The 72,089-nt window shown below is 38.3% G+C and overlaps 2 protein-coding genes and 1 long non-coding RNA gene across 3 annotated transcripts; all 3 read right to left on the bottom strand.

The window, feature by feature from the left end:
• Positions 1–40,012: 40,012 nt before the first annotated feature.
• LOC128643626 (collagen alpha-3(VI) chain-like) lies at positions 40,013–55,497 on the bottom strand. Its single transcript, XM_053696460.1, has 8 exons — positions 55,382–55,497; positions 53,783–53,871; positions 53,281–53,571; positions 52,664–52,744; positions 51,485–51,655; positions 49,087–49,134; positions 44,428–44,598; positions 40,013–40,977 (listed from the first exon to the last, which is right to left on the bottom strand). Exons 1-8 carry the CDS (start codon positions 55,495–55,497, stop codon positions 40,937–40,939), a joined length of 1,008 nt encoding a protein of 335 aa, XP_053552435.1. The 3' UTR covers positions 40,013–40,936.
• Positions 55,498–55,762: 265 nt separating this feature from the next.
• Positions 55,763–68,423, bottom strand: LOC128643628 (collagen alpha-3(VI) chain-like). Its single transcript, XM_053696461.1, has 4 exons — positions 68,420–68,423; positions 59,658–60,151; positions 56,707–56,845; positions 55,763–56,511 (listed from the first exon to the last, which is right to left on the bottom strand). The coding sequence occupies exons 1-4, from the start codon at positions 68,421–68,423 to the stop codon at positions 55,778–55,780; spliced, it is 1,371 nt and encodes a 456-aa protein (XP_053552436.1). The 3' UTR covers positions 55,763–55,777.
• Positions 68,424–69,636: 1,213 nt separating this feature from the next.
• Positions 69,637–71,444, bottom strand: LOC128643627 (uncharacterized). Its single transcript, XR_008399853.1, has 5 exons — positions 71,407–71,444; positions 70,918–70,980; positions 70,529–70,591; positions 69,856–69,888; positions 69,637–69,656 (listed from the first exon to the last, which is right to left on the bottom strand). It is a non-coding gene; the product is annotated as an uncharacterized LOC128643627 (long non-coding RNA).
• Between the last annotated feature and the right edge of the window lie 645 nt (positions 71,445–72,089).

The raw sequence follows: 72,089 nt of genomic DNA, 5'->3' as shown, positions 1-72,089 counted from the left end.
TATTCACTCCCCATTGTAAAGAACTTTAAGCAGCAAATCAGTATGTCTGTCCCGGGACAGGCAAGGGAGCGAGCTTCATGCACACTCATCTTATTTCCCTATTCAATTTAAAGGGGCAGTAAACTTACAATCTAATATTATATAATTCTGCACATAAACCGCTGCACTCCCACCTCGTAAAGACACCTACCTACATTTTTTAACACCTAATCTGCCGCCCCCAACTTCGCAGCCACTATACTAAATTTATTAACCCCTAACCTAAGTCCTAACCCTAACACCCCCCCTAACTTAAATATAATTTAAATAAAACGAAATAAAAGTACTATTATTACCTAAATTATTCCTATTTAAAACTAAATACTTACCTGTAAAATAAACCCTAAGGCCTAGATTTGGGAGTTTGGCGTTAGACCGTGAAAACCAGGGTTAGAGGCTCCTAACGCTGGTTTTAGGCTACCTCCGGTATTTGGAGTCACTCAAAATAGGGGTCTAAACGCTCACTTTTCAGCCGCGACTTTTCCATACCGCAGATCCCCTTACGTAAATTGGCGGATCCTATCTTTTCAATGGGATTTTTCTAACTCCGGTATTTAGAGTCGTGTCTGAAGTGAGCGTTAGAACTCTAACGACAAAACTCCAGCCCGCAGGAAAAAAATCAGTAGTTAAAGAGCTTCTGGGCTAACGCCGGTTTATAAAGGCTCTTAACTACTGTACTCTAAAGTACACTAACACCCATAAACTACCTATGTACCCCTAAACCGTGGTCCCCCCACATCGCCAGACACTCGATTACATTTTTTTAACCCCTAATCTGCCGACCGCCACCTACGTTATACTTATGTACCCCTAATCTGCTGCCTCCTAACACCGCCGACCCCCTATATTATATTTATTAACCCCTAACCTGCCCCCCACAACGTCGCAGCCAGCTACCTACAATAATTAACCCCTAATCTGCCGACCGCAAAGCGCCGCACCTACGTTATACTTATGTACCCCTAATCTGCTGCCCCTAACACCGCCGACCCCTATATTATATTTATTAACCCCTATCTGCCCCCCTCAACGTCGCCTCCCCCTGCCTCCACTGATTAACCCCTAATCTGCCGAGCGGACCGCACCGCTATTATTATAAAGTTATTAACCCCTAATCCGCCTCACTAACCCTATAATAAATTAGTATTAACCCCTAATCTGCCCTCCCTAACATCGGCCGACACCTAACTTCAAACATTAACCCCTAATCTGCCGACTGGAGCTCACCGCTATTCTAATAAATGTATTAACCCCTAAAGCTAAGTCTAACCCTAACACTAACACCCCCCTAAGTTAAATATAATTGAAATCTAACGAAATTAATTAACTCTTATTAAATAAATTATTCCTATTTAAAGCTAATATACTTACCTGTAAAATAAATCCTAATATAGCTACAATATAAATTATAATTATACTATAGCTATTTTAGGATTAATATTTATTTTACAGGTAACTTTGTATTTATTTTAACCAGGTACAATAGCTATTAAATAGTTAAGAACTATTTAATAGCTAAAATAGTTAAATATAATTACAAAATTACCTGTAAAATAAATCCTAACCTAAGTTACAATTAAACCTAACACTACACTATCAATAAATTAATTAAATAAACTACCTACAATTACCTACAATTAACCTAACACTACACTATCAATAAATTAATTAAATACAATTCCTACAAATAAATACAATTAAATAAACTAGCTAAAGTACAAAAAATAAAAAAGAACTGTTACAAAAAATAAAAAATATTTACAAACATAAGAAAATTATTTACAACAATTTTAAAACTAATTACACCTACTCTAAGCCCCCTAATAAAATAAACAAAGCCCCCCAAAATAAAAAAAATGCCCTACCCTATTCTAAATTACTAAAGTTCAAAGCTCTTTACCTTACCAGCCCTGAATCAGGGCCCTTTGCGGGGCATGCCCCAAGAAGTTCAGCTCTTTTGCCTGTAAAAAAAAAACATACAATACCCAAGCCCCCCAACATTACAACCCACCACCCACATACCCCTAATCTAACCCCAAACCCCCCTTAAATAAACCTAACCACTAAGCCCCTGAAGATCTTCCTACCTTGTCTTCACCTCACCCGGGTTCACCGATCTGTCCAGAAGAGCTCCTCCGATCTCCTGATCCAAGCCCAAGCGGGGGGCTGAAAGAGGGTCCCATGATCCGGCTGAAGTCTTTCATCCAAGCGGGGCAGAAGAGGTCTTCCATCCGATTGAAGTCTTCATCCAAGCGGGATCTTCTATGGTCATCCAGCCGGAGCGTAGCGGCAGGATCCTGAAGACCTCCGACACGGAACATCCATCCTGGCCGACGACTGAACGACGAATGACGGTTCCTTTAAATGACGTCATCCAAGATGGCGTCCCTCGAATTTCCGATTGGCTGATAGGATTCTAATCAGCCAATCGGAATTAAGGTAGGAATATTCTGATTGGATTCAGCCAATCAGATTGAACTTGATTCTGATTGCTGGATTCCATCAGCCAATCAGAATATTCTTACCCTTAATTCCTGATTGGCTGATAGAATCCTATCAGCCAATCGGAATTCGAGGGGACGCATCTTGGATGACGTCATTTAAAGGAACCGTCATTCGTCGTTCAGTCGTCGGCCAGGATGGATGTTCCGCGTCGGAGGTCTTCAGGATCCTGCCGCTCCGCTCCGGATGGATGACCATAGAAGATCCCGCTTGGATGAAGACTTCAATCGGATGGAAGACCTCTTCTGCCCCGCTTGGATGAAGACTTCCAGCCGGATCATGGACTCTTCAGCCCCCCGCTTGGACTTGGATCAGGACATCGAGGAGCTTTTCTGGACAGATCGGTGAACCCGTGGTGAGGTGAAGACAAGTAGGAAGATCTTCAGGGGCTTAGTGTTAGGTTTATTTAAGGGGGGTTTGGGTTAGATTACGGGTATGATGGGTGGTGGGTTGTAATGTTGGGGGGCATGGGTAATTGTATGTTTTTTTTTACAGGCAAAAGAGCTGTAACTCTTGGGGCATGCCCCGCAAAGGGCCCTGTTCAGGGGCTGGGTAAGGTAAAAGAGCTTTGAACTTTAGTAATTTAGAATAGGGTAGGGGCATTTTTTTATTTTGGGGGGCTTTGTTATTTTATTAGGGGGCTTAGAGGTATGGTGTAATTAGTTTAAAATTAGTTGTAATATTTTTCTTATGTTTGTAAATATTTTTTTATTTTTTGTAACTTAGTTCTTTTTTATTTTTTGTACTTTAGCAAGTTTATTTAATTGTATTTATTTGTAGGAATTGTATTTAATTAATTTATTGATAGTGTAGTGTTAGGTTAATTGTAGGTAATTTAGGTAGTTTATTTAATTAATTTATTGATAGTGTAGTGTTAGGTTTAATTGTAACTTAGGTTAGGATTATTTTTACAGGTAATTTTGTAATTATTTTAACTATTTAGCTATTAAATAGTTCTTAACTATTTAATAGCTATTTGTACCTGGTTAAAATAAATACAAAGTTACCTGTAAAATAAATATTAATCCTAAAATAGCTATAATATAATTATAATTTATATTGTAGCTATATTAGGATTTATTTTACAGGTAAGTATTTAGCTTTAAATAGGAATAATTTATTTAATAAGAGTTAATTAATTTCGTTAGATTTAAATTATATTTAACTTAGGGGGGTGTTAGTGTTAGGGTTAGACTTAGCTTTAGGGGTTAATACATTTATTAGAATAGCGGTGGAGCTCCAGTCGGCAGATTAGGGGGTTAATGTTTGAAGTTAGGTGTCGGCGATGTTTAGGGAGTGCAGATTAGGGGTTAATACTATTTATTATAGGGTTAGTGAGGCGGGTTAGGGGTTAATAACTTTATAATAATAGCGGTGCGGTCGCGGTCAGCAGATTAGGGGTTAATAAGTGTAGGCAGGTGGAGGCGACGTTGTGGGGGGCAGATTAGGGGTTAATAAATATAATATAGGGGTCGGCGATGTTAGGGCAGCAGATTAGGGGTACATAGGGATAATGTAAGTAGCGGCGGTTTACGGAGCGGCAGATTAGGGGGTTAATAATAATATGCAGGGGTCAGCAATAGCGGGGGGCGGCAGAATAGGGGTTATAAGTGGTAAGGTTAGGGGTGTTTAGACTCGGGGTACATGTTAGAGTGTTAGGTGCAAGACGTAGGGAAGTGTTTCCGCATAGCAAACAAATGGGGCTGCGTTAGGAGCTGAACGCGGCTTTTTTTGCAGGTGTTAGGTTTTTTTTCAGCTCAAACAGCTCCATTGTTTCCTATGGGGGAATCGTGCACGAGCACGTTTTTGAGGCTGGCCGCTTGCGTAAGCAACTCTGGTATCGAGAGTTGAAGCTGCGTTAAATATGCTCTACGCTCCTTTTTTGGAGCCTAACTCAGCCTTTATGTGGACTCTCAATACCAGAGTTATTTTTATGGTGCGGCCAGACAAAAGCCGGCGTTAGCTACGCGACAAAACTCCAAATCTAGGCCTAAGCTAGCTACAATATAGCTTGTAGCTATCTTAGGGTTTATTTTTATTTACAGGCAAGTTTGTATTTATTTTAACTAGGTAGAATAGTTATTAAATAGTTATTAACTATTTAATAACTACCTAGCTAAAATAAGTACAAATTTACCTGTAAAATATAAACTCTACCCTAAGTTACAATTACACCTAACACTACACTATAAACTAACTACAAATTAAATACAATTAAATTAAATAAACTAAATTATGAAAAAAAACCTCTAATTACAGAAAATAAAAAAATAATTACAAATTTTTAAACTAATTACACCTAATCAAATCCCCCTAATAAAATAAAAAAGCCCCCCAAAATAAAAAAAATTCCCTACCCTATACTAAATTACAAATAGCCCCTTAAAATAGGGCCTTTGTGCGGGGCATTGACCCAAAGTAATCAGCTCTTTTACCTGTAAAAAAAAATACAATACCCCACAACATTAAAACCCCACCACCCACACACCCAACCCTACTCTAAAACCCACCCAATCCCCCCTTAATAAACCTAACACTAGCCCCTTGAAGATCACCCTACCTTGAGACATCTTCACCCAGCCGGGCACAAGTGGTCCTCCAGAGGGGCAGAAGTCTTCATCCGATCCGGGCAGAAGAGGACCCTCCAGACGGCCAGAAGTCTTCATCCAGACGGCATCTTCTATCTTCATCCATCCGGAGCGGGTCCATCTTGAAGCCAGCCGATGTGGAGCATCCATCCAGACCGACGACTACCCGATGAATGACGGTTCCTTTAAATGACGTCATCCAAGATGGCGTCCCTTGAATTTCCGATTGGCTGATAGGATTCTATCAGCCAATCGGAATTAAGGTAGGAAAAATTATATTGGCTGATGCAATCAGCCAATAGAATTGAAGTTCAATCCTATTGGCTGATCCAATCAGACAATAGGATTGAGATTGCCATTCTATTGGCTGTTCCAATTAGCCTATAGAATGTGAGCTCAATTCTATTGGCTGATTGCATCAGCCAATAGGATTTTTCCTACCTTAATTCCGATTGGCTGATAGAATCCTATCAGCCAATCGGATTCAAGGGACGCCATCTTGGATGACATCATTTAAAGGAACCGTAATTCGTCGGGTAATCGTCGGCCTGGATGGATGCTCCGCGTCGGCCCGGGCTTCAAGATGGACCCGCTCCGCTCCGGATGGATGACACTAGAACATGCCGTCTGGATGAAGACTTCTGGCCATCTGGAGGTCCTCTTCTGCCTGGATCGGATGAAGACTTCTGCCCCTCTGGAGGATCACTTGTGCCCGGCTGGGTGAAGACGTCTCAAGGTAGGGTGATCTTCAAGGGGTTAGTGTTAGGGTTTATTAAGTGGGGATTGGGTGGGTTTTAGAGTAGGGTTGGGTGTGTGGGTGGTGGGTTTTAATGTTGGGGGGGTATTGTTTTTTTTTCTTTACAGGTAAAAGAGCTGATTACTTTGGGTCAATGCCCTGCAAAAGGCCCTTGTAATTTAGTATAGGGTAGGGATTTTTTTATTTTGGGGGGGCTTTTTTATTTATTAGGGGGATTAGATTAGGTGTAATTAGTTTAAAATTCTTGTAATTATTTTTTCATTTTCTGTAATTTAGTGGGGGGGTTTCGTACTTTAGTTTATTTAATTTAATTGTAATTAATTGTAGTTAGTTTAGGTAATTCATTTAATTATATTGTAGGTTAGGGTTTATTTTACAGGTAAATTTGTATTTATTTTAGCTAGGTAGTTATTAAATAGTTAATAACTATTTATAACCTATTGTACTAGTTAAAAAAGAAAATACAAAGTTGCCTGTAAAATATAAAATAAACCTGAGATAGCTACAATGTAACTATTAGTTATATTGTAGCTAGTTTAGGGTTTATTTTATAGGTAAGTAGTTTTAAATAGGAATAATTTAGTGAATACAGTTAAATTTATTTAGATTTATTTAAATTATATTTAAGTTAGGGGGGTTACGGTTAGGGTTAGACTTAGGTTTAGGGTTAATACTTTATTATAGTGGCGGCGACGTTAGCGGCGGCAGATTAGGGGTTAATAAATTTTAATATAGTTGCAGCGATGTTGGGGGTGGCAGATTAGGGGTTTAATAACTATAATTGTAGGTGTCGGCGATGTTGGGGGGCAGCAGATTAGGGGTTCATAAGTATAATGTAGTTGGCGGCGGGGTGGTCCGGAGCGGCAGATTAGGGGTTAATAATATAAGCAGATGTCGGCGATGTCGGGGGCAGCAGATTAGGGGTTAATAAGTATAAGAATATGGGGTGTTTAGACTCGGGGTTCATGTTAGGGTGTCAGGTGCAGACATAAAATGTATTTCCCCATAGGAAACAATGGGGCAGCGGTAGGAGCTGAACGCTGCTTTTTTCCAGGTGTTAGGTTTTTTTTCAGCCGAATATACCCCATTGTTTCCTATGGGGAAATTGTGCACAAGCACGTTTAGCCAGCTCACCGCTACCGTAAGCAGCGCTGGTATTGAGGTGAGATGTGGAGCTAAATTTTGCTCTCCGCTCACTTTTTAGAGGCTAACGCCGGGTTGAAAAAAACCTGTAATACCAGCATTGTTTGTAGGTGAGCGAGTGAGCTGGAACTGGAGCGTTAGCAATGCACAGCTTTACTGACAAAACTCGTAATCTAGCCGTTGGTTTCCTCCTTTGCGATGCTTTGGCCAAGCCTTTACTGCAGCTGTCTTCAGTTGCTGTTTGTTTGTGGTTCTTTCTGGCTTACGTTTTGTCTTCAGCAAATGAAATGCATGCTTGATTGGGTTGAGATCAGGTGATTGACTCGGCCATATGCAGAATATTCCACTCCTTTGCCTTAAAAAAACTCCTGGGTTGCTTTCACAGTTTTGGGTCATTGTCATCTGTAAAGTGAACGTGCCATCCAGTCGGACCTTTACTGAATTTGACTGAATCCGAGCAGACAATATATCCCTATACACTTCAGAATTCATCCAGCTGCTTCTGTCTTCTGTCACATCATCAATAAACACTAGTGACCCAGTGCCATAGGGAGCCATGCATGCCCATGCCGTCACACTGCCCTCCATCATGTTTTACAGATAATGTGGTATGCTTTGGATCATGAGCCGTTTCCAAGCCTTCTCCCTACTTTTTTCTTCTCATCATTCTAGTACAGATTGATTTTAGTTTGATCTGTCAAAAGAATTCTGTTCCAGAACTGGCTGGCTTTTTAAGAAAGTTTTTAAGAGGCTTATGAAAGGTTTGCACCTTGTGGTGAACGCTCTATATTTTGCTCTGTGTGACATCTTCTCTTTATGGTAGATTTGGATAATGATATGAATACCTCCTGGAGAGTGTTCTTCACTTGGCTGGATGTTGTGAAGGGGTGTTTCTTTACCATAGGAAAAGCTCCTACAATCGTTCACCACTGTGGATGTCCAGGTCTTTTTCTGTTACAGAGCTTCACCAGTGCAGAATGTACCAAACTGTTGATTTGGGCCAAGCCTAACGTTCCTGCTATGTCTCTGATGGATTCCTTTTTTTTATTGCAGCCTAAGGATGTCTGTTTAACTTACATTTACCTAGATTACGAGTTTTGCGCTAAACAGGGTGCAAAACTAACGACAAAAAAAGTTACATTATTTCACTCTCCATAGCGCTGGCCATTACGAGTTACAGAAAAGCCTCCTTGTGCGTGCGATATGGTGGTGTTAAGCTCCATACCACACCAAAATCCAAGGGCTGATTTGAAGTGCTTGTGCATGCTTTCCCGCATGACATCAATTGGGAGAGAGCGTTAGCTTTTTTTTCTAACACCTGAAGTGTGGAATGAAAAATCTCTGTAACGCAGCCCCTTGATGTCATTGGGGGAAAAAAAAGTTACATTTAAACCTAACACCCTAATATAAACCTCAAGTCTAAACACCCCAATCCCACCGCCCCCGACATCGCCGACACCTAAATAAAATTATTCACCCCCTAATCCATCGTCCCCTGACATCGCCGACACTAATAAAAGTTATTAACCCCTATTCTGCTGCTCCCCGACATCTTTGACACTATAATAAAGTTTTTAACCCCTATTTCCGCCGCTCCCCAATATCGCCAAATACTATAAAAGCTATTAACCCCTAATATGCCGCTCCCCGACATCGTCGCCACTATAATAAAGTTATTAACCCCTAAACATCCCGGCCTCCCACATCGCCGCCACTAAATAAACCTATTAACTCCTAAACCCTCCGGCCTCCCATATCGCAAAACACTAAATTAAACTATTGAGCTCTAAAACCTAACACCCCCCTAACTTTAAAATTAAAATTACAATATAACTATATTTAAATAAATAAAAAACTTACCTGTGAAATAAAAATAAACCTAACATTAAAACTATAAATTAACCTAACATAACTTATCTAATAAATAAAAAAATACTATTAATTGAAAAATCTAAATTCGAATTTAAAAAACTAACACATTACGAAAAAAATTAAAAAAATCTAAAATTACTAAAAATAACAAACATTCAATTATGAAAAATAAAAAACACTAACGCCTAGATTTAGAGTTCTGCGTTAGCCGTCCAAAACCAGCGTTAAGGGGTCCCGCTGGTATTTTAGAGTCAGTCAGGAAAGGGTCTAACGCTCACTTTCCAACCGCGACTTTTCCATACCTCAGATCCCCCTACGCCAATTGCGTATCCTATCTTTTCAATGGGATCTTTCTAACGCTGGTATTTAGAGTCTTGGATGAAGTGATCATTAGACCCTCTACCGACAAGACTCCAGCCACAGAAAAAAGTCAGGAGTTAAGAGCTTTATGGGCTAACGCCGGTTCATAAAGCTCTTAACTACTGTGCTCTAAAGTACACTAACACCCATAAACTACCTATGTACCCCTAAACCGAGGTCCCCCCACATCGCCGCCACTATAATTAAATTTTTAACCCCTAATCTGCCGACCCGCATACCGCCGCCACCTAATTATCCCTATGTACCCCTAATTCTGCTGCCCCTAACATCGCCGACACCTACATAATATTTATTAACCCCCTAATCTGCCCCCCCCAATGTCGCCGCTAACCTACCTACACTTATTAACCCCTAATCTGCCGACCGGAACTTGCCGCCACTATAATAAATGTATTAACCCCTAAACTGCCTCACTCCCGCCTCAAAAACCCTATAATAAATAGTATTAACCCCCTAATCTGCCCTCCCTAACATCGCTGACACCTAAACTTCAAGTATTAACCCCTAATCTGCCGACCGGGACCTCACCCGCTACTATAATAAATGTATTAACACCCCTAAAGCTAAGTCTAACCCTAACCCTAACACCCCCCTAAGTTAAATATAATTTAAATCTAACGAAATAAAATAAATCTTATTAAATAAATTAATCCTATTTAAAGCTAAATACTTACCTGTAAAATAACCCTAATATAGCTACAATATAACGAATAATTATATTGTAGCTATTTTAGGATTTATATTTATTTTACAGGCAACTTTGTATTTATTTTAACCAGGTACAATAGCTATTAAATAGTTTAATAACTATTTAATAGCTTACCTATTTAAAATAACTACAAAATTACCTGTAAAATAAACATCCGGGCCCGGTAGACATCTTCATCCAGGCGGCGTCTTCTATCTTCATCCATCCAGTGCGGAGCAGGACCATCTTGAAGCAGCCGACGCGGATCCATCCTCTTCTTCCGGCGACTCCCGACGAATGAAGGTTCCTTTAAGGGACGTCATCCAAGATGGCTGTCCCTTGAATTCCAATTGGCTGATAGGATTCTATCAGCCAATCGGAATTAAGGTAGGAAAAAATCTGATTGGCTGATTCAATCAGCCAATCAGATTTTTCCTACCTTAGAATCCTATCAACCAATTGGAGATCTTCAGGGGGCTTAGTGTTAGGTTTTTTAAGGGGGGGTTTGGGTTAGATTAGGGGTATGTGGGTGGTGGGTTGTAATGTTGGGGGGGGTATTGTATGTTTTTTTAAATGACAAAAGAGCTGATTTCTTTGGGGCATGCCCCGCAAAAAGGCCCTTTAAGGGCTGGTAAGGTAAAAGAGTTAACTTTTTATTTAGAATAGGGTAGGGCATTTTTTTTTGGGGGGGGGGGGCTTTGTTATTCTTTTAGGGGGCTTAGAGTAGGTGTAATTAGTTTAAAATTCTTGTATTTTTTTTTATTTTTTGTAATTTAGTGTTTGTTTGTTTTTTGTAATTTAGTGTTTGTTTTTTATGTAATTTAGTTTAGTTGATTTAATTGTAGATAATTGTAGGTAGTTTATTTAATTAAATTTATTGATAGTGTAAGTGTTAGGGTTAATTGTAACTTAGGTTAGATTTATTTTACAGGTAATTTTGTAATTATTTTAAATAGGTAGCTATTAAATAGTTATTAACTATTTAATAGCTATTGTACCTGGTTAAAAAAAATACAAAGGTTGCCTGTAAAATAAATATAAATCCTAAAATAGCTACAATATAATTATTATTTATATTGTAGCTATATTAGGGTTTATTTTACAGGTAAGTATTTAGCTTTAAATAGGATTAATTTATTTAATAAGATTTATTTTAATTTCGTTAGATTTAAATTATATTTAATTTAGGGGGGGGTGTTAGGGTTAGGGTTAGACTTGGCTTTAGGGGGTTAATACATTTATTATAGTAGCGGTGAGAGATTAGGGGTTAATACTTGAAGTTATGTGTCAGCTATGTGTAGGGAGGGCAGCTTAGGGTTTAATACTATTTATTATAGGGTTTTTGAGGCGGGAGTGAGGCGGTTTAGGGGTTAATACATTTATTATAGTGGCGGAGCGAGGTCCGGTCGGCGAGATTAGGGGTTAATAAGTGTAGGTAAGGTAGCGGCGACGTTGGGGGGGGGGGGCAGAGTAGGGGTTAATAAATATAATATAGGGGTCGGCGATGTTAGGGGGCAGAAGATTAGGGGTACATAGCTATAATGTAGGTTGCGGCGGGTGTACGGAGCAGCAGATGAGGGGTTAATAATATAATGCAGGGGTCAGTGATAGCGGGGGGCGGCAGATTAGGGGTTAATAAGTGTAAGGTTAGGGGTGTTTAGACTCGGGGTTCATGTTAGGGTGTTAGGTGCAGACTTAGGAAAGTGTTTCCACATAGGAAACAATGGGGTTTTTTTCCAGCTCAAACTGCCCCATTGTTTCCTATGGGGGAATCGTGCACGAGCACGTTTTTGAAGCTGGCCGCATCCATAAGCAACTCTGGTATTGAGAGTTGAAGTGGCGGTAAATATGCCTGTATGCTCCCTTTTTGGAGCCTAACGCAGCCCTTCAGAGAACTCTCAATACCAGCGTTTGTTTAAAAGGTGTGGGGGGGGAAAAAACACGCATAGCTAACGCACCCCTTTTGGCCGCAAAACTCTAAATCTAGCCGTAAGTTTACAAAAAATAATAAACAAAATTATCAAAAAATAAAAACAATGACACTTAATCTAGATAGCCCTATAAAAATAAAAAGCCCCCTCAAAATAAAAACATCCCCTAGCCTACAATAAACTACCAATAGTCCTTAACATGCCTTTTGTAGGGCATTGCCCTAAGTTAAACAGCTCTTTTACTCTGTAAAAAAATACAAAGTCCCCCCAACAGTAAAAACCCACCACCCAACCAAACCCCAAAATAAAAAAACTAACTCTAAAGAAAGCCTAAGCTACCCATTGCCCCTAAAGGGGGAATTTGTATGTGCATTGCCCTTAAAAGAGCATTCAGCTCTTTTTCACTTGCCCTTAAATGGGCATGTAGCTATTTTACAAAAGCCCAAAGCCCTAATCTAAAAAAAAAACCACCCAAAAAAAATGAAAAAAAAACCTAACACTAACCCCAGAATATCTACTCATGGTTCCTGAAGTCCGGACATCCATCTGTCATCCAGGCGGCGTGAAGTCTTCATCCAAGCGGCAACACCTTCATCCATCTCGTGGACGTCTTCTATCTTCATCCCGGCAGGATGGGATAAGCTTCCAGGATGGCTCCGCTCCGCACCGCCCTTTTAAGGGCAATGTCCATATAAATTCCCCTTTAGGGGCAATGGGTAGCTTAGTTTTTTTTTAGAATTAGTTTTTTTTTGGTCGTGTGCTGGGTTTTACTGTTTGGGGGACTTTGTATTTTTTTACAGGTAAAAGAGCTGTTTAACTTAGGGCAATGCCCTACGAAAGGCCCTTTTAAGGGCTATTGGTACTTTATTGTAGGCTAGGGGGAGTTTTATTTTGGGGGGGGGCTTTTTTATTTTATAGAGCTATTAGATTAGGTGTAATTGTTTTTTATTTTTGATAATTTCGTTTATTATTTTTTGTAAGTTTTAGTGTTTTTTATTTTTCGTAATTTAGTGTTTATTATTTTTTGTAATTTTAGATTTTTTATTTTTTTTCGTAGTGTTAGGGTTTTTTTAAATTTGTAATGTAGATTTTTTAATTGGTAGTATTATTTTATTTTATTACAGTAGTTTATGTTAGGTTACTTTATAGTTTATTGTTAGGTTTATTTTTATTTCACAGGTAAGCTTTTATTTATTTAAATATAGTTATATTGTAATTTTATTTAAAGTTAGGGGGGGTGTTAGGTTTAGGGGTTAATAGTTTAATTTAGTGTTTTGCGATGTGGGAGGCTGGAGGTTTAGGAGTTAATAACTTTAATATACTTGCGGTGATATCGGGGAGCGGCGGAGTAGGGGTAAATATATTTAAATAGTGTTGGCGTTGTGGGTGAGTGGGGCAGCAGATTAGGGGTTATTAGGTTTATTTAATAGTCGCAATGTGGGGTGGGTGGCAGATTAGGGGTTAATAATTTTTAATAGTGTTTAGGCGTTAATAGGGTAGTTTTATGGGTGTTAGTGTACTTTGTAACAGTTTAGTTATGAGTTTTGTGAAACTTTTTTTAAAATTAACAAATTTTTATTGTATTTTTTAAACAGGTGTACAGAGTTTGCATTTATACATACATTTTCCAACAATAACAAGTACAACCCAGTTGAGTTGTAAAGGCTTGTACATTTGAACAAAAAACAACATACAGAAGAACAAATGTTTCCACAATGCTTTGGGGGTCCATGACGTGAAGTCCTTAACAAAGCATCTCATATCATGTAGTAATCATTACATTATTATTATTATTGTTTACAACAAAGAGTTAACAATGCTAAGTCACCTCATCTCCAACCCAAACATAATAATCTCAACATTAAACATATCATGCTGTTTATTAAAGATCCTATATGACTATGACTTCCTCTTCTCCATATGTATAAATATCTGCAATAAAGTCTTGTTTTCCTATAACGGTATAGTGTATTCTTTCCAACGATAGAACGAAATCTACTTCCCTTAACCACATTGAAAAATTGTGGATTTGGTGTTTCTTCCCAGAACCTAGGTATGAGGCGTTTAGCACAATTAAGCATACATAGAAATAGTTTTTTCCGATATACAGTATACAGGAAATAGGGGAAGAGTAATTTAATAAAACTATAGTGGGGAGAGAGCGTAATTGATACGCCTAATGTCATGTTGATGCATTTAGCTATTTTATTCCAATAAGTTTGTAGAAGAGGACAGAACCACCATATGTGGGATAAGGGTACCCTTACCTCCACAATGTCTCCAGCACCGGGAGGAGGAGTTTGGGAATATACTATGTAGACGGTGGGGGGGTTAAATACCATCTAGATAACAACTTATAATTCATCTCTGCAATTGCGGATGATATAGATGATTTTTTTGGTCTCCTTCAAAAATAGACTCCATTGAGTTTCTGTTAGGGTAATACCTAGTTCTTTTTCTCCATTTTAGTATATAGGATGGTTTTTTGGTGGTCAAGGAGCCTCTCAAAATCTTGTATATTATAGAAATATGAAATCTGGTTATTAAGAGGATGTACATAGCACTTCAAAGGGTGTAAGAGGGTCTGGGTGATTTCTAACTTATGGGGGCTATTAACTATAGCGTGTCCTCACTTGTAAGTAGGGAAACCAAAGATGGAATGGAGGACCTAGTAGCTGGGAAAAGTTTCCTTTGGGGGACGAACTAGTCCTTTGTTTAGTACCACATTGTACCCGGGACATTGGAATGAGAACCTGCAACAATCGAGTAGGCATAGTTTGTGGTCGTAATAGTAGTGAATTATTTAGAAGAGGAGGGAGGGGAGATGGTTGGCTTGAAATCGCTTTATAGAGACAAGAATTTTATCCCATACCCGCAGCGTAGTTGCAACATAGTAGTTCTTCTTTTATCTCCGGGAGGTCTGAATTTGGGAGGTATCCAACATAAATCCCAGAGATTGTGCCCTCCATTTAGGAAGCATTCTAATTGTACCCAGGGCTTATTAGGTTGAGCATGTTTCCATAGCTGTTATGCTAAATGGGCTGCTTAAAATAGGCAGAAAGGATTCGGAGCTCCCAACCCACCGTTGTTCTCTCCTAAGGTATAAAGTATATTTAGTTACTCTAGTTCCCTTCTGAGTCCAAATAAAGGATTCAAACATTTTTTTGCTGTTTTGTTAGAAATGTGGGGGGAAGGTCTAGGGGAAGGACCTGAAATAAGTATAAGAATTTAGGGAGAAGCAACATTTTTATTGCATTAATACGCCCCCATCCAAGAGAGATGGCCTTGCTTCTGCCACGTTCTAGAGTATCTTGGGGATTATTTTTGAAGTGGGATATAATTAAGTTCAAATAGATCAGACTGTGTAGGGGAAATATCAGTTTCTAGGTAACAAATTTTATTTGTAATCTGAAAGGAGATGCGTGTTCGAGACAAATTGGGATTCAACTTCTGTTAGGTTTAGGGGCATTAACATTGATTTCTCCATATTAATAGAGAAGTTGGAGGTTTGTTTTATAATCCTCAAATTCTTTGAGGAGGGGAGGCAACGAGGTAATCGGGGGAGCGAATCATGAATGTAATATCATCAGCGTAAAGTAGGCATTTTTGTTGGGCCACTCCAAAAGTAATGCCCTGTATTTAAGTATTATTTCTAATCCTTGCTGCCAAGGTCTCCACCACCAAAGCAAATAGTAAGGGAGAGAGGCGGGCACCCTTGACGCGTTCCATTTCTTATGGGGATCTTTTGGGAAAGGGTATTTATTAGCGTTGATACTAGCAGTAGGGTTATAATATAGCGCTTTTACATGGGTGATTAGCGTGTTTGAGAATCCAGACTTCGATAGAGTGGCCCAGAGAAAATCCCAGTTCACCCTGTTGAAAGCCTTTCCCGCATCGGTAGTAAAGTAATATTAGGGGAGTTTAGGAAGCATTTGCAGGTAAACATAGTCTGAAGTACACGGATAGTATTACCTTTGGCTTCTCTTGCCGGGGGATGACGCTTACTTGATCGGTAGTAATGAGAGTGGGGAGTATTTTATTTAGTCTGGTTGACAATAATTTAGCAATATAGCTTAATGTCAACATTTATCAGGGATATTTTGCGGTAATTAGAAACATGCTCCGTGGTCTTCCCTGGTTTCGGGATGACAGATATAGTGGCTTCTAGGAGGGATTGCGAAAAGTGGTAGTCATGAGTCTATGGAATTATACCTCGTTAGAAGGTGGGGGACCTAGGTGGGATTTAACAAATGGTAGAATTTAGGAGGTAAAACCATCCGGTCCAGGTGCTTTACCTTGAGGGAGATTTTTGAAGGCTATAAGATTTCTTGTAAGGAAAACTGTGAGTCCAAGGACTCACAGACCTCCACGGATAAAGTGGGTAATTGTACTTGTGAAAGGTAGTCATTAACCAATTTAAGTTTGGTATTTGAGTTAGAAGTTGGGAGGCTATACCAGGAGGAGTAGAAATTCATAAAGTGATTAACTATATCCATGTTAGTAGTGAGTGAAGACCCTGAAGAGTCTGATATTTTAGCAATAAAGGTTTTATATCTTTTATTTTTTGAGAGATCTGGCCAAGAGGTGACCAGCCTTATTGCTTTCAATTAAAAAAAATAGATTTTGTTGTGAGTGCACGAAGGTGTGCATTTTTAACCAGGTATTGATTGAGGGCTTCTCTCCGCTAGGGCGTGACTTTATTAAGAATTGCTGGGAGGCAGGGGTTTTGTTTTAGAGGTTTTTCGCTATTATGAAAGTCTGAGGTAAGTGATAAGAATTGTGCCGCTCTTTGTTTAACGTAGCTTATGTGTATGGCTCATTATCACCCCTCTAATGTAGCATTTATATGCCTCCTATATTGTTAGTAGCCAAGGTAAATTTGGAAACATTGAAAGTAAAGTACACAGCAGTTTTTTCAGTTATGTCTGTGGTTATTAGTGGATCAGACAAAAATTTGATCGTTAAACTTCCAATGCTGTTGATTTTGGGGTTTGGAGGACTATTTAAAAGTGGAACAGACCATACTATGGTCAGACCAAGTAGTATGGTATAACCTAGAATCTATTAAAGTTGTCAGTGTGCTTTGGTCGCAAAGAATGTAATCTAGTCGGGTATATGAGCTTTGGGGTTGGAAAAAAAAAGTGAAATCTTTTGTAATGGGGTAAGTTATTTCTCCAGGGTGTCGAAGAAGGGTATTGCACGAATGCTTGCCAATTGGCTTTAATTTGTTTTTTTTTTTGCAAATATGATTTACCAGTTGATGTGTCAAGTGCTGGGCAGGATAAGAAGTTGAAGTCCCCACCTAGAAATATTGGGCCTTTGGAGATATCTATTTTAGGTTGATTAATGACTTTATGAAAGAAGGGGGGAGAGGGGTGATTAGGAGCATATATGTTAACAAAGGCTATGGGTCTACCATAGTAAAGCCCTACCAGGTTCAATATTCTACCTTCCTGATCTAAATATTTTTGTAGGGGTTTGAAAGACGTACCCTTTCTAAATGAAATACACACCCCATTGTGCTTTGTCGGGCTAGAGTTTAAAAAGTGTTGGTCGTAATAGAAGTGTTATAAAACGGGTTCCTTATTTTTCATAAAATGTGTTTCCTGAATCATTACATCTAAGTCTTTTTTATAAAAATCATTTAACACTATGGAACGTTTTTGTGGAGATAGGAAGCCCTTAATGTTTTGTGTGACTTTAAAATGGTTAACTAAAGATGAGGAACCATTTATGACAGTACGAGATTGTATGTATTAGAAATGGGTCTGGGAAAGACTGAGGGGAGCTACAGTTGTTATGTTGAAATAAGTTCTGTACGTGGATTACTCTCTTTAAATTAAATAAACAATAACAAAAGGGAGAGAGGGGTTTAGGGAGGAAGGATTGAAAAGGAGGAGGGAGACGGGAAATAGGAGGACAGAAAAAGTATCTGTCAGGGTTAAACCCTGACAGAAAAATAAGGGGATACGGATAGGAAGAGAAAAAAGTAAGGAGAAAGAACAATAGGGGAAAGGAAGGCTCAATGGGGCCCACTCTGACAGGCAGCATTTATTAGTAACTTATATAACTATATATCATATAGAAAGACATACCATTATGCAACAAAAATCACAGCATTTTACCAGAATAGGTCTGGACAATTGTAAACTAAAATAATTAAGTTCAGTAGACCATGCTATAATATCAACATACGGCCTGAGGTAGGACCCAACAGGACCTTAAGTCAACATTATGGCGAAACAGAAGTGCACATTATTGAAGAATACAATATAGGCTAATGTTGCGTATCTTCAATTTATACACAACCAATTAACAAATGAAGATTGAACAGGTTAAATTGAACAGGAAATTATTATGCTAAGGCATAAAATATGGCATAATAAGAAAACCATGACTATATTGAGTCCATGACCATAATTGGCCAATATTCTGTAGGTTGAAAAGTCAGTGCGTGTGGTATTGTTGCATCCTCCAGCTGAGAATACATAGATTTTATATACTTACTAACTCTGAAGATCAAAGACAGTCTTACCACAAATCAAGGAGTGTCCAGCAGATTGGATGGTTCAACACATTGTTTCTTCCTGGACTGTTTACTCTCAAAGTCTTCTCCGTGGCTTGGAAGGCATAGGAGCATCTTTTGATGAGGAGCTATGCAATGCCTCTGGAAAAGGGATATCAAGTTGTTTGCAAAGGTCAGTTGTCATGGCTAGTTTAGAACAGTCGTAACGTTTCCCATTTTTGGTGATCTGCAGAGAGACGGGGAAGCCCCATCTATAAGGGATCTTTAAAGAACGCAGTTGAGTAGTGAAGAAGGGAAACTATTTTTCTTTCATGTAATTGGCAAGAGTCCATGAGCTAGTGACGTATGGGATATACATTCCTACCAGGAGGGGCAAAGTTTCCCAAACCTCAAAATGCCTATAAATACACCCCTCACCATACCCACAATTCAGTTTTACAAACTTTGCCTCCTATGGAGGTGGTGAAGTAAGTTTGTGATAAGATTTCTACGTTGACATGCGCTTCTCAGCATTTTGAAGCCCAATTCCTCTCAGAGTACAGTGAATGTCAGAGGGATGTAAAGGGAGTATCACCTATTGAATGCAATGGTTTTCCTAACGGGAGATCTATTTCATAGGTTCTCTGTTATCGGTCGTAGAGATTCATCTCCTACCTCCCTTTTCAGAATGACAATATACTCTCATATACCATTACCTCTACTAATATCTGTTTCAGTACTGGTTTGGCTATCTGCTATATGTGGATGGGTGTCTTTCGGTAAGGTATGTTTTTATTATTTAAGACACCTCAGCTATGGTTTGGCAAGCATTAATATAAAGTTCTAAATATATGTATTGTACTTATATTTGCCATGAGTCAGGTTCATGTATTTCCTTTTGCAGACTGTCAGTTTCATATTTGGGGGAAAATAAAAATTTTAACGAAATATTTTTTCTTACCTGGGGTTTAGTCTTTTTTTCAAATTGACTGCTTTTTTCTTTCAAATTGCGGACAAAATTAAGCCCGCGAGTGTGCGAAATGCCAAACTTTATTGCGTCATTCTTGGCGCAGGAAATTTTTTGTCGTGAAGGTACGTCCGTTAACGTAAGTTCGTCATTCCTGGAGTCCTTAGTTTGACGAAGAGTCCTTGCGCAAGGTTGCGTCGTTAGTGACGCGAGTGTGTCATTTCCGGATGTTGTTGGCGCCAAAAAAATTTCAGTTACGTTGTGCGTCATACTTGCCGCCAAATATTTTCATTATTTATCACCCCATTTCTATTTGCCTCTTGCTTTTTTCTATGTCAGAGGGCTATGCTATTTGCATTTTTTTTCCCATTCCTGAAACTGTCATATAAGGAAATTGATAATTTTGCTTTATATGTTGTTTTTTCTTTTACATTTTGCAAGATGTCTCAATCTGATCCTGTCTCAGAAGTATCTATTGGAACTTTGCTGCCTGATATCGGTTTCTACCAAAGCTAAGTGCATTTGTTGTAAACTTGTAGAGATTATGGGGGGGTAGTTATCAACGTGTCTACTTTACCTGCCTTCGCCGGTTCAATACGCCCACCTAAGCTCGCCTACCATCGCCGCCGCGGACCTGCAAAATTTCGCCTAAGTTATCAAAAAAGCTGTCAAAAAGCTGCGCACACCAAGTACGGGGCGATGAGCAGCGGATTGTGAGTGTTTATCACTCATCCGATCTCGCTGCTCTTCGGCTTTTTGACAGCTTTATTGCTAGCCTGTCACTAAGCACCCACACTAACTATACTGTTCTACCCCCTATACCGGCGCCCCCGGAGTCCCCCGCAACTAAATAAAGTTATTAACCCCTAAACCGCTGCTCCTAGACCCCGCCGCAACTCTTATAAATGTATTAACCCCTAAACCGCCGCTCCCGGACCCCGCCGCTACCTACATTATACCTATTAACCCCCTATCCTGCTCCCCTATACTGCCGCCCTCTATAATAAACTTATTAACCCCTATCCTGCTGATCCCGGACCTCGCCGCTACTAAATAAATAGTTTAACCCCTAAACCGCCGCTCCCCGGACCCCGCCGCAACCTATATTAAACTTATTGACCCCTATCCTGCCCCCCCTACACCGTCGCCACCTATAATAAATTTATTAACCCCTATCCTGCCCCCACTACACACCGCCGCCACTGTAATAAAATTATTAACCCCTAAACCTAAGTCTAACACTAACCCTAACACCCCCCTAACTTAAATATTAATTAAATAAATCTAAATAATATTTCTCTTATTAACTAAATTAATCCTATTTAAAACTAAATATTTACCTTTAAAATAAACCCTAATATAGCTACAATATAAATAATAATTATATTGTAGCTATCTTAGGATTTTATTTTTATTTTACAGGCAAATTTCAATTTATTTTAAATAGGTACAATAGCTATTAAATAGTTATTAACTATTTAATAGCTACCTAGCTAAAATAAAGAGAAATTTACCTGTAAAATAAAAACTAACCTAAGTTACAATTACACCTAACATTACACTATACTTTAATAAATTATTCCTATTTAAAACTAAATACTTACCTGTAAAATAAACCCTAATATAGCTGCAATGTAATTAATAATTACATTGTAGCTATTTTAGGATTTATATTTATTTTACAGGTAACTTTGTATTTATTTTAGCTAGTTAGAATAGTTATTAAATAGTTATTAACTATTTAATAACTACCTAGCTAAAAGAAATACAAAATTACCTGTAAAATAAATCCTAACCTAAGTTACAATTAAACCTAACACTACACCATCAATAAATAAATTAAATTAATTAACTACAAATACCTACAATTAAATACAATTACATAAACTAACTAAGTACAAAAAATAAAAAAAGCTAAGTTACAAAAAATAAAAAAAATAAGTTACAAACATTTAAAAAATATTACAACAATTTTAAGCTACTTACACCTAATCTAAGCCCCCTAATAAAATAACAAAGCCCCCAAAATAAAAAAATTCCCTACCCTATTCTAAATTAAAAAGTTCAAAGCTCTTTTACCTTACCAGCCCTTAAAAGGGCCTTTTGCGGGGCATGCCCCAAAGAAAACTGCTCTTTTGCCTGAAAAAATAAAAATACAACCCCCCCAACATTAAAACCCACCACCCACATACCCCTAATCTAACCCAAACCCCCCTTAAAAAAACCTAACACTACCCCCCCTGAAGATCATCCTACCTTGAGTTGTCTTCAGCCAGCCGACCATCGATGGAACCGAAGAGGAGATCCGGAGCGGCAGAAGTCATCATCCAAGGGGCGCTGAAGAAATCTTCCATCCGATGAAGTCATCATCCAGGCGGCGGCTGAAGAAGTCTTCCATCCCGGCGATGTCATCTTCCAAGCGGCGTCTTCAATCTTCATCCATCCGGAGCGGAGCGCCATCTTCAGACGAGCCGACGCTGAGCCATCCTCTTCTTCCCGACGACTACCGACGAATGGATATTCCTTTAAGGGGACGTCATCCAAGATGGCGTCCCTTCAATTCCGATTGGCTGATAGGATTCTATCAGCCAATCAGAATTAAGGTAGAAAAATCTGATTGGCTGATTGAATCAGCCAATCAGATTGAAGTTCAATCCGATTGGCTGATCCAATCAGCCAATCAGATTGAGCTTGCATTCTATTGGCTGATCGGAACAGCCAATAGAATGCGATCTCAATCTGATTGGCTGATTGGATCAGCCAATCGGATTGAACTTGATTCTGATTGGCTAATTCCATCAGCCAATCAGAATATTCCTACCTTAATTCCGATTGGTTGATAGAATCCTATCAGCCAATCGGAATTCGAGGGACGCCATCTTGGATGACGTCCCTTAAAGGAACCGTCATTCTTCAGTTGGACGTCGCCGGATGAAGATGGGTCCGCGGTGGAGGTCTTCAGGATGGAGCCGGTCCTCATCGGATGAAGATAGAAGATGCCGCTTGGAAGAAGATGGTTTCCGGTCCGGATCTACTCTTCTTCCCGGATAGATGAAGACTTTGGACCCTCTTCCTGGACTTCTTCAGTGGATGTCTAGCCCCCGCTTGGGTTGGATGAAGATATCGGAGCCAGGACGGATCGGTGTGATACCCGGTGAGGTGAAGACAAGGTAGGATGATCTTCAGGGGCTTAGTGTTAGGTTTATTTAAGGGGGGTTTGGGTTAGATTAGGGGTATGTGGGTGGTGGGTTGTAATGTTGGGGGGGGTATTGTATGTTTTTTTTTACAGGCAAAAGAGCTGAACTTCTTGGGGCATGCCCCGCAAAGGGCCCTGTTCAGGGCTGGTAAGGTAAAAGATCTTTGAACTTTAGTAATTTAGAATAGGGTAGGGGCATTTTTTATTTTGGGGGGTCTTTGTTATTTTATTAGGGGGCTTAGAGTAGGTGTAATTAGTTTAAAATTGTTGTAAGATTTTCCTTATGTTTGGAAATATTTTTTATTTTTTTGTAACTTAGTTCTTTTTTATTTTTTGTACTTTAGTTAGTTTATATCATTGTAGTTATTTGTAGATATTGTATTTAATTAATGTATTGATAGTGTAGTGTTAGGTTTAATTGTAGGTAATTGTAGATATTTTATTTAATTAATTTAATGATAGTGTAGTGTTAGGTTTAATTGTAACTTAGGTTAGGATTTATTTTACAGGTAATTTTGTTATTTTAACTAGGTAACTATTAAATAGTTCTTAACTATTTAATAGCTATTGTACCTGGTTAAAATAATTACAAAGTTACCTGTAAAATAAATATTAATCCTAAAATAGCTATAATATAATTATAATTTATAGTGTAGGCTATATTAGGATTTATTTTACAGGTAAGTATTTAGCTTTAAATAGGAATAATTTATTTAATAAGAGATAATTAATTTAGTTAGATGTAAATTATATTTAACTTAGGGGGGGTGTTAGTGTTAGGGTTAGACTTAGCTTTAGGGGTTAATACATTTATTAGAATAGCGGTGAGCTCCAGTCGGCAGATTAGGGGTTAATAATTGAAGTTAGGTGTTGGCGATGTTAGGGAGGCAGATTAGGGGGTTAATACTATTTATTATAGGGTTAGTGAGGCGGATTAGGGGTTAATAACTTTATTATAGTAGCGCTCAGGTCCGGCAGATTAGGGGTTAATAAGTGTAGGCAGGTGGAGGCGACGTTGTGGGGGGCAGATTAGGGGTTAATAAATATAATATAGGGGTCGGCGATGTTAGGGCAGCAGATTAGGGGTACATAGGGATAATGTAAGTAGCGGCGGTTTTCGGAGCGGCAGATTAGGGGTTAATAATAATATGCAGGGGTCAGCGATAGCGGGGGCGGCAGATTAGGGGGTTAATAAGTGTAAGGTTAGGGGTGTTTAGACTCGGGGTACATGTTAGAGTGTTAGGTGCAGACGTAGGAAGTGTTTCCGCATAGCAAACAATGGGGCTGCGTTAGGAGCTGAACGCGGCTTTTTTGCAGGTGTTAGGTTTTTTTTCAGCTCAAACAGCCCCATTGTTTCCTATGGGGGAATCGTGCACGAGCAACGTTTTTGAGGCTGGCCGCGTCCGTAAGCAACTCTGGTATCGAGAGTTGAAGCTGCGTTAAATATGCTCTACGCTCCTTTTTTGGAGCCTAACGCAGCCTTTATGTGGACTCTCAATACCAGAGTTATTTTTATGGTGCGGCCAGAAAAAAGCCGGCGTTAGCTACGTGGGTCCTTACCGACAAAAACTATAAAACTAGCCATTAGTTAATAAGAGAAATATTATTTAGATTTATTTAATTAATATTTAAGTTAGGGTGGTGTTAGGGTTAGTGTTAGACTTAGGTTTAGGGGTTAATAATTTTATTACAGTGGCTGCGGTGTAGGGGGGGCAGGATAGGGGTTAATAAATGTATTATAGGTGGCGACGGTGTAGGGGGGGGCAGATTAGGGGTTAATATGTTTAATATAGGTTGCAACGGTTTAGGGGTTAAACTATTTATTTAGTTGCGGCGAGGTCCGGGGATCGGCAGGATAGGGGTTAATAACTTTATTATAGGTGGCGGCGGTGTAGGGGGGGCAGGATAGGGGTTACTAGGTATAATATAGGTGGCGGCGGGGTCTGGGAGCGGCGGTTTAGGGGGTTAATACATATATTATAGTTGCGGCGGGGACCGGGAGCGGCGGTTTAGGGGGGTAAACACTTTATTTAGTTGCGGCGGTGTAGGGGGGGACAGATTAGGGGTGTTTAGACTTGGGGTACATGTTAGGGTGTTAGGTGTAGACAGCTCCCATAGGAATCAATGGGATGTCTGGCAGCAGCGAACATGGACTTTCGCTATGGTCAGACTCCCATTGATTCCTATGGGATCCGCCACCTCCAGGGTGGCGGATTGAAAACCAGGTACGCTGGGTCGGAAAAGTGCCGAGTGTACCTGCTAGTTTTTTGATAACTAGCAAAAGTAGTCAGATTGTGCCGCACTTGTGTGCGGAACATCTGGAGTGACGTAAGCATCGATCTGTGTCGGACTGAGTCCGGCGGATCGAAGCTTACATCACAAAATTCTACTTTTGCCGGTATCTAGGGCTTGATAACTAAGGCGAATCAGCCTCGCCTCAAATACGCTGCGGAATTCCAGTGTATTTGAGGTTGACGGCTTGATAACTACCCCCCCTATATCTCTGAATGTCATTTGTAATAGTTGTCATGATAAACTTTTATATGCAGATAATGTGTCCATCAGTAATAGTACATTGCCTGTTGCTGTTCCTTCAACTTCTAATGTACAAGATATACCTATGAATTTAAAAGAATTTGTTGCTGATTCTATTCAGAAGGCTTTGTCTGCCTTCCCGCCTTCTAATAAACGTAAAAGGTCTTTTAAAACTTCTCATAAGGTTGATGAAATTTCAAATGACCGACAACATAATGAATTATCCTCCTCTGATGAGGATCTATCTGATTCAGAAGATCCTTCCTCAGATATTATTGACACTGACATATCTACTTATTTATTTAAAATTGAGTATATTCGTTCTTTGTTAAAAGAAGTGTTGATTACTTTGAATATTGAGGAAACTAGTCCTCTTGATATTAGAACTAGTAAAACGTTTAAATTCTGTTTTTAAACCTCCTGTGGTTACTCCAGAGGTTTTTCCAGTTCCTGATGCTATTTCTGATATGATTTCTAAGGAATGGAATAAGCCTGTTACTTCTTTTTCTCTTTCTTCAAGGTTTAAAAAATTGTATCCATTACCAGCAATTTCAATAGAGTTTTGGGAAAAGATCCCCAAAGTTGATGGGGCTATTTCTACTCTTGCTAAACGTACTACTATTCCTATGGAAGATAGTACTTCTTTTAAAGATCCTTTAGATAGGAAACTTGAATCTTATCTCAGGCCTGTAATTTATTTGGCTGCATCAACATTTTGTTGGAAAATTTAGCGCAACAAGAATTGGATTCTGATTTGTCTAGCATTGTTCGCTTACTGCAACATGCTAATCATTTTATTTGTGATGCCATTTTTGATATCATCAAAATTGATGTTAGATCTATGTCTTTAGCTATTTTAGCTAGAAGAGCTTTGTGGCTTAAATCTTGGAATGCTGATATGACTGCTAAGTCTAGATTGCTATCGCTTTCTTTCCAAGGTAATAAATTATTTGGTTCTCAGTTGGATTCTATTATTTCAACTGTTACTGGGGGTAAGGGAGTTTTTTGACTGAGGATAAAAGACCTAAGGGTAAATCTAAAGCTTCTAACCGTTTTCGTTTCTTTCGTCAAAATAAGGAACAGAAACCTAATCCTTCCCCCAAGGAATCTGTTTCCAATTGGAAACCTTCCTCAAGTTGGAATAAATCCAAGCCATTTAAGAAACCAAAGCCAGCCCCTAAGTCCGCATGAAGGTGCGGCCCTCATTCCAGCTCAGCTGGTAGGGGGCAGATTAAGGTTTTTCAAGGATGTTTGGATAAATTCTGTCCAAAATCAGTGGATTCAGAGTATTATCTCTCAGGGGTACCGAATAGGATTCAGAGTAAGACCTCCTGTCAGAAGATTTTTTCTCTCACATATACCAACAAATCCAGTGAAAGCTCAGGCTTTCCTGAAGTGTGTTTCAGACCTGGAGTTATCAGGGGTAATCATGCCAGTTCCGTTTCAGGAACAGGGTCTGGGGTTTTATTCAAATCTATTCATTGTCCCAAAGAAAGAAAATTCATTCAGACCAGTTCTGGATCTGAAAATTTTGAATCATTATGTAAGAGTACCAACTTTCAAAATGGTGACTATAAGGACTATTCTGCCTTTTGTTCAGCAAGGACATTATATTCCGATTCATCCAGATCATTGTCAGTTCCTGAGATTCTCTTTCTAGACAAGCATTACCAATTTGTTGCTCTTCCATTTGGCCTAGCAACAGCTCCAAGAATCTTTTCAAAGGTTCTCGGTGCCCTGCTCTCTGTAACCAGAGAGCAGGGTATTGCGTTGTTTCCTTATTTGGACGATATCTTGGTACTAGCTCAGTCTTTATGTTCTTCAGAATCTCTCATGAATCAACTAGTGTTGTTTCTTCGAAAACATGGTTGGATGATCAATTTACCAAAAAGTTTCTTGATTCCTCAGACAAGGGTCACCTTTTAAGGCTTCCAGATAGATTCAGTGTCCATGACTCTGTCTCTAACAGACAAGAGATGTTTTAAAATTGGTTGCAGCCTGTCGGAAACCTTCAGTCTCAGTCATTCCCTTCACTAGCTATGTGCATGGTCTCATGACTGCAGCATCAGACGCGATCCCCTTTGCTCGTTTTCACATGAGACCTCTCCAGCTTTTGTATGCTGAACCAATGGTGCAGAGATTATACAAAGATATCACAATTAATATCCTTTAATCCCAATGTTCGACACTCTCTGACTTGGTGGTTAGATCACCAGTGTTTAGTTTAAGGGGCTTCTTCTGTTTGGCCAACCTGGACTGTGATCACGACAGATGCGAGTCTTTCAGGTTGGGGAGCTGTTTGGGGATCTCTGACAGCACAAGGGGTTTGGAAATCTCAAGAGGCGAGATTACCAATCAATATTTTAGAACAACATCACAACAGTGGCATATGTCAATCATCAGTGTGGGACTCACAGTCCCCAAGCTATGAAAGAAAAATCTTGGATACTTGCTTGGGCGGAATCCAGCTCCTGTCTAATTTCTGCGGTTCATATCCCAGGTGTAGACAATTGGGAGGCGGATTATCTCAGTCGTCAGACTTTACATCCGGGGAAATGGTCCCTCCATCCAGATGTGTTTTCTCAGATTGTTCAGATGTGGGGTCTTCCAGAGATAGATCTGATGACCTCTCATCTAAACAAGAAACTTCCCAGGTACCTGTCCAGGTCCAGGGATTCTCAGGCGGAAGCAGTGTATGCGTTGACACTTTCTTGGTGTTGTCAATAGAAAAGAAACAATGGCACTACTCAGAATAAATATAGTATACTGAACGTTCCCCTTTTAACCCAAGATAATGGGTATGTTAAGTCTCGATAAATTCGAATAGTCATTATCAGTTAGGGGTTGGTGCTTGTACCTACTTATACACTTTACAATAAATCAGCAAAGAACTGATAAAAGGGTACAAATGTAGCACTCACTACACGTTCATAAGTGCTACATTTGTACCCTTTTATCAGTTCTTTGCTGATTTTTTGTAAACTTCCTTGGTGTTATCAACCTGCTTATATTTTCCCGCCTCTAGTTCTTCCAAGAGTGATCTCCAAAATCATCATGGAACAATCGTTTGTGTTGCTGGTGGCTCCAGCATGGCCTCACAGGTTTTGGTATGTGGATCTTGTTTGGATGTCCAGTTGCCAACCTTGGCCACTTTCATTAAGGCCGGACCTGCTGTCTCATGGTCCGTTTTTCCATCAGGATCTCAAATCATTAAATTTGAAGGTGTGGAAATTGAACGCCTAGTGCTAAATCATAGAGGTTTCTCTGACTCAGTGATTAATACTATGTTACAAGCTCGTAAATCTGTTTCTAGGAAGATTTATTATCGAGTTTGGAAGACTTACATTTCATGGTGTTCTCATAAATTTTATTGGCATTCTTTTAGAATTCCTAGAATTTTTCAGTTTCTTCAGGATGGTTTAGATAGGGGTTTGTCTGCAAGTTCCTTGAAGGGACAAATCTCTTGTCTTTCTGTTTTATTTCACAGAAAGATTGCTAAACTTCCTGATATTCACTGTTTTGTACAGGCTTTGGTTCGTATCAAGCCTGTCAATAAATCAATCTCTCCTCCTTGGAGTCTTAATTTGGTTTTGAAGGCTTTACAGGCTCCTCCTTTTGAGCCTATGAATTCTTTGGACATTAAATTACTTTCTTGGAAAGTGTTGTTCCTTTTGGCCATCTCTTCTGCTAGAAGAGTTTCTGAATTATCTGCTCTTTCTTGTGAATCTCCTTTTCTGATTTTTCATCAGGATAAGGCGGTTTTGCTGACTTCATTTAAATTTTTACCTAAGGTTGTGAATTCTAACATTAGTAGAGAAATTGTTGTAACTTCTTTGTGTCCTAATCCTAAGAATTCTTTGGAAAGATATTTACATTCTTTGGATGTGGTGAGAGCTTTGAAATATTTTATTGAAGCTACTAAAGATTTCAGGAAGACTTCTAGTCTATGTGTTATATTTTCTGGTTCAAGGAAAGGTCAGAAGGCTTCTGCTGTTTCCTTGGCTTTGTGGCTAAAGCTTTTGATTCTTCAAGCTTATTTGGAGTCGGGTCAAACCCCGCCTCAGAGAATTACAGCTCATTCTACTAGATCAGTCTCCACTTCATGGGCTTTTAAGAATGAAGCTTCAGTTGATCAGATTTGCAAAGCGGCAACTTGGTCTTCTTTGCATACATTTACTAAATTCTACCGTTTTGATGTATTTGCTTCTTCAGAAGCAGTTTTTGGTAGAAAAGTTCTTCAGGCAGCTGTTTCAGTTTGATTCTTCTGCAGATGTTTTTAAGTTTTTCTTTTCATTATGAGAATAAACTTATATTTTGGGTTGTGGATTATTTTTTCAGCGGAAAATGGCTGTTTTTATTTTTATCCCTCCCTCTCTAGTGACTCTTGTGTGGAGTTCCACATCTTGGGTATTGCTATCCCATACGTCACTAGCTCATGGACTCTTGCCAATTACATGAAAGAAAACATAATTTATGTAAGAACTTACCTGATAAATTAATTTCTTTCATATTGGCAAGAGTCCATAAGGCCCACCCTTTTTATGGTGGTTATGATTTTTTGTATAAAGCACAATTATTTCCAAATTCCTTTGTTGATGCTTTTTACTCCTTTCTTTATCACCCCACTACTTGGCTATTTGTTAAACTGAATTGTGGGTGTGGTGAGGGGTGTATTTATAGGCATTTTGAGGTTTGGGAAACTTTGCCCCTCCTGGTAGGAATGTATATCCCATACGTCACTAGCTCATGGACTCTTGCCAATATGAAAGAAATTAATTTATCAGGTAAGTTCTTACATAAATTATGTTTTCTCATTTGAAGTGTTCTTGTAGAAATATCTTTGCTTACACCAAATCTTAGTTATAGTGAAAGTCTTTAAAATTGATTCAGTAAGAAAGATATGTCCATATTCATAATGGGTTGTAGCTCACTTTATTTCTGGTGTTATGCCCACTCTGTAGACAGCAGAAGCTAGCTATATGTGAGGTAGTTGGCAGCTCAGTTGTTGAGATAAGAAAGTTCAAATAGTTATGTCAGAGCTACTTTTATAACTATCTGTATACTGTTTGCCAATATCACAATATAAAAAGGTTTTTCTTTTTATTCAGTATGATAAAGGCAATTGTAAAGTAAGAACTTTAGCATGCTTTTGTTTGTGTCAATAAAATATAAATGCAGTAGTATAGATATGTCTTCTATGGTCATTATGTAGTATACACACAGTAAACCCCATGCAGCAGGCATCTGTATTTAATTGTGCAGTTAATGTGCTTAGGAGCTGTATAGAGTATAAGCTAGATGCAATACCCTTTTGTATGGTGTTGAATTGGCCTTAGATTATAGTTCCTTATGATCTGCGGCTACAGTCGAGGGGTTATGTTTGATACTGCTTATAAAGTGTAGCTCCGGTCGTTATAAAGCATGATTCTCATGCATTCTTACCCCAAAATGGCCGCCATGAAGAAGATGCGTCACTCAGAGGAACTGCATAGTGTTCAGGTACCGACTTCTGTTTTGGCTTTGCGATGGTGTTAGTAGCCAGATGGAATAACTTTGCCCGATGCTCCTTCCAAAGCTGCACCGTTTTCTGGTGTGTCTCTTTGACTCGGCACTCGGAGAGATCACATCAGACTGGCTTTAGTTGTGGCCCATACCGCGAGTCAGAGGTAGGTCTCCAAGAACCTAATGGGACGCGCAGGCTATGTCTGGATGCTCACTGGACATTCCTGATAGTGTATCAGGTGTTTTAGTGGCACAGGGCTTGTGCAAAAATGGCCTGAGAGAGGAATCTGTCTCTACCGTCGCTGGAGCTCTAGTGTGGTGCGGCCATCACAGACGCCCGCAGGCTCCGCCCCTTGTGAAACATTTTTTTTTTCACAAAATCCATAACTACTGGTCTCAGATGGCGGTATAGGCTGTAACGCAAGCATTTTAGCCGGACCGCACAAACTGTAATACCAGCACTATGAAAATCTCACACAAAAACATAATTTTTTTAGTGCAGAATGTACATTGCGTTACAGGCTAAAATGCTTGCGGTATAGCTATACCGACATGACTCGTAATATGCGTTTCTGGCCATTATGCTGGAATGGCCATTTTTTCAGCGTTAAAAGACGTACCACAACACTTATAATCTATCCGATTGAGAGCTCCATCGAACGCATATTGTGTGGGCTACATATTAAAGAGCTATGATTCCTAAACTTTTCCTCCAATTTGTATGTCAATACCCTCAAATTAAAGACACTTTAAGCCCACATTCATTATTTAACTGTAACTTGTGTCATTACCCAATTATTTCCGGGCGTAAGTGTATGTATGTATGTGTGTGTGTGTGTATATATATACTGTATATATATATATTTATAGTATAAGTGAAAATGATAAAGCACTCCTAATACCGCTGTCGCTGTCCAGCTACAGACTTTTCTGCCCAAGGTGCATACCAAGTAGTCAATACGGATTCCAAATAAAAAAAGTAGCACTCACTGGGTCTTAATCAAAAGTATTAATTTATTGTAACCTGTAAAGTTTCGGGGTTGCCCCCATCCTCAGACAAATTTACAAACATAGTGTGAAACTTACTTACTTTATACCCACCACCATGGGATCCAGGTGTCGCCGTTGCTTCTGGCGTTCCAGAAGTGACTGTCATGAGATGCAGGACACAGCATAGAAGGTACAATGCTATTTTATTGCAGAGCATAGAAGTATACAGCTTGTACAACACATATAACTTGGTAACTGCGACATAGACAATAACAGCCCTAAACCACGCCCCCATCCGGTGACGTCACTTCACACTCTCATCATATCTTCCGCCTTTTCAAAGGACAAAGCATACATTTAAAAAAAAAAAAATTTTAATACATTAAATAACAAGGTATACAAGAAGCATACAGAAATAGTTTTGTTTAGTATACAACAAATAACAAGTTAAAGAGAATATATATAAACAACATGAAATACAATTTTGACACATGCCTTTCGATCCCAGACCACTATACTGCCGTAGCTGTCCTTTCTCTGCACTTTGTAATGCCCAAGTGGCCATCATGAATCCTGCTTAACATCTCCTGCCGCATGTTAACAGGAATAACAATGCAGTCCTGGAACAGCACCAACCCATCCAGCTCTGTGAGCTGCAACCTTTCTGACTAGTAATAACTTAAAGACATCCAGGTTGCCCGGCTATCGGGTCAACCTTCTTTTATGTACTTAATAACTTCTTGAAGGTCAGTATCTAAATATGTCTCCTTTCTTATTTGCTCTAGCTTCCCTGACAAAATGGATTTGGATGCCAGAACTGAATCTACATACACTTTCTTATCTGATTCCGTTAAAGATTCTTCAGCAGTAGCCAGCGGGAGCCTGGACAGTGTATCTGCCACTACCAGTTGTTTCCCCGGCACATGCACTGCCTAAATGTTGAACCTGAGCAGCCTCATCAGACGTCCCTGGCATCTTAGGGGTGTTTTGTCAATATCATAGGAGTTGATTAGAGGGACTAGCGGTTTATGGTCAGTCTCCAGACTAAATTTCTCTAAACCCACTAGGTAACGCTGGAAGCACTCACAGGCCCAAACTGCAGCCAGTACAACTGTACAGTCGGTGTACGGGAACAGTAGGCGATGCGCTGTAGTTTGTTCTCATTCAACTGCAGGAGGGCGGCCCCTAACCCATAACTGCTTGCTTCAGCACTAACCACAGTCTTTTTAGAAGGGTCGTAGAACCCCAACAATGGGTAAGACCCCAGCAGGGATTTGACCTGCACAAAAGATTCTTACTGTGAAGGTCCCCAGACCCAGGCAACATCTTTCTTTAGCAACTCTGTGATAGGGTGTAGTATAGTGGATAAATCTGGAAGGAACCTGCCCACATAATTCACAAGGCCCAATATTTGTCGCAGCTCATGTACATCAGAAAGACTTTTCATCTGTTCAATAGCAAGGATTTTATCAGGGTCCGGCTTGATGCCATCCCCATTGATAATATGCCAAAAGTAACATAACTCAGCCTTCCTAAAATGGCATTCTCCTTATTAAATTTCAGCCCGGTCTCTCTAATGGTCTGCAGCACACAGCTCAATCGCTGATCATGTTCTTCCAATGTAGACCCATACACCAAAATGTCATCCATGACGACTGCCGTGCCCTTGTGGTCCCTTAGGAGAGAACTCATCTCTCTTTGAAAGATTTCAGGAGCAGAGGATATCCTGAAGGGGAGGCTGCAGAAGCAAAACCGACCTACCGGTGTAATGAAGGTAGTCAGTTTGCGGCACTTTGGATCTAGAGGTATCTGCCAGAAGCCACTGGAAGCATCCAGTGTAGAGAAGAACTTCAACCCAGCCAATTTCGGAGCTATGTCTTCAAGTGTCGGCAGCACATATCTCTCTCTCTTTACCGCCTCATTCAGCCTTTTCAAGTCTACGCAGATGCATACCTTCCCTTTTTTCTTCGCAAACAGGCACAATGGGGACACAGCAGTCAGTTGCTTCAACAACCTCTTCAATAATTCCCATATTCTTCATACGCAGAAGTTCCTTCTCCACTTGAGAAATGAGCAGGAACGGAATTCTACGAGGAGTGATAATGCTGTATGGGACTGCGTCACCTTTATGTGATATTTGGACTGGGTTGCAATTCAGTAGGCCCAATTCACCAAACATGTCTTCTGAAATCTCATTCACTCTGGCGACCAGGCCTTTACCACAGGCTGCTTTTCTGCTCAATAGGTTGTTAACACACTGACCTCTAATCACATGTACCCACATGGTGAATTTCCTCTGCTTGTACTCGCAGATGGCAAAAAATTTCCCTGCACAACTCCCATATTCTTCATACGCAGAAGTTCCTTCTCCACTTGAGGCATGAGCGGGAACAGAATTCTACGAGGAGTGATAATGCTGTATGGGACTGTGTCACCTTTATGTGATATTTGGACTGGGTTGCAATTCAGTAGGCCCAATTCCCCAAACATGTCTTCTGAAATCTCATTCACTCTGGCGAACAGGCCTTTACCACAGGCTGCTTTTCTGCTCAATAGTTTGTTAACACACTGACCTCTAATCACATGTACCCACATGGTGAATTTCCTCTGCTTGTACTCGCAGATGGCAAGAAATTTCCCTGCACAATCGATGCGGCCACCAGGACTATGAACTTTTGTTGTAACCTTCGACAGCTGAGCCTGTCGAGGCAGTTTTATAAATGCTGCAAGAGACATAACAGTGATGTCTGCTCCTGTGTCAATCTTAAAGGCAACTTTGGCTCCCATTACAGTAAGAGTAACTCGCCAATCTTCATCTGAACCAGACCGTTCAACAACAGACCCTACAAAGGACACTTCTTGACCCTCCTGGTCACTTTCCACCTGCATCTCCTTAATGTATTCAGTTTTACACGCCACTTCAAAATGGTCCATTCGGTTACATTTTCTACATCTTTTGTCTTTAGCAGGGCATACGACACTCTGATCATGGGTACGGTTACACCGCGTGCAGGGAGCATGCTGCGCCCATCTGCTTCTGGGCCTATGTGTTGCCCTTGGTCTACTGCTCACACTGTGTCTTTCACTAGCAACTCTCCTGAATTGCTGCACTTCATCCACAATACTCTCGGACCTCAGATCAGCACTTTGCTTTTTCACCAGTTCACTCTAGCGGGCCATCCTAATAGCCCCATCCAATGTTAAATCAGCCTCCAACTGTAGCTTCAGTGAGACTTCAGCATCTGCAATTCCTATGACTATTCTGTCTCTGATTTGCTCCTCTTTAGCAACACCAAACTTACAGAATTCAGCTAGTTCCTACAGGCTGCGCACAAATGACTCCACAGATTCTCCCACACCCTGAACACGTTTCTGAAAACAAGTCATGAATCACATTTCTTTTGGGCACAAAGTGAGCACTGATTTTGTTCATAACTATTTCAAAGTCAAATTCTTCCCCTTCTTGGAAAGTAAAGGCATTGAACACTGGCTCTACATCTTTCCCCATAGAGTATAAAAGAGAATTAACTTGTACTTCACCACTCTCCTTGTCCAGCTTGGAAGCAATTCTGAAGCGTGGAAACCGCTGACGCCATGTGGGCCAAGCTGCAGGCTGAGAGAAATCAAAAGGCTGTGTCCTGCATCACATGACATCATGTCATGTGATGCAGGACACAGCATAGAAGGTACAACGCTATTTTATTGCAGAGCATAGAAGTATACAGCTTGTACAACACTTCTAACTTGGTAACTGCGACATAGACAATAACGGCCCTAAACCACGCCCCCATCCGGTGACATCACTTCCCACTCTCATCACAGTGATGTCACGACTTCACTGCCCTTGTGTGTTCAGGCAGGCATGGAACTGTTGCCCTAGTTACGGGACGCCACCATGAAAACAGGCTAGCTGGATCCTGTAACACATAATCAATTAATAAAAAACAACATATCAAAGCATACTTGCTAAAGGTTAAATCCTTCTATTTCTAGGATATACAACTATTATATGTATACATTCAGGGTTTATTTACGATTTTGTACCAATATGCTATGTGGGGACATCTTTCATATTATTAAGTCCTATGATACCAGGGACGTCTTAAGGAACATGTAGGACTATAATATATTCTAATATTATTAATACTGAACTCTAGGAAATATATATATACTGTGTATATAAATATATATATATATAAAATTATTATTTTAATTGTATAATATTCAAATTGTTAATAGAGTAGTGTGGAACTGCTTTTTTATATATATAATAGTTGTGCTGTCTCTTTTCTGTACAGTGGTCTAAGGGCTGGACCTTTGGACAGCAAGATGTGGCCCGAGGGCCATAATTCTGTCAACTCCACCTTACACCTACTACTGTTTTCTGAAATCTCAATGTCCCTTCTTCGGGCTTTTATTTTGTCAATGAGAACCTTTTTTAGCACTTGCCTGCTGCGTGGTAGAATTCCTATAACCCGATTTAATTCACAAAAACCCTTTCAAAAGGGCTTATAATCTTTTTCAGCTCTTTCTTTGTAGTAAAAGTGTAAACAGTATATTTACGTTTATCAAAATTCCTCTTTTTTATGTATTTGTTTCTTCAGTTTACATACATTCTCATGTACACTTCTGTTCTACTTTCTGGTTTTCTTTCGCTGAAGAATTGTATTATCTTATCTGCCTCTGTAAATAAAATATTTTGTCAGTATCTTTCTCTGCACTTCCTCGCTGTCTGGCTGTTTCCTTCTTTCTGTGTATCGACAGCTTTTGGTGAATGCTTAGAGCCTCTTAACCTTTTGGAGTCCTTTGAATATTTGTCTGTTCCTCCTTTGCTGCCTCCCATCATGTATTTTAGTTAACATTTATTTCTGTCTTGCTAAATCTTTGCAGGATGTTAATTACTAAACCAGCAGGACATTAAACAGCTGGGTACAAGTACAGTAACATGGTTACTTCTCACTGTGCTATTGCTTTTCCTCCTGTACCTGTAGCTCTCTTTAAAGCTATTCTCTTATTTTAACTAATTACAGAATCCAACTGGTACAAGTTTTGTGCTTAGCGCTGCCATCTTGTAGCTCGTGTATTGCTGCATCCTGTAATAGGAGCACTGTCACAGATCTGTGATGTTAGCGGCTGTTTAACAGCTGTACCTTGCACAGTGGGAAGATGAAGAGTTTCACTAACTGATAAATATAAGGGGTTAAAATAAGAGAAGGACTTTAAAAACAGCTGCAGGCATAGGAGGAAATACTGAGTAGTAACCATGCTACTGTAGTTGTATTTATCAGTTTAATGTCCCTTTAACACAAGTGGGATTTTATACCAGAATTAATGCAGTTAGCTTCCCATACCCTTCACCCCCTCTATGGCCTCCTGTGTCAGATGAAAGGACATCATCACATCTGCTTTAAATCTGTTTATGAGGATTATTGTGTGGCCCAAAATTCATCTTCCTGGACCCATCCCCTTACTTCCCACCCCCCTTTTGTTCTGTTGTTTCAATTCCCTTATTAACTAACAAACAGATGCTAACAGTCTACAATGTGTTCTCCAATGTGATGACTACATCCTGGCTTGAGTGGAAGTTCAGTGTGTGATCCTTTATCAGAATGTCATGTTCTACACTGTCTCGGTGGCATGGGACACCTGCAGCTTCTCAGCACCTAAACTCATTGAGGGCTGGTGGTTATTAATCCCACCTCTAAAATACTGTGACATAGCAGCTTAGGACACTCAGTCGCACCACTAGGACTTTGTGACTCATGCAAGTTAGGCAACTCTCAGTCCCCCCCCCCCCTTTTTTTTAGACAATGTGACTCATGGGAGAAGTAATGGAAGATCAGATCACACCTTTTGGAAAGATTGACTCAGGGGACATGTTCTTTATTAGTCACACTCAGTCCAAACTCTGAGAGATTTAGAGCATTCATCAGATTAAGTTGCAACTTAAAATAAATCTCTGCACAAACTCTCAGTATCTTTTTAATGTCCTGCTCTGCGTTTATCAGCTGAGCTTACTGCAAACATTCCACAAAACCTCTCCATTCAGACCCTGCACTCCTTCTCCTGTTCACATCACCCTACACTTTGTAGCCTCTCAGTCTGCTCCATCTTGTGCTTGTATGAACCTATTCCCCACAGAGGCTCTGAGTCTGGACCCTTCCTCATTCGTATCTTAAACCATATCCCTCACAATCTGTGATGCTGGATTTCTATGTTGTTCTGCATTCACCTTTCTCTGGGCATTTGCAGTTCCCCCTCTTCTATTGAGTGCATTTCACCATCTCAGAGGAGGAGGGGGGACTCAGGAAATATCATGTAGTAGCTGGAAACAGCTGAAGGTGAATGCACAATCTTGAGTGATTTAGGGGTTCTATAGATTACCCACATCATCCCCACATGTGTATAATTATAAAAGTCTCAGCATCATCCCACTGTTTGTTTAGAAAATGCACTCTCTCTTCATCACAGCATTGTCTGTTTAACAAGGGCAGTCTCAGTGTCACATCCCTTTGTGTAAGAGGATAAACTCACTATAAAAAGCTAAAATATCACACTCACTAATCTCTGTGCTGAGCTGGTAATGTGCATTGTATTGAAGGACACTCATACACTCTAAAAATACTGCACAACGGTAAATGATCATATGTTGGATTCTCTTATAAACCTATGATAATCTTATTGTTAGATATTAATCTATATAATAAGAAAAGTGTAATTTCCCTTGTTGAGTAAAAAGAACAATCTTATTGTCACAACATTTCAGTGTAACAAGGACAGTAGGTTATGTAACTGGGGCAGTTTCAGTGTATGAAATGATTAGCCCTTTCAGGTAGATTTACAAAGATTTGCTGTATATTTGCTTATTTAGAAAGAAATATAAAATAATGCACATCCTTTCATTCAAGCAAATAGATGCATACTGTTTGATTTTTGTGTAATGTAAATAAAGCAAAATCAAGCAAAGGCTTCTGTATTTGTATGAAAACCAGATTTTTAATTATAATGTTTTTTAAAAAAAATTATTACATAAAGGCATCAAATTTATTAGAGAAAAAGTGCAACAAATATCTGTGCAAATAAATTCAGCACCAAAATTAGTCAAATGCCACAGACCACAACCATTTAAAGCATTTGTTTTACTAATGAATGATAAATTCAGAATATTTACACATCCCTAGTGACTGTTAGTTTTGACCTTTTGTGTGATTTTGAATAATGGGTGCACATATTTCAAGCAGACTTGACAACATGCTTGATTTTAAATATTTGTATTAAAGCTAGCATAGAGCCAAAAAGGCTAGGAGTTTCCTTAAGGTTAATGCCTAGAGGTTAGTGAGAAGGTGGGTTGCAACATTGTTGCATTGTGAGGGGAGGGCTTACTTGGGTTTATAGGCAGGTTTCAATGGTACCCTGGCCTCTTCCCATCCTCCCTCCCTGGTTATTATCATGGGCTTGTGAGTTGAACAGCTTCCATAGGGTTGCTATGAGTTGGCTGTGGCTGGGGTTTTGTTAGTCGAACTAGGATTTTTAGTAAGATCACAGAGGTTAATTTATCCTCACGTCTTTCCAGCAGGCTTATGTGCAGGCCTGCCCTTTGGGCAGGGCGAGAGGGGCACCTGCCCAGGGCCACATGGTTTTGGGGGCCCCGCCATGCACTGTCAGTGTGAGGGTATAAGAAGGTGCAATGTATACCCTGTATTTAGTTTATGAAGAATTGTTTATGGTATAAATAGGTAACACTAAATGTTGGGACAGGGGCGGACCATACAGACCGCAGAACATACGGGGAGGGAAATAAGAGCGTTAGGGCAGTGGGGCCCCACAAATTTGTCTTGTCCAGGGTCTCGAAAAAGCTAAGGGTGTCCCTGCTTGTGGGGCCTGGTAGGTTGAGGGGTTCCCTTACTGAGGATGAGCTTTTGCCCTCAAGAGGCGTAAGGTCGTGGCCTATTTTGGGCCAGATTTGGGGAAAGGGCGGAGTAATGTCTCAGGCTGAGGGGGGAGGAGCGGATGCTTCAAGTTGGAGCCTGGGGCTCTTCTCTGCGAAAAGATGGGACAGGAGAGCTCTGGAAAGCTTGAGTACCATGTCACCTCCAATGGGTCCGAGGTCCTCTCATGGTTTGGGGAGGATATGGACTGACTTGCTGCCATGTTTCTGAATAAGTTTAGTCAATTATTTATATTTTATTATGTAATACATACAACCAGTTATGGTCTATACCTACATTTTTTGTTTTTATGAGTTATTCTAGTTATGGAGTGGGGGTGGATACCCAAGAACTACATTCTAGGCATCTAATAGTGTCTTAGTATAATGAGGTTAGTTTTGACGTCACATTTTTTGTGTGCAATCAGAGAAATCACATTGTCACACATCTCGTTTTTCCACAACACATACAAATAAGGACACAATTAATTGGACACCTCTTGAGCCTTTATTCAAACTTTTTTGTAAAATCTTTTGGTCTTAAAAAAACAAAAACAATATCATGAAGGCCTCATTTTTAGTCTCACCCCTCCAAAAACCTCAAATTAAACAAAAAAAATAACACCCAGCAAAACCCCAAAACAAAACAAAAAACAAAATCGTCAAAATGAATGCTGCAGTGATTTTGCACTGTTCATCCCCGGCATTCCGTTACAGCAGCAAGGGTTGCTTTGTTGCTGTAGAATAAACTCACTACTTAATAAGTGGTAAAACCTAGAGTTTGAACCTTTCACTGCCAGAGTAGGCTTCAAAATATATATCTAGCAACAGGGGGCTTTTAATCTTCATCTCCAAGGGAAAGGTATACACATCATGAAGGATCTGTAGGTGTGTGCAATATGTGGGCAGTGGAAGGGATTGTGCTTTGGATATGCTGGATATGTATATATATTTTTATATATATATATTTTAGTTAAATCATTCATTGCTGGTCCTGTGCTTTACATGTCAGTGATGACAGGCTTTGATAGGGAACAATATAGGTGAGAAATACAAGGTAGTCTAGTGGCAAAAATATTAACAAATTGAGTTTGGAACTATAAAAAATAACTGACATGTATTAGCCTTTGACAGTTGTTACTGAGCATACGGACTGCCAAGTAACCCTTTCAAGGCTGCAGAGTGCAAAGGATGATATGATGGGCAATGTAGCAGAGCTCTTTCCAGCAGTGAAAGGGTTTAGGACACCAGGCCACAGTAAGCACCAAGTCCATAGAAATATTAGCACCATATTGATAAACTGTGTAATTCCCCTCTCATCCCGCAGGGGTTCAGGCTGCTGGGACACAAGGTGAAGGAGAGGGCAGTGCGTCCTGGGCTGTGTCCCCTGAGAGGTAAGTACAGGGGATCTCCTTATGTTCCGATAGCAGAGACCACACCAGCGTTCATAGACACTACATGAGAGAGAAAAAAGGATCAGGTCACAGGGGAATGTAACTGGAGAAAGGCAGTAAGACAATGAAAAGGGGTGATGCAGAGAAGTGAGTCAGAGTAATGACAAGAAATAAGACAATGAGAGTGTGAGTGTAAGGAAGACAGGTGCGAGAGAAGTGACACACACAGTAATAGGACACCCTCAATGAAACATCAGTCTATGTAATATTGACATGAATAGTCACATACACACCCTGTCACTAGAGATGGGCGAAAGTGTTTATATCCGAATTAAAATGTTAGAACGAATGTTATTGTAAAAATTCGATTTACATAATAGAATGTTGATAAGAACGAATATTCTTAAAAATTTGATTTTCGAATGTTATTTACAGTTTTCGAATATCACATTCGAATATCACATTCAAATTCGAATATTACATTTATAAAACACAATTGTAGACTAGAAACACTATTTTGAATATCACATTTGAATCGAATATCACATTCGAATCGAATGTCACATTCGAATTTGAATATTACATTTATAAAACACAGTATTAGACTAGAAATACCATTTCAAATTCGAATGTAGCATTCGAATTCGAATATTACATTTATTAAACACAGTTGTAGACTAGAAATACTATTTCAAATTTGAATGCACATTCGAATTAGAATATTACATTTTGAAATTTAATGAATACATAGCTAAACATTCTATTATTCGAACGAATATTTTCTAATTTTATTGAAAAATTCGAAAATCAAAAATTTGAAAATAGAATGTTAGAATGTTACATAAACATTCCAAATTCGATTCGAACAAACGAATGTATCAAAATTCGTTTTAAATTTCAAATTTTTAGAAACATTCGCCCATCCCTACCTGTCACACTCTCAATATGACAATGAGAGCAATGATGAGAAATCCCACATCACAATGACCAGAACACAAACAACAGAAACAGTCACATACTACACCATATTGACATACACATCATATTGCGAGGATGTGTCACATACACCACATTATACTAAGAGGTAGTAACACTGTCGGATAAATTGCACCATCTCTCATTGGTAGGAACGGTCACTTTAAGAATAATAGTTATCTTAAACATACACACTATGGGCTCGATGATCAAACATTTTGTGGAGAGAAATTGTGCAGAATCATTAGGATTTTTAGCATTATATTGTAATGCAGGTGTCTTCACACTCATAGGAATCACTCATATGCTATGTCACTGACAAAAAGCATCACACATACATTATATCAAACTGAAAAGATTAACAAAGAAATTGTCACAATGGCAAGAATCATAAAGCAAACACTATCACACCGACAAAAATCATCACACAAACACTATAGCACGGGGCTTCAAACTCCATACGGAGCTTGATAAATAGGCCCCTATATCGCACTGACAAGAATCATCACACAAAGACTATATCACACTGACAAGAATCATCACACAAACACTATATCGCACTGGCAAGAATCATCACACAAACACTATATCGCACTGGCAAGAATCATCACACAAACACTATATCGAACTGAGAAGAATCATCACATAAACACTATATCGCACTTACAAGCATCATCAAACACACACTATATCAAACTGACAACAATAATCACACAAACAGTATCACACGCTAAAGGATCATCACACAAACACTATATCACACTGACAAGAATCATCATGCAAACACTATATCACACTGACAAGAATCATCACAAAAACACAATATCGCACTGGCAAGAATCATCACACAAACACTATATCAAACTGACAAGAATCATTACAAAAACAGTATCACATGAAAAAGAATCATCACACAAACACTATATCACACTGACAAGAATTATCATGCAAACACTATATCCCACTGACAAGGATCATCACACAAACACTATATTACACTGGCAAGAATCCTCGCACAAACACTATATCACACTGACAAGAATCATCACACAAACACTATCACACTGGCAAGAATCATCACACAAACACTATATGGCATTGACAAGAATCATCACACAAACAGTATAACACATTTTAAAGAATCATCACACAAACACTATATCACACTCACAAGTATCATCACACAAACACTATATCGCACTGACAAGAATCATCACACAAACACTATATCACACTGAGAAGAATCATCACACAAACACTTTGTCACACTGACAAGAATCATCACTAAAACACTATATCACACTCACAAGAATCATCACACAAACACTATATCACACTGACAAGAATCATCACACAAACACTATATAGTACTGACAAGAATTATCACACAAACACTATATCACACTGACAAGAATCATCACACAAACACTATATCACACTTCATCATCATACAAACTATCAAATTGCACTGGTAAGAATCATCACACGAACACTATCGCACTGGTAAGAATCATCACACAAACACTTTATCACACTGACAAGAATAATCACACAAACACTATATCACAATGACAAGAATCATTATACAAACAATATATCACATTGACAAGTATCATCATACAAACACTATATCACAGTAACTAGAATCATCACACAAACACTATATTGCACTGACAAGAATCATCACACAAACACTATATCACACTGACAAGAATCATAATACCAACATTATATCGCATTGACAAGTATCATTATACAAACACTATATCACACTAACAAGAATCATCACACAAACACTATATCGCACTGACAATAATCATTACACAAACACTATATCGCACTGACAAGAATCATCACATAAACACTATATCGCACTGACAAGAATCATCACATAAACACTATATCGCACTGACAAGAATCATCACACAAACACTATATCACACATCACACAAACAGTATGGGGCCGATTTACCAATGTCTGGCGGACATGATACACTTTATTTGTATTGTTATTCACAGTTAATATTTTGTTGTAAGGTTTAGACTACAGGGTGTTTGTCATTTAGGATTGTGAATCGTAAAGTGATAGTAGATTCTAGCATATCAAAAATGCTAGGATTTACCATCACTAAAAAAAACTGATGGGTAAATGCCTTTATTTCACTGTGGCTTCAGCGCGAACTTAAGTGCCTCCTGTCACCCATGGCACAGCTCAGTTTTTTTAAAGAGGTGAAGGTTCCACCACTTATCCAATAATGCTAGCCGACTGGCATTATGCTGTAGGCTAGCATGGCTATTGGTTAAGAGGTGAAGACGTCACCTCAGAACAAAATGAGCTGTGCCGTTGGCGGCCAGAGGTGCTTAGGTTAGCGCTGCAATGACATAGAGGTACATATTTATCAGGTTTTTTTAAACTGATGAATGAAAGTCGCCTTTATTTTTAGTGATGGTAAATCCTATAATTTCTAAACACTAGAATTTACCATCACTTTAACAGCGATGAAAAGCATTTGGGGTCATGTTTTCTGTCCTCACCTGGAATACAAGTATTTTCACATTCTTTTTGTGTCTTGAACCGATTGTCATTTCCACCGCAGCCTCCATACCAAAACCGGGTACAGCTCTTGGTTTGTGGGTCATAGTACCACATCAGGGTAAAGTCCCTACAGGTTCCGTCCTCCTTTGGCAAGTTACAGACCAGAGAGCCTATGAACAGAAGATATCTATCAGGAAAAGGGGGCAGAAACGGTGTGTATGGTGCCAGTTATTGATAAGGCTAGCACACTAAAGCACCTTGTGAACAAAACTAAAAAATATCTCTAATCCCAACGTACCTATGTTGGATCTGATTCAATAAAGTGTGAATATTTCTAGATGGCAACATCTGCTTCATTACAAAATAGTGAGCACACAGCTACCATAAGCATTTTTCATGTATAAATTTATTAATTTATTATCAATCTCTCTATTATACATTTATAAAAAAAAAAATTGTCAGAGATAAACATTTATTGTACAGTATTCCATTTAAATGTTTATACTCACGTGAAAATGTATATGTAAGATTGTATCTAGTATCAGTAATGCAGGCAAAAAAATATTTCCATGCAAAGGGGTCTTTTATGTATACATATATATATATTTATATTAATATGATGTAAAGCTTGTTATACTTAAAGAGACACTAAAATTAGTTTTTGTTAGACGTTAAATTATTAAGGCTAAAAACATATATGTTAAATAACCTTCAGTTAGACAAATGCTACATTACAGATGTTTAAATTGATTTTTAAACTATTAGAAACTGGATGCTAGTAGAACAGATAGCTGATTGGCTGACAAGGGGAACTCCTATAGTACTGTTAACAGACATTGACACATTAACGTAACTTTTTTTTTCCTAAGCATTCATTTTTGGGAAAAATAATAGAAAAATGTATGTGTAATATGGGGTACAGTATAAAGTTCAATGCGGTTTAAGTATTTAAAATAAACCTCCAATAAAAGAAAAAGGACAGAAGATCATGGGAAAACAAGCTATACATTGCACAATAGAGTAAAGGGACAGCCTAGTCAAAATTAAACTTTCACGTTTCAGATAGGGCATGTAATTTTAAACAACTTTCCAATTTACTTTTATCATCCAATTTCCTTTGTTCTCTTGGTATTCTTTGTTGAAAGCTAAACCTAGGTATCATTTGTTAATTTCTAAGCCCTTGAAGGCCACCTTTTATCTCAGTGAATTTTGACAGTTTTTCACAGCCAGACAGCGCTAGTTCATGTGTGCCTTATAGATAAACATTATGCTCACTCCCATGGAGTTATTTATGAGTCAGCACTGATTGGCAAAAATGCAAGGCTGCCAAAAGCACTGAGATAAGGGGGCAGTCTGCAGAGGCTTAGATACAAGGTATTGGTAATCAAAGAGGTAAAAAGTATATTAATATAACCGTGTTGGTTATGCAAAACTGGGGAATAGGTTATAAAGAGATTATCTTTTATTTTAAACAATACAAATTCTGCTGTAGACTGTCCCTTTAAATATCATAACCCCCAGTTTTGCAGGATTGCTGCTGTTTGGAAACTCATTCTTTCTATCAGTCCTGCTGCTTTTCCACTTGTTCAGATCCTGGAATTCACCATGCCCCAGCCCAGAATGTCCTATCTATGATCGGTAAGACTGCCCAGCCCCCCCCCCCCCCCCCATGGCATTGCCTAGCTCTTCACAGAGACCCAGGTCCCAACCAGAGTCACCCAGTCTTGATATGGTAGTGTATATTATTAAGATTAAATATTGACCAATTTTTAGGTTATCTCTCCTCAGCAGCAATATATACAAATTTTAGAGATAAATCATGTAACCAAACAATAAAACATTTAGCAATTCAAATAAAAGCAAGTAAATGACCATTGTCCATATGACAGAGGGAGAAGTCAACATAATTAAGTTACACCACATGTAACAATAGCGAGACAGTAAAACATATCTATACTGTATAGGAACCATGCAAATTCAGTTACTCCATGTCTGACAAAAAGGTATTATTGTAATTCGCTTTTGCTGTTTTCTTAGAATGTATCTCCTTATATTTATCTCTGGATAACACAATGCTGCCGTACTCTACACTATTATCAGACTAGATAAAAACACTAACAACTAGCTCTAGCAGGGGAGGGACACAAAGAAATCATAGCCCTTTGCTAAAATTAATTCACAAAAATAACTTTTTGGAAATGAAACCCAAAAACTTTATTTTGTGATTCAGATAGAGCATAACATTTTATAAAGTTTCCAATTTACTATTTTAAATTTGCTTAGTTTCTATGATATTATGGGGCCGATTTATTAATGTGCGGGCGTACATGGTCTACTCTAGCGGATCATGTCCTCCCCCACATCGATAAATGCCGACAGCATCTGCTGTGGGCATTTATCATTGCACAAGCATTTCTTGTAAAATGCTTGTGCAATGCCGCCCCCTGATCATTCGCGGACAATCGGCCGCTAGCAGGGGTGTCAATCACCCGATCGGATACCTCAGAGGTGGGGGGGCGAGTTAAGGAGCAGTGGCCCCTATGTGTTGAAGAGATACCTAGGCATCTGGAGCACTACAGGGCAGGATATAGTGCTGATATCTAGTGCTATTGCAAATGGATAACATTCTTGTAAAACTGCAGCCTCCTAAGCTTATGTCCCTGCTTTTCAACAAAAGATTACCAAAAGAGCAAAGAACAATTGATAATAGAAATAAATAAGAAATTTGTTTAAAAATCGCATTCTTTATCTGAATCGTGAAAGAAAAAAAATGTGTGTTTCATATCCCTTTAATTGCTGCAATCAACATTGTGTGTTTGGGTGCATTTCAAATTGAAATAAATGCATTTTTTGCAATAGACTTTCAGTATCAAAATTGCTTCTAGTAAAAGTTATTTCTTGTTTTCTGCAGCATACGTACATATGCTGTGAGTGCCCTGTGCACCAGCATTCAAAATCACTGCTTTTTAAAGTCAGCAGTGGCTTGTATGACAAGTCCCCACTGATGCAATACACACCTCCAGTTCTCTGACCTAGCATGGTGTCTGAATCCTGATCCTCTATTCACGTGTAGCATATGTGCATATGCTGCTGAAACTAATAACTTTTACTAGAAACATTTTTGATGAAGGAAGTATATTACAAAAAACGCTTCTATTTAAAAATGAAATGTGTCGTGGACATTTTAGTTTTGCTTTTGGTATCTCTTTAAAACAAATAAGTGGAAAAAAAAACATTAAAGGGACATGAAACCCAAAATTTTTTTCAGTAGCTGCCGATTGGTTGCTGCACATAGATGCCTTGTGTGATTGGTTCACCCATGGGATATCTAAAGAATGAAGCAAATTAGATAATAGAAGTAAATTGGAATGTTGTTTAAAATTGTATTCTCTACTTAAATCATGAAATAAGTTTTTTGGGTTTAGTGTCCCTTTAACTTGCATGATTCGGAAAAAAAAAGTTTCTTAACATTTAAGCATAATCCATAGGAATATAAAACTTAGATATAAAAAGTCTCTCTTTTCCAAAATCTGACAAATAATCTCAGTATTCCGCAGACCCATTATGCAGAACCTTTTCTCTAAAAAGCATTTAAGCATGACTTACGTATGTGGACTCACATATGCTTCAGTTTAGTTTTTATTAAGTTTGCATCTGTTTGGGGACAAATTTACATGACCAAAACTGAAAACAGATCTATGAATCATTTTAATGAAATATTTGAGAAAACAAGCAGCAGATTCGGACGTGTGCTTTTTGTTTGCAAAAAAACATTTTCCATAACCTGGGAATACATTCCTGGGAAAGGGAACAGATTTAGAGGAAATCTCTATTTGAAACGCCAAAGCCTTGGACTAAACGTATCCATGGCCCTGATACATAACCAATTATGGTGAGAATAATAAATGTTTAGATAAAAATAATTTTCAATTGATTGCCAGCTATATGTGCTTTACCACAATGCAATGGGCACAACAGTTGCTTTCAATATCAACAGGATTATTTTACCAATGCAACTACATAACCAGAGTTCATAGCAGGGGCACGCAAACTTTTTTTATTTGAATGGAGAGACAATCACTAATGGTGGGATGGGATAGTGGGCACATTACATTATACTCATGCTTATTGTTAACACCTCAAAATAAAATTGTATTGTAATCATGATTTTAGATAAACCATAAATAAGACATTAGTTACTACTAATTATACTAATTTAACTGTATGTGCTACTAATTACTGATGTCTGTTTTCTCTCTTAGTGGTGCTTGTGGGCCAAGCTGGTAGTTTTGGTGGTCTTTCTAACAGCTATCTTGTTAGGCAAAAAGAACTGCAATGGGTTTCAAAGAAAAATGGTGGGGTCCAACATGGGATCCAAAGGTTTAATGGGTTAAACAAAAGGATTTAATTTAATTTCCAACCAGTGGCCAGGTATTAGTAGTCATATAGTTGCATAGCTCTGTTTGGTCTGCATGTCGTTGCCTAGCAAGGACAAGAAAAGAGGTATATTGGAAAGAGGGAGTTTATTAAATACATTTATACATAATGTCATAAGGCTGCATGATATGATGGTGCGCTACAAATCATAATAATAATATTAAATCTTTGAAACCATCTTTGGGTCAGTGCCAACTAGGATAAAACTCTGTTTTCAGTACCTGGCAGTGACTTTCCTTCAAGGGCTGAGACTTGGACATTCTTCTCACCTGCTGTGGAAAACACATATATGGTTAATGGGAAACTGAACGCTTTTTAGATATCGTTATGGGTAGAATGTGTTCCTGTTTATGAAAGTGAAGACAAAGGAACAGTAATAAAGCTGAAATAAAAATTGCAAGCTGTTGCAGTTGCTCATCTATAAGGAAATAACTGTGGAAGCAAAGCATTAAAGTAGCTTATTTATGCGAAGTCCCAGGAAGGAGAAAAAAAAAATAAGTCAGCTGGTGAGGAAATAAAATAAGAATGTGAGCTCTGTGAAGCACAAAACATCTCTGTATCACAACTGTAATAAGAATAGTGAGCTGACAAGTTTCATATCTATTTGCAGTTTGGGAGAGAGAGGGAGAAATTAAGAAGTCTCCAACTTCACCAGTTCCCAGATTCTAGATCTATGGAGCGGATTCCCTAAACAATAGGGGGATAAGTGAGATTTAGTGAATCAGCTGTACAGAATAACCTGGAAACTGGTGAAGCTGAAGAGATTGGTGAGGATTTTGAGGATGGAGATGCCTTCTTTGTATGCATTTATTTATTTTTTGTGATGAGGGAATACTATACTCGAATGCATAATCTATTCCCTGCACAAAAAAACTTACATGTACAATATATGTTTTTAATATAAATGAATTAATTAAGCAAATGATGTCATCATGTGATTTTTGTATTGAAGATCGGATTATGACTGATATTATGATGTTCTTTTAAAAAATATTTCCAAGTTTATAACATAGAAATAATCAGAGTGTGATATTTTGCAGTGTTATGTGGTATGACACTGATAAAACAATCTAAGTTTAAAAAACTATAAAATAACAACAGCCAAAATTCATGTTGCCTGTGAACTTCAGTGTGGCCAACAGTGCAACTTTGACATGGTTCCAAGTGAATCCGTTTCTGACTGTATGCCAGTTGTATAACCTATTAAACAGTTCTAAGAAGGCATAATGTCATTTTACAAGATATTTTGAAGACCAAAGCATAACAGAAATATTCTATTTAGTTTCTTAAAAGCAAATCAGCAGCCCCATATGCCCCCATCATATTGATGCTTTATAAATTTATATTTTTCTAAAACTGGTAGTGACTCAAATCTCATGTTCCTTGAATTAATTTTGCTCCAGTGTCTGTACAAATACTGATCACTGGGCGATGGATAGGGGTCATGCAAGGCTAAGAGCACCCAAGAAAAGCATTGCAAGATGACAACGCTTAGGGCGAGGTTACAAGTGGAGCGCTATTTATTGCTCCTGCTCAAGCGTTAACTGCACGTCTAGGATACTGCGTGTATTACAAGTTGAAAGTAAAAATATCTGATATTTTTTTTTGTAAAATACATAACTATAGCTTTATTTATAGATGATTATAAAGAGGTATAGATATATAGAAATATATATATAGGAATATCTATTTAAAAATACAAAGAACATATTCCCTTATGTGAAGGACATTGGAATGTGAAAATGTTAAACACTCTATTATAAAAGGAATAATGCATAAAAATGATTTTACATGTTTTCAGCTACTTAACTTGAAAGGTCTCCCGTGTACACACACACACACATATATATATATATATATATATATATATATATATATATATATATATATATATATATATATATATGTTTCTATGTGTTTTACTGTATTTTTACTGTATATATTTAACATTTTAACATTCCAATGTTCTTCACTTACAAGATAATGCCTTTTTCAATCTTAAATACATATTTCTATATATGTGTGTATATACTTATACTTGCATATCTTTTCTTATATATAACAGTATCAGATAAATATACTGTATATATAAATATATATTTAATACTATTAAGTATTTAATTATTTAGTGCTCATGAGAACTTAGTATTCTTAAAGCACGTTATTGAAATATTACATATAAAATATTATATATATTGAGCCCTTATAACTTTTTATTACAATATTTGTTTGAATAATTTTTTATCAGACAGTATTATTATGAGTGTAACTGTACTTTTAAATGTATTTTTGATGTTTTTTGTGACACTTTTTATTTGAGCGTTACAGTTAACCAGAGCTCTGAGATCATGATAACCCGATGTGCGTTAAATTCAATTGAGTTTGAGCGAACAAGTTTACTTTCAACTCATAATACGCTCGCTACTTCCGATGCGCGCAAACACCCATGATAAATCCATTATTGCTTGCGCGTAACAGTTATCACACCATTCGTAATTGGGTTCTTAGTTGGGTGTATATGAGAACCTGCCTGATTAAATGACGGTTCTTATTTGCATTCAGATCATTCATTACAAAGCAGTGCAATTAATATAACTGGTTCCCATGACTTATACTTACTTGTCTTAAGACACCTGCTCAAGCATTCAGCTTCAGTGTCAAATCTATTGGCATTACCACCACACCCTCCATACCAAACCTGGGTGCAAATCTTGTTTGTCTTGTCAAAGAACCACTTAACCTGAATGTCCTTGCACTGAGTGCCCATGTCCAGGTCTAGCCCACAAGGATCTGTTGAATTGGAATTTCAGAGAGTGTGGAATGTTAACATAGAGTGTGCAGCATTAGAGAGTGTGCAGTGTTGCACAAAGTGGGCAGTGTTACAGAGCATGTGCAGTGCTACAGAAAGAGTTTAGCATGATAGAAAAAAATGCAGAATCAGGAGCACAGAGTTGCCAAACAGGGACCATGCATGCTGTTCCTTTGTGTGTCACTGGTGTTGAAGAGAAAGCTACAGAACATTATTGACTGCCCCTTCAGCATACAGGAAGTTACTGTTAGTTTTATAAGATGGACTAGACTGGCTAAAAGGTAGGAAATATATATGATTTTATTAAATACATTATTTAACAATATAATATTGGACGATAGGTTGTTATGTACTCTGTTCCAAGCTGTTAAGGGCTCTTTTATCAGTTTTTTGATGGGTTTTAAATTCAAAGCCATTCAACACTAATGTTTTCCCATGAATTTTCACATAAGATACCCTAGTTAGCCAACCATCACTTCCTGTATTCCAATCCATTAGAAAAAAAATGTTTTCTCACATGTTTTAACATCATTTTTGGATTAATCTAATCCGACAGCCTTGCAGTTTTTTTTTTTAAAGCTATCTTGGATTGTGTTGAAGGGCAAATAATTACAAATGATCAAAGTTATATAAAATGTTTACTACAAAACCTTAGGAGAAAGAAATAACAACCTTCATTCAAGACAATAGCCAATCATTATCAATATTAAATCAATAAATCACCTTTTTTCTTTCTCATCATTTGGCAGTAATTTTTCAATGATTTCTTGTGTAAAACTGAATTTAAACAACATTTTACTTAATAAAGAGGGCTCACTTCAGACAGATCCAACTCCACTACCCATTGGGGAGTTGATTTGGGCTGGTATCATGGTGCCGAAAAAGGCATTATACTTCCCTCATTACAAAAGTTTGAGGTGGTATAATAGGATGTGTAACCTTCTGACCAGCGAGACCAGTCACATCAAGCCCCACCATCTTGTACTTACCAATTTCTGGAGTGTTCAGAGGTTCTGTGTTCATTGGCATATTTATACTGGACACAGCTGCTGGCTTTTGTTGAGATTTACCTGTAGAATAAACACAAACAATATGGCGCTGAAGTACCAAGCCATTAAACTTTTAATTTATCTTTTAAAGTAAAATTCATCCAATTAAATTTATAGAGAATGTGATCTATGTTTTTTAGTGCAAATCCCTTTTTGATTATGTTACCAGGGTAACGTAATTGCTGCTTCATCATGTGATTTGCACCAGATTCCCAAGCAATTTTACACAAATTATTGTTAATAGTAAATAGATTATGCATTCTTTGTTTTGCCTCGGGGTATTATTGTTCCTCCAGGAGTCTAGTAAAACATTTGTGGACAGTACTAAGCAAGTAGTGGTCAGGCACAAAAAAGTAATTGAAAAAACAAACATTTAAAACTGGTAAACAACGTTTTAATGATATTAGCTATACTCATTAATATTAAGAATAACAACCTGTTTCATGTAGACAAAACTATTCTAATCTATCACCTATCTTCAAGGACTAGAACTTCAGATCTCTTAGACCTGTGGCATATACAGTATAATAATTTTAAACATGGAATCTGTCACTTACTGGTGGTAAATATTGCATGGTAAGTGACCTGGCCATGTGCCGGATGGTGGCCTATGATTGTGACCTTATATTGTTGTCCACTCTGTAGCCCTCCAATGACTCTTTCAGTCCCGGTGACATTTTGTTTGACAACTAGAACTTGGTCAGCAAGTGAGGTGACACTAAGGTCATAGAGGTGAGGTTGTTGGGGAAATGTGTTGGTCCACCGTAGCCGTGCACTGTTTTCTGTCACATCAAGCACTTTCAAATCAGCCTGTGGTACCTCTGGGACTGGTGATGAAATGGATGGATCTGGTAAGATAGATTGAAAGACATTCAATTCATGTCCACATTTGGAATAAAAGACTCAAGCAGGCTAGCTCTGCTTTACAACTAATTAATTCTACATCAGGATTCTCCTAGTAGTTGTCTTGTATACATTCATGAATTATTGTATAATCACAAATTAAACTTACACTAATATTTATAGACACATGAGTGAATTCAAAGGCAAAGAGTTTACCTGTAGGTGTGCCTGTGGTCATAGGGACTGGTTCCACTTCAGTTTGAGGACTGGACACAATCTCATCTGTTGTTTCATAAGCAGTTACTCTGTTAGGGGAACAAGAAATCCACTCCTGACATTAGTCTGTGTTCAAGTAAGTTAACTTATTCAGTAACCATTTTTGTTTAATTGTGATATACCTTTAAGGTATATCCCGCCCTGGAACAGGAACCTCCCTATTTAAAGGGGTTGGTTCAGACTCTCATAGCCTGGAAATTGTAGAAGTCAAAGAAAGCTCCTTATTATTTGACTTGTTTCGATTTTGGTCTGTGAATCTCTACCTAACTTCTAATACCCTGTTCAATTCTTCGTTGGAAGTTTATTGCTTTGTTCTCATACTATTTGTATATTGCAGTGGCTTGTATCACCTATCATCTTACCTGGTTTCTTGTAAACTTTTGCACTATCGTTTACTTTCAAAGGGCCGCCGGAACTACATTCTCGCCGGGACCGGAAGTCGCACTCACACCGCAATAGCGCAACTGCCAGGTCAGTCTCTACCTACACACAGCACCGGAGATTCTTTGTACCACATACCTTAAGGTAACCTTTCTATGCATAATATTTGCTCACACGATGTCATGTTAAAAGTGAGTTTCTCATTATAAAGTGGTACTCGGTTTGTGCTTTAACTAAGGACTGTTTTGGATGAATGGACTTGTACATATTTTATGCTGTGTTTGTGTGAGTGCGTGAAGTCGGCCGAAGATCAAGGGGAGCCAAAAGTTATATGCAGGATTTATGCAATATAAGGATATATCTATATTTTGATTTTGTTTCTACCTATTATTGATAATAGTTATCATTAACTTTGTGATCATAGCAGCAAGGTTGTATGGATCATAAATAAGAATCTAATCATTCAAATAACAACAGTCTCATTTAGAACTAAACTGGTTATTATAAAGATTGATTTCTGGTTTAGATTTCTCAAGAGCAACAACTCCAATATTTTAACACTACATAAAAAACGGTTTACAACCGGTGCATCACAATAATGGATCCTGTTCTTACTTCTATATTTCAGGTTCAGACATGTAACACACTGGTTTGTTCCTCCTCTAACCCATTTATCTATCCACAAGCACTAAACCTCCATTATTCTTCCTGCTCTAATTGTTTTCCCCAAAATTGACCCATACCACGAATGACACATTTATAATGGAGATACCGGTCCTATAAATTAAATATTCTAATTTGTATGCTAATTAATGAAGACCATGGAAGTGTCAAATATATGAATACATTTAATTTAAAGGTTACATTATGAGTAAGATTGTGGGGTGCATATGTTCCCCGTATTAATCACTTCACAAGCAAACACTTGTGCAATGCTGCCCGCTACCATCATGCAACCAATTGCATGAGAGTAGGGCTAGTCATTCACCCTGGACTCATCCACCAGCAAGGGCTTATGAAGCACCAGTTTAAAATGCTGCTTTATAAATATCAGTTGAAGGCTCAAATGAGCGAGCATGCAACCGATTGGGCCCTAAGTAACATAAAAGTGAGAGGTTTATGTCACCATTGAGGCCTCAGCTTTTTTACTGTACTCACATCTCTTTGTAGTTCTCATTTTGGGGTAACCTCAGCAATCGCTCATACTGGAACAAGGCACACTGCTCCTCGATTTCTGGAGAGAGTTGGTAAGTGTTTTGCACCTGTGGATACATGGAACAGAGGGATAATCACTTTATGTTATGGCCCATATAAAAGCACCAACAACAATATAGATCACCACCTTTGCAGCTAATCATGATATATGTAGGTTCATACTGTATTAAATAAAAAAGGCCATACTATTGATTTCGTTTTGTACATTTGAAGGTGATAAAGTATATCACTGCAAGGTTTACAGGTGTATAAACTGTCTCTTATGAAATAATTTCAGAAGCCAAATATGCTGTAATGATTAACAGTTTAGTTCCAATTGTTAGAGGAGTTAGTACATTTCTACTTTCTATCCCCAGAATCATACTTACTGCTGATGAATCCTGGTAGCTGTAATGCAAATCGCAGTAGGTTCTTCTCAAGCAGCTCGGATGGGTTGCTTGCCTTCTTAAAGAAGACATCTTGAGGTTCACTGGCCAAGGTAATCAATTGGCCCACATTTACTTTCTTTCCAACAGTAAGAACCACAAAGAATATACCCTTGCACTTAGCCTCAGTTACTGTTCTATAAAGCTGTTTGAGTTCTGAGGCCTTCACTTCTCCAGTCAGGATTAGGAAAATTACTTTCATTTCCCTAGGATATGGTGCTGTTCCAAATACATGATCTACAGTATACTGGATAGCACTGCTAAGTGACCTTGCACCATACAGTTGAGTCATCTTATTTAGAATGAAGTCATGCAATTGAAGAGGGGAACCGTATTCTGTCAACCCAACATCTACTTGTACAGGGGAGGTGCTGGCATTATTTTGGTACTCATAAGGGGCATGCTGGACCACAGCAATACGGGCATGATGGGAAGAGGTCTTAGGTTCTGGGCTAAGTTCCAGTTCCCTGACGACATAGTACAAAAAGTTTTTAATCTCTGCAAACTGGGCAGCAGTGGTGGAGTCTGAGCTGTCAAGGAGGAAAACAAGGTCAATGTCTTCATCAGTGGTAGTTGAACGGCGCAGACGGAAATCTCCTCTTGGTGTACCAATGCTGCTCCCACATGTACGGTCTGGTTCACATATATCTGCATAGATAGAAGTCTGAGAATGAGAACTTACAGGGAAAGAAAGCAAGCACTGCCTGTGATCTATCATTTTTGGAAAATTTTATAAAAGGTTATATCTTGGGCACAATATTGTTCTTCAGGTATCATTGCTAGAGAGGAAGTCTACAACTTCTAGCTGGTGTGTTGAGAGGTACAGGAAGTTGCTCCACTTACCTAGACATACATGGCAGGACAAAACTTTGCGAATGGTTTCATTAAACTGAGCAGCACCTGTACTGAGAAACAATAGCCTGACCCACAGCTGTGTTGTTAACCTGGAATGGATAAATACAGCATATATATGATAGGACCCCTAAGGATGTAGGAATACAGACTTTTAATGTCATCTATAAATGGAAGAACATTAAGCTGTTGTTCTCATGAAAATGTATGTAATGCACTTAGAAGAAACAATGTGTAATGCTCCTCCTATGGCATCTATTATCTCTACCGTACATTGCTGGACCAAAATTATTATAATATTATAATAATAATTATTATTTATTTGAAAGTGACACAGCAAGGAACCTGTAGGAGGTCGGAATGTATGCCTTTCTTAAACTGGGTTAAATAAACTTAATACATACTGCTGATTTACACACCATTGGGCATTTTTACCAATATTTAAAATTTGGTAATGTTTTCTGTTTGAATTTGTATGAGTAACAGAAGTTAAAGCACATTTAACAACACAACATTTTTTTCCTTTTATAATTAGTCATAGTAGTTAAAATGTGTATATTGCAAAAGACCAACCATACAAAGCAAATATTTTAAAATAATTTTAAACTGTTTAATGATTTACAATCATATTGAGAACTGTGATATAATTATCTTATCCCCCTTAGAGCTAGATTACAAGTGGTGCGCGTGTTTGTTTAGCGCTCATGGCCAAAAACGTTTTACTTTCAACTTGTAATACATGTGCTACCCGAAGTGCACAAAAAGCTTGCTTTTAGGGAAGTTAATGCACGAGCGGGAGTGATAAAGTGATGTCCACTCGTAATCTAGCTCTTAATTGGGAACAGTTACAGCTAGTTTATCTGCTGAGATTAGGAAGCCGGTTTTAGACAATGTCCAGCATGCAAACCTAGGTTATAGAATTTGCCTTTTGTTCTCTCTAGGGAAAATGGAACAAATACAATTTCAAGATGCTTACAGCAAGAGCAGGTAAAATAAATAAAGATTGTTTATTATAAAGTCGTTAAGTATGCATAAATAATTATCAATTATAGAATAATGATAAATTCTATTCTTGGTGTTTAGCAATGTATTTAACATTTCCGTTTTAAAAAATCCTTAAAGGGTACATTAGCATGCGTTATCTAGAAAACACATACTAGAAAAGGACACCTACAATAAAAAAACTACCATCCAAATCCATTTTCTTTCAATGAGATCAAATTGAGGTCTGGCTTTGTGGAAAAGATGTAATGGGAGACAGTACAAAGCTCTAAAATGATTTGGGAGCCTTCTCTGGAGACCATATTCCTTTCATCATCAAAGAATCCCAAAACGAATGTATTACATTAGCATATGTGGTGTAAATGCCTCATTACGGGTGTGAGACTCTAATCAGTAACAGAGGATATCTTGCTGGGTAAGAAGTTAGAGCCCACGTATTTTGGTTCATTGAGATAACAAAACGAGTTGCATGCATAAAAAAAGCACAGCATATATGGCCTCAACCATCAGGTCTATAAACTGCCTTAAAAGGACAGTAAAGTCAAAATAAACTTGCATGATTTGGATAGAGCATGTGCTTTTCAACAACTTTCCAATGTACTTCTATTATCTAATTTGCTGTTTTCTCGTGGTAAACTTTTTTTAAAAATCATACCTAGGTACGCTCAGGAGCATCAAAACACTACTGGGAGCTAGCTACTGGTGAGTGGACATAAATGCTGCTTGTCATTGGCTCACCTGATGTACTGTTAGCTCACAGTAGTGCATTGCTGCTCTGAGCCTACCTAGGTATGCTTATCAACAATGGGTACCAAGAGAACAAAGCAAATTAGATAATTAAAGTATATTGGAAAGTTGTTTAAAATTGTATGCTCTATCTAAATCCTGAAATAAAAATGACAAGTTTCACTACAATGTAAGTGATCCACATTAGGGGCCATAAAACACAAAATTCTTCTTCATTATTCAGATAGAGCACACAATTTGAAACAACTTTCCAATTTACTTTTTTTTTTAATCTATTTTGCATTATTCTCTTGGTATCCTTTGTTGAAAAGCAAGCTAGGTAGGCTCAGGAGCAGTAATGCACTACTGGGAGCTAGCTACTGATTGGTGGCTGCACATATATGCCTCTTGTCATTAGTTTGCCCAATGTGTTCAGCTAGCTCCCCGTAGTGCATTGCAAAGATAACAAGAGAATTAAGCAATTTTGATAATAGAAGTAAATTAATTGAAAATCTTTAAAATGTATGTTCTATCTGAATCAGAAAAGAAACATTTTGTCTTTTATTTCCCTTTATGCTTTACAGAAATGTGAGCTTATGAATTGTGCAACAGCTTTATTTGTCTATGGGAGTCACTATAGATAACTAACCTGTGTAGCACAATCATGTCGCTGCATACTCACTGCTGTTGCAATATTATTTACTTTGAGAAAAGTCCAGACACATATAATGTAGTGCCAGCTTCAAATTGAATCAAAATAAAATGCTTATCCTCATTAACATTACAACCTACCAAAATGAATGGCTTATAAAGACCTGGCCCACACTACAATAACCTAGATGTGAACAGACCGTTACTACTTGACCCATAACCAACTGCTGTTAACCGTATTTGTGACTCTGTCTCTCAATGCAAGAATCCCATACTACCCACTCAAACCACCCTATGTAACCCTCCCACAGCAACCCTTTCCTAAACCATGATGACCTAGTCACACCTCCCACTACACAAGATCTGCTTACAAACTCCACATCCAATATCACTCCTTCTTCTATCAGCCCAACCTGAATAATCCACACATGCAAACCACTTGAAATGTTTTAAGCAATTTGTGTAATAAGTTTAGGAATCTTTCCACAACTGAAGAATGTACATGGCTGCATTAGATATACAGCATTAATTATAAACTAGTATCCACTTAAAAGAGGACTCACCTGCAGAGCATTAGACAATACCCTGTCTTCCCTATTAGTGAGGAAGACAGATGACACTCCTGCATCATACAGCTTAAGCACTGCCTCATTGAGTTGCTGGGAGGCTTTGGTTTGTCCATTACTGAAAAACACTGCCACTTTTCTAAGGAGAAACCCTCCTCTTGCTCTCTTAAATGTGTTCCGTGCCACAAAAGCCATAGCGCTCTCCAAGCTACGCTGTTTGCTTGTTTGTTTGGGCTGCAAATTTCTTATTTCTTGGAGCAGAGCTGGCTTGCGCAGAGCATCTGAGAAGCGGATCTCTGTTGTAACATCACTGTTATATGTAAGCAGGGCCACTCGAGCTCCTCTGGGGCAGTTGCTTTCAGTAATGGCCAGTTCATTCACCACCCTTAAAACAGCTTCCTTCATGTTGTTAAAGGCATTACGGTTTACATCAGATGAGGTATCTACTACGAAAGCCAGATCAGTGGGAAACACTGGACACTCCTTGGCACCTAAAAAGATAGAGTCATGGTAACATATTAACTATTTGATTCTACATATGAAATTATCTAAGAAATATCAGATAAAAATTCCAATAAAAAAAGCAAACATGGAATAAAAAAAAATCAAGCTGCTATCACTTTGTCCAAATACTTTCTTTTTTGAGTAAAATCATTTAAGTAAGCAAGACATCAAAACAATTCTAATTAAGACATTATTATTTTTATGATTTATTTTTGTTTATTTAAAATATATATTTCTAGCTATTTATCTATATGGATATATGTACAGGGAGTGCAGAATTATTAGGCAAATTGAGTATTTTGACCACATCATCCTCTTTATGCATGTTGTCTTACTCCAAGCTGTATAGGCTCGAAAGCCTACTACCAATTAAGCATATTAGGTGATGTGCATCTCTGTAATGAGAAGGGGTGTGGTCTAATGACATCAACACCCTATATCAGGTGTGCATAATTATTAGGCAACTTCCTTTCCTTTGGCAAAATGGGTCAAAAGAAGGACTTGACAGGCTCAGAAAAGTCAAAAATAGTGAGATATCTTGCAGAGGGATGCAACACTCTTAAAATTGCAAAGCTTCTGAAGCGTGATCATCGAACAATCAAGCGTTTCATTCAAAATAGTCAACAGGGTCGCAAGAAGCGTGTGGAAAAACCAAGGCGCAAAATAACTGCCCATGAACTGAGAAAAGTCAAGCGTGCAGCTGCCAAGATGCCACTTGCCACCAGTTTGGCCCATATTTCAGAGCTGCAACATCACTGGAGTGCCCAAAAGCACAAGGTGTGCAATACTCAGAGACATGGCAAAGGTAAGAAAGGCTGAAAGACGACCACCACTGAACAAGACACACAAGCTGAAACGTCAAGACTGGGCCAAGAAATATCTCAAGACTGATTTTTCTAAGGTTTTATGGACTGATGAAATGAGAGTGAGTCTTGATGGGCCAGATGGATCGGCCCGTGGCTGGATTGGTAAAGGGCAGAGAGCTCCAGTCCGACTCAGACGCCAGCAAGGTGGAGGTGGAGTACTGGTTTGGGCTGGTATCATCAAAGATGAGCTTGTGGGGCCTTTTTGGGTTGAGGATTGAGTCAAGCTCAACTCCCAGTCCTACTTCCAGTTTCTGGAAGACACCTTCTTCAAGCAGTGGCCACTTCTATGTGGCACGCAACAAAAACCTCTTACTGCTTTAACTTGCGCGCTAACCCAAACTGATCTAAAGCCGAAGTTGTGTAAAAAATACTTTAAATAACTTTCTGCTAGATTAGAGTTAGAGTTTTGCGTTATGAGTAAAAAAGCAGCGTTATGGGTTATAGCGCTGCTTTTTCACTAACGCTGCTATTACGAGTCTTGTAGTACAGCTTTTTTTGGCCTTAACGCAGATTAACTTACGCAATTTTCGTAAAGTCTTTTTTCAATGGGACTTCCATAGCGCCGGTATTACAAGCTTTTTCTGGGAGGCCAAAAAGTGAGCGGTACAGCCTATCCCGCAAGATTCGTAACGCATTCTACAGTTAGTAGTTATGAGTTTTACGCTACAAAGCTGTAGCATAAAACTCATAACTAAAGTGTTAAAAAGTGCACTAACACCCATAAACTACCTATTAACCCCTAAACCGAGGCCCCCCCGCATTGCAAACACTAAAATACAATTATTAACCCCTAATCTGCCGCTCCGGACATCGCCGCCACTATAATAAACTTATTAACCCCTAAACCGCCGCACTCCCCCCCGCATCACAAACACTAGTTAAATATTATTAATCCCTAATCTGCCGCCCCTAACATCCCCGCAACCTACATTACAGTTATTAACCCCTAATCTGCCACCCCCAACGTCGCCGCCACTATACTAAAGTTATTAACCCCTAAATCTAAGTCTAACCCTAACACCTCCTAAACTTAAATATAATTAAAATAAATCTAAATAAAACCTACTATTAACTAAATAATTCCTATTTAAAACTAAATACTTACCTATAAAATAAACCCTAAGCTAGCTACAATATAACTAATAGTTACATTGTATCCTAGCTTAGGGTTTATTTTTATTTTACAGGCAAGTTTGTATTTATTTTAAGTAGGCAGAATAGTTACTAAATACAGGGAGTGCAGAATTATTAGGCAAATGAGTATTTTGACCACATCATCCTCTTTATGCATGTTGTCTTACTCCAAGCTGTATAGGCTCGAAAGCCTACTACCAATTAAGCATATTAGGTGATGTGCATCTCTGTAATGAGAAGGGGTGTGGTCTAATGACATCAACACCCCTATATCAGGTGTGCATAATTATTAGGCAACTTCCTTTCCTTTGGCAAAATGGGTCAAAAGAAGGACTTGACAGGCTCAGAAAAGTCAAAAAATAGTGAGATATCTTGCAGAAGGATGCAGCACTCTTAAAATTGCAAAGCTTCTGAAGCGTGATCATCGAACAATCAAGCGTTTCATTCAAAATTGTCAACAGGGTCGCAAGAAGCGTGTGGAAAAACCAAGGCGCAAAATAACTGCCCATGAACTGAGAAAAGTCAAGCGTGCAGCTGCCAAGATGCCACTTGCCACCAGTTTGGCCATATTTCAGAGCTGCAACATCACTGGAGTGCCCAAAAGCACAAGGTGTGCAATACTCAGAGACATTGGCCAAGGTAAGAAAGGCTGAAAGACGACCACCACTGAACAAGGACACACAAGCTGAAACGTCAAGACTGGGCCAAGAAATATCTCAGACTGATTTTTCTAAGGTTTTATGGACTGATGAAATGAGAGTGAGTCTTGATGGGCCAGATGGATGGGCCGTGGCTGGATTGGTAAAGGGCAGAGAGCTCCAGTCCGACTCAGACGCCAGCAAGGTGGAGGTGGAGTACTGGTTTGGGCTGGTATCATCAAAGATGAGCTTGTGGGGCCTTTTCGGGTTGAGGATGGAGTCAAGTTCAACTCCCAGTCCTACTGCCAGTTTCTGGAAGACACCTTCTTCAAGCAGTGGTACAGGAAGAAGTCTGCATCCTTCAAGAAAAACATGATTTTCATGCAGGACAATGCTCCATCACACGCGTCCAAGTACTCCACAGCGTGGCTGGCAAGAAAGGGTATAAAAGAAGAAAATCTAATGACATGGCCTCCTTGTTCACCTGATCTGAACCCCATTGAGAACCTGTGGTCCCATCATCAAATGTGAGATTTACAAGGAGGGAAAACAGTACACCTCTCTGAACAGTGTCTGGGAGGCTGTGGTTGCTGCTGCACGCAATGTTGATGGTGAACAGATCAAAACACTGACAGAATCCATGGATGGCAGGCTTTTGAGTGTCCTTGCAAAGAAAGGTGGCTATTTTGGTCACTGATTTGTTTTTGTTTTGTTTTTGAATGTCAGAAATGTATATTTGTGAATGTTGAGATGTTATATTGGTTTCACTGGTAAAAATAAATAATTGAAATGGGTTATATATTTGTTTTTTGTTAAGTTGCCTAATAATTATGCACAGTAATAGTCACCTGCACACACAGATATCCCCCTAAAATAGCTATAACTAAAAACAAACGAAAAAACTACTTCCAAAACTATTCAGCCTTTGATATTAATTAGTTTTTTTGGGTTCATTGAGAACATGGTTGTTGTTCAATAATAAAATTAATCCTCAAAAATACAACTTGCCTAATAATTCTGCACTCCCTGTAGTTATTAACTATTTACTAACTACCTAGTCAAAATAAAATACAAATTTACCTGTAAATAAAACCTAACCTAAATTACACTAACACCTAACACTACACTACAATTAAATAAATTACCTACATTAAATACAATTACCTAAATTACAAAAAACAAACACTAAATGACACAAAATAAAAAAAAGAAATTATCAGATATTTAAACTAATTACAACTAATCTAATAGCCCTATCAAAATAAAAAAAGCCCCCCCCCCCCAAATAAAAAGGGACTTTTGCGGGGCATTGCTCCAAAGAAATCAGCTCTTTTACTTGTACAAAAAATACAAACACCCCTCCAACAGTAAAACCCACCACCTACACAACCAAATCCCCCCAAATAAAAACCTAACTAAAAAAAACAAAGCTACCCATTGCCCTGAAAAGGGCATTTGGATGCGCATTGCCCTTAAAAGGCCATTTAGCCCTTTTTTAATTGCCCAAAGCCTAATCTAAAACTAAAACCAACCCAATAAACCCTAAAAAAACCTAGCACTAACCCCTGAAGATCCACTTACAGTTTTGAAGAGCCGACATCCATCCCTCAAACGAAGCCGGGAGAAGTCCTCAGCGAAGTGGCAAGAAGTCTTCATCCAAGCCGGCAGAAGTGGTCCCTCCAGACGGCATCATCTATCTTCATCCATCCGACGCGGAGCGGGTCCATCTTCAAGACATCCGGCGCGGGAGCATCCTCTTCTTCTGACAACTAAAGACGAATGAAGGTTCCCTTTAAATCACGTCATCCAAGATGGCATCCCTTTAATTCGATTAGCTGATAGAATTCTATCAGTCAAATCGGAATTAAAGGTTGAAAAAATTCTATTGGCTGATGCAATCAGCCAATAGGATTGAGCCTTTAATCCTACTGGCTGATCTGATCAGCCAATAGGATTGAGCTCACATTCCTATTGTCTGAGTGGGACAGCCAATAGAATGCAAGCTCAATCCCTATTGGCTGATTGGATCGCCCATAGGATTGAAGCTCAATCCTATTGGCTGATTGCATCAGCCAATAGGATTTTTTCAGCTTTAATTACGATTGGCTGATAGAAATCTATCAGCCAATCGTAATTAAAGAGATGCCATCTTGGATGATGTCATTTAAAGGAACCTTCATTCGTTTTTAGTCGTCGGAAGAGGAGTATGCTCCGCACCGGATGTCCTTGAAGATTGGACACACTCCGCGCCAGATGGATGAAGATAGAAGATGCCGTCTGGATGAAGACTTCTGCACGTCTGGAGGACCACTTCTGCCGGCTTGGTGAAGACTTCTCCTGGCTTCGTTGAGGACTTCTTGCCGCTTCGCTGAGGACTTCTCCCGGCTTCGTTGAGGATGGACTGTCGGCTGTTCAAAACTGTAAGTGGATTTTCAGGGGTTAGTGTTAGGTTTTTTAAGGGTTTATTGGGTGGGTTTTAGTTTTTTAGATTAGGGTTTGGGCAATTGAAAAAGAGCTAAATGCCCATTTAAGGGCAATGCCCATCAAATGCCCCTTTTCAGGGCAATGGGGAGCTTAGTTTTTTTAGTTAGGTTTTTATTTGGGGGGTTTGGTTGTTGTGGGGTGTGGGTTTTACTGTTGGGGGGTGTTTGTATTTTTTTACAGGTAAAAATAGCTGATTTCTTTGGGGCAATGCCCCGCAAAGGCCCTTTTAAGGGCTATTGGTAGTTTAATGTAGGCTAGGGTTTTTTTTATTTTGGGGGGCTTTTTTATTTTGATAGGGCTATTAGGATTAGGTGTAATTAGTTTATAATATCTGATAATTTCTTTTTTTATTTTGTGTAATTTAGTGTTTTTGTTTTTTTTGCAATTTAGGTAATTGTATTTAATTTAGGTAATTTATTTAATTGTAGTGTAAGGTTATGTGTTAGTGTAAGACAGGTTAAGGTTTTATTTTAACGGTAAATTTGTATTTATTTTTGACTAGGTAGCTAGTAAATAGTTAATAATTATTTACTAACTAGTCTACCTAGTTAAAATAAATACAAAGTGCCTGTTAAATAAAAATTAACCTAAGCTAGCTACAATGTAACAATTAGTTATATTGTAGCTAGCTTAGGTTTATTTTATAGGTAAGTATTTAGTTTTAAATAGGAATTATTTAGGTAATAATGGTAAGTTTTTATTTAGATTTATTTGAATTATATTTAAGTTAGGGGGTGTTAGGGTTAGACTAGGTTTAGGGGTTAATAAATTTAGTATAGTGGCGGCGACGTTGGGAGCGGAGATTAGGGGTTAATAATATATAACTAGTGTTTTCGATGAGGGAGTGTGGCGGTTTAGGGGTTAATATGTTTATTATTAGTGGCGGGTGACATTGGGGACGGCAGATTAAGGGGTTAATAAGTGTAGGTAGGTTGCGGCGACATTGGGGGCGGTAGATTAGGGGTTATAAATATAATGTAGGTGTCGGCGATGTTGGGGTAGCAGATTAGGGGGTTAATAAGTATAATGTAGGTTGGCAGCGATATCAGGGGGTGGAATATTAGGGGTTAAAAAGTATAATGTAGGTGTTGGTGATGTCGGGGGCGGCAGATTAGGAGTTAATAAGTGTAAGATTAGGGGTGTTAGGTGTAAACATAAATTTAGTTTCCCCATAGGAATCAATCTGTTACAGAGCTTTATGCTGCTTTATTGCAGGTGTTAGGCTTTTTTTCAGCCGGCCTCTCTCCATTGATGTCTATGGGGAAATCGTGCACAAGCACGTAAAACCAGCTCACCGCTGCCTTAAGTAGCGCTGGTATTGGAGTGCGGTATGGAGCTCAATTTTGCTCTACGCTCACTTCTTGCCTAATAATGCCCGGGTTTATGAAAACCTGTAATACCAGCGCTGTAGGTAAGTGAGCGGTGGCAATAACGTGCAAGTTAGCACCACACTCCTCATAACGCAAAACTCGAATCTAGCCGTTTGTTCCTTTACTTGTTCTTTTTAATTTTAAATATATATTTTTAAAATATATATTTATAGCTATATATCTATATGTGTATAATATATATATATAGTATATATATATATATATAATATTATATATTTAAAACAACCAACAAACAAGATTAGTTTGTGCTAAATATAGGTTTAAATAATCTAGACCATATATTCAACATTTACTTCAGTGTTCACAAACCAACAGATATCGTCTAAATATTGACAACAAAATAGGCCACTTGAATAAAATGCAAAACTGTCCTTTTTGACATGTTTGTGAGTATTCCCAACATGATTTGTATAATTCTATTGTGCAAGTGCAGTACACTCTGAAATAACCACTGATGTCATTTTAGAAAATATAAATGAATATAGGGTCTAAATTTATTAAACCTATATTCATCACTATAATATGGTGGTGGGTGGACTTAGACATGCACATACAGTATGTATATGTATTTAATAAACATATATATGATCTCTTGTAAGCTAATCAGAATGTAAGAAGTGAGAAAAATGAAAAATCACTAATAGATATTCAGCAAAGACAAACCTTGTTCTGTACAGTGAGATATGGAACATTTGATGACATTTTAAATCGTTTCACATAACAATTTCACAATTTACAGTATCATGCCAATATACAAATGGAATTCAGATCGATTAATACTGAGAAAACACCATTCTATCCTATTGCAAAACACAACATGGACTCTATCAATGCCTTTTGTTTTTTCAGTGATTGACAGATTATTGGCTGTTAAAGGACAGTGTAAACAATTTTCCTCCATTACATTTTTAACTGGTATAACAAGTTATTGTAAATAGGGATGTGCAGGGAAGAAATTTTCATTTTAAAACAAAAATTTCATAAGAATATTCAAAGGCATTAATTTCCCCTGAAATATTTGTTGCCTGCACTATTTGATTTTTGTTTAGTTTAAGTTTATTTTTGTTTAGTTTAAAATAAAATGAAAATCTAATTTTAATTAAACATTTCATAAAAACAAATGTAAATGTTTTGAAGATACAGGGTGAAAAGTATCTTAGTGCAGGTCCTGGGTGCCGAGCACCGCTAAGCCTCCTGTAAGCCGCGGCTGGGACCTGTCAAGAAGAGCATCGGGTTTGGGGGCGCTCTCCAGAGCGGATTAGGGTAAGTATTTTTACCCTTCAAAAGGTAATTTAAAAGGAAACTAATAAATTACTGACAAAATTTGTTGGTGCATTCATTCGGATATTCATTTACAAAAACAAATATCTGTTTTTCCCATACGAATGTAGATTTATCTAATAAACTAATGCACATCCCTAACTGTAAACAAATTAAGGAGAAAACAATTTTCAGTTCACTGTCCCTTTAACTGTGCCCCTATGGGGAAATGGAGATGGAATACTGGGGGAATTATCATTTTTTTTTATATTAAGAACAATAATTCTGGAAAGATTTGAATTAATTCCTTAGTTGGCTAAAAGTGCAAAGATCACATGTATAATTATGTCACATTAATGGAGAAGCAAGGTATTACCAAGGGTACCAACAAAGCAAAAAACAAAAGTGCAGGACCATAAACTACAGGCTGTTTCTTTTAGTAGTAGAAATAAACAGGAATGTATTAAATATGCTCTACTTACCCATAACAGCAAGCTGCCAGGAGAGAGAAAAGAAAATACATTTAATCAGATAGCAGGCCAAACAGTAACGTTACTAATGTCTGAACACAATGCTCTTAATTACTATTAAACAAACTCTGAACCCCTCTTACAAAGCAAATTAGTAAATCAAAGTTTTTAAAATGCTGCAAATCAAATAGCTGATTGAAGTAATTTGTAAAACCTATGCTATAGAATATGCTTTTTGGCCTGTTTAGGGAGCAGTAAAACAAGCACAATTTTGTTTACACAAAAACAGAGAGGCATTCAATGTTGCCTTATTTAATGCAAAACTCTATTTGCACATATTTTACTCTACTCAACAAATTGTAATTGGATATAAACAAATGTGGAAGATTCTATTTTTTTTTTTTTTAAGCTGGATCGAGTAGAAGAAAAATCTCCAGAGTACAACTTTTTGAATGTGTTTATGTCTTTCTTTCCTTATGGTGTCCTGGCCAGCTCGCTTGTATTAGCTAAGCCACCCAAATTACATTTACGATATATCAGGAAAATGTTTTCTTCATATACTCAGATTGCCTAACCATGCAAACAAACAGGGCAGAGACAGGTAGTTGCCTTACGGCACCCCTTGCTATTTGCAGTGCAGCAGAGCATAGAAAAAAATCTTGCTTTTGTTTTATATTATGTTATATCTCTTTTTTAATGTATCAGTGGTTTTCCCCAATACTTTATGTAAGAGAAGGGAGGGATATATATGTATGTATAAAAATGTAAGTGTTCCCCCTGACTGTGACTAACTGTGATCATCAATCTTAGTAGATTTCCCCAAACTAAGACAAAACCTGACCCTCGTTCATGGCACGCCCAACACAAACTATATTACACCCCAGCGCTGGCCATGTACACCTGGCCTCAACCCCCCCCCCCACCCCATTGCAATCCCGCTCACAAAGTACCGGTGAGCCTCCAGTGAGGACTGTTGGAGGTATTAATGTACCCCCTCCCCTTTAAGTGGTCACCACTGCATAAATACATCAATTCATGCCTAAAATGTTTTCCTTTGTTGGTTGGAAAACCATTGGTCAGTGTTCTTCAACTAAAGCAAAACTATCTAAAAACCCAAACAAAAAGTGCCTCAAAATTTGATAAACCCATCCAAATACTGTACATTTCTCCTTCTAATAAAAGCTACTAAACTGTTGTAAAATGTACTTACGACACTTGTTCCCTAATGCTTCTGCACAAGAGCACATTGCTACAAAGGAAAGAAAGAAATATAAGCTAAAGAAGACAGATAACAAAGCAACTAGAAGGCCCAGATTGATAGCACAGAGGGATAAAGCAATAGGGAAATCAATCTGTTTAAGAGAGCAAGACGGAAAGAAAAAACAAAAAGCAATGAGAGAAAGAAAGAATGAAAGAAAGAGGGATTGGAAGTGTGTGTTGATTCTTACATCTCGGCCTCCTCCTCTGTTTCCCTTCAGTCCCTGCAAAATAAAACAAACCAGATTTAGTTCATGAGGTGCATATACTGACTGCAGAAAGTAAAGCTATTTATAAAGCATTATAACAAGTTCACTGTGCTATCCCCTTGGGGCTCCTCATTTCTCATTTTATTCCCGAATTCCTCAAATAAATCTCTTAAAGCTGGGATATTCTTACCCTGATAATCTACATCAGAGAAGTTGTAGGATTTGATTAATTTTATGTAATCCCTGAGTTTCAGGCAACCATCCAAAGAAAATTGGAGCTTGCCAAAAATACACTACTTGATACAGAGGCCTCTAGGGTTTTAGAAAGATCTGTACTTTACTTACAGTTAGGGAAACAAGTAAATGTGCCACCAACTGTCACCAGTTACACTAATCGCCAAGATGTAGCAGGTCAGGTGCCTTAACTAAAAAAGGTTTTAGCCTGCTTATGCTTTTGACAGCTTCAGTGATACCCGTATACATATATTTCACAACAGTCGAGAAACTTTATAGCGGCTGAAATCTCAGATCTGTATTAAACGCATTATCTTTGATATATTGATAAATAACAAATAAATTGTTCACGCCAAAAGAAATAATTTATAACCACTATAACAACCTGGGAAGTGACAGGACATTCCTGGATGTTACTTACAGCTGCCCCTGGATATCCTGGATCTCCTCTTCCACCAACAGTGCCAGGATCTCCAGCATTCCCCTGAGAAAAGAAAAAAAATAATCTGTGACTGAGGCCTAATTTCTCAGCATGAATCATCCAATTAAAATATTGGTTCAGGGTGAGCAAAAGCAGCAGTAATTATAATTATTACCAATTTTCTATAAATTGATGGCCTAACTATGGCCTAGCTTCCATAGCTGCTGTAAACTGGTGGTAACAAAAAGTATCTCCATTAAAGTCTAGGAAGTGCCTTACGTTACAACCAATACACAAATTTTACAACAGTAATGGAAACTAGGTCTGTATATTTTATGCATGCTTCATTTTGTGCGTCAGGCATCTTTTAGATAACCGCTAACACTTACTCTACGACCTCTGTTCCCTTTAGGTCCAAGATCTCCTTCTGACCCTTTGTCTCCAGGATCTCCCTGTATGGAAAATATTAATAACAATGATTGTGCTATTGTTCTATAGATCATGTATTGTCATTGCATGCTTACTGTACTCATGTCAAAATGCTACACTGTCAAATTTGTCATTTTGTTCAGTTGTAAATGAAATCTATACTAATTCTAAAGGTCTTACAATCAAATGGAGTATAATTTAAATATTCTTAATTTATATTTTGCACTCTCCGTTTTTTATTTTATTAAGTTTAGTGGTTTAACACAATCTTTTAGAATGTTTTTCTAACGATTTTTTCTACCAAATTCATCATTAAAGTCTGGAGGATTTTTAAATAAATAATTTTATAGGCTATTCTAGAGGGTTATGATTGGCCTCTTAAACATTTAAATAACTTAATAGAACTGCACATTTATTCCCATGGCTAATATTATATAAATGTAAAATACCTTTGACCCTGGGTATCCTGGGAATCCAGTTTCACCCTAGAGAAAAAAAAGAATTAGAATGCAAAATATGAAGTACAGTATGTGGGAGGGCTTTGATAGACTGTGGCGTCAATTACAATCTGCCAGCTAAGGCCTTCTTACTCTTTCTCTGGGTCGAAAAAAGGCCAATTCTAAGTGGTTTTTTTTGTTCTATTTGCCGCAGCCACAATTTTCAGATCATCGCTATAAGGCTGAAAAGTTCTTGGCAATCACATTCCATTTTCAAGTGAATTTTGAACACCTTTTCATGGCACTTGGAGATCTTTACAACTATTTCACAGCTGTTTGGGAACATCTTGCACATGTGGAGTTATAGTACAGTTGTATAAACATACATGGTATAAATTCATTAAAGCTCTGTTCATCACTGTTATATAGGCTGTATACAGTGGACGAGGCAGACATTTACATTTGTATAGGTTCATATCCATATGTATATGTGTTGAGTATTTATATCTTGTACAGCTAAGGGGATCTGCAGGAAAAGTTACATCAGGACCCCAACATCTAGAAATGGTGTGTAGTAATCTTTATTTTTTTAATTATGCTTTATTTTAAGTCACACGTGTGTTGTCAATAACGGTACAGGAGTTTTCATAACTGGGCTTTACTGGATCACACAATCATGACTTTCGTAACGTGAC

The sequence above is a fragment of the Bombina bombina genome, unplaced genomic scaffold, assembly GCF_027579735.1.
Source record: "Bombina bombina isolate aBomBom1 unplaced genomic scaffold, aBomBom1.pri scaffold_1174, whole genome shotgun sequence".
NCBI lineage: Eukaryota > Metazoa > Chordata > Amphibia > Anura > Bombinatoridae > Bombina > Bombina bombina.
Note: the sequence above shows the minus strand (reverse complement) of the source record. Positions and strands in the feature narration are given on the sequence as shown.

What these genes read in the sequence shown, in the direction of transcription:
- LOC128643626 (XM_053696460.1), bottom strand. Translation starts at nt 55,497, where the DNA reads ATGTATCCACAGGTGCAAAACACTTACCAACTCTCTCCAGAAATCGAG. An exon ending in GAGCAGGTGTCTTAAGACAA is followed by an intron (nt 49,135 to 51,484) that starts GTAAGTATAAGT and finishes TTTCCACAGCAG; the next exon opens with GTGAGAAGAATGTCCAAGTC. An exon ending in TGAAGGAAAGTCACTGCCAG is followed by an intron (nt 44,599 to 49,086) that starts GTACTGAAAACA and finishes TTCTGTTCATAG; the next exon opens with GCTCTCTGGTCTGTAACTTG.
- LOC128643628 (XM_053696461.1), bottom strand. An exon ending in TATTGTCTAATGCTCTGCAG is followed by an intron (nt 56,846 to 59,657) that starts GTGAGTCCTCTT and finishes CTACATCCTTAG; the next exon opens with GGGTCCTATCATATATATGC. An exon ending in GTCCTGCCATGTATGTCTAG is followed by an intron (nt 56,512 to 56,706) that starts GTAAGTGGAGCA and finishes CTATCTATGCAG; the next exon opens with ATATATGTGAACCAGACCGT.